Raw genomic sequence first — 72,089 nt, forward strand, 5'->3', positions numbered from 1 at the left:
CTTGCTTCTTGTTTTCCCTCTTCGAAACACCATCATCTAACCCACTTATACTTCGATGACCATCCAAAAATTGAATCATGATGACTGCTACTGCTCGTTCTTTATACTACAGCCTAAAGTCACCATCATCATCATCATGTCAGCCACTCCAACTTCCTTTTGTTAACTAATTAATCATGATCGAAACCCAAACGCTTACTGTTGCATCTGTTTCTGCTTCAGTCCGAGAACCACCTAACAAAACCCACCTTTCATCTCTCTCTCTCTCTCTCTCTCTCTTCCTTTCTCTCTCCCTTTATTCTTCAAACGATCACTATCACCATCAAAACCAGGTTGTAAAATTGTTTCTGTCGTGTTATTTTTACATTGATCAGACCCATCATCAACGAACACCATCTTCAACTTCAAACCACCTGCAAATCGATTGTATACTGCTGTTGTTCCTTTTCGCTGTATCCAATTAATTTTCGCTGTGATTAACCGATAACTTTGCTCGATGCTACTACTGTAGTACATGTTAATTCTTGTTAAAGTGGAACACGAATGATGATGAGAATATAAAAAGAAGGTGGAGGGGTCAAGATGGAGATGTAACCTTGGATTCTAAATCCAACGACATCAGCTCCCTTATTTTAATTTAACCAATGCAAAATTTGGATCGGGCTTCCTTTTTCTATTAGATCGTGAGCCAACTTCTGTTTTTATGTTGGGCCGTGATCCAACTTTTGTTGGGCTTTGGATTGTTGTTCCTTGAAACGAAAGTATCAACTTCTGACCTGGTTCTTTCATACATACCATCGGTTTATATATTTTTTTTCTCCATACTTGATGATGGTGTAACGAAGAGGTCATAACCAGTTAGATGATGATTGAATGCTTGATTATGATACGATGAAGAAGATGTCTGTTATGATTTTATGTGATTATTTGATGATGATGATTTCGATAAAATGATAAACGATAATGATAATGGCGATTCAATATTGATAATGATCGATGTATGTGCTGATGAGATTATGATAGATAGATGATGATGGTTGTTAATTGACCCTGGTCGATGCAGTTTAGAAGAAGAAGAAGAAGAGAAAGGGAAACATATAGTATCGGTTAAATAAATTGAAATCCTAGTTATAATCAGATATGCAAGGATAGAGGAATTGTTTATGAGAGTGTCTGGTTAGCGATTGGTCTCAGTTCGAGCCCGGACTGAGGCAATTGTTTTTTAGAAACTCATTCTTTAAGGTAGTATTATTATTTACTATTATTATTATTATTAGTATTATTATTATTATTATTATTATTATTATTATTATTATTATTATTATTATTATTATTATTATTATTATAAGTATGATTATTATTATTATTATTATTATTATCAATATAAATATCATTATTAGAATTATTATTATTATTATTATTATTATTATTATCATTTTTAATATTATCGTTATTATTATTATTATTATTATTAGTATTATTATTAAAATTATCATTTTATTATTAAAAATCATTATTATTAAAATTATCATTTTTACTAAAATTATCACTTTATTATCATTAAAACTATAATTATTATTATTAGAATTATCATTATTTTTATCATTAATATTTTTATTATCATTATTATTATTATTTTTAACATTATTATTATTATTATTATTATTATTATTATTATTATTATTATTATTATTATTATTATTATTATTATTATTATTATTATCATTTTTACTACTAGTATCATTATTATAACTATTATAACTATATTATTATTATCAATACTACTATTAATAATATTATTATTATTACAATAAAAATTAGTTATATAAAAATATATTTACAAAAACTATATTAATATTCTTATAATAAATATTAATTATTTATTTAAAAGCATATAAAATAAATATATTAATGAAGTTATTAACAAAACATATAATTTATTAAGATAATATTTATATCACTAAAAATATATAAATTTATTCGATTACAATTATATGTGTTAATATATATATATATATATATATATATATATATATATATAATTTATTAAGCATATATAAATGATATAGGTTCGTGAATCCAAGGCCAACCCTGCATTGTTCAGTACCGTCGTATGCATATTTTTACTACAAAATATCGTATCGTGAGTTTCATTTACTCCCTTTTTAATTGCTTTTGCAATATATATTTTTGGGCTGAGAATACATGCGCTGCTTTTATAAATATTTTACAAAATAGACACAAGTACTAAAAAACATTCTACGACTGAATTATTATACCGGATATTCCTATTATTTTTGCTTGGTAACCTAAGAATTAGTGAACTGGTCACTAATTGACGCGAATCCTAATGGTAGATCTACGGGCACTAACACCCCCCATTCTGGAAAATGGAATGCTTTTGTACTTCGAATTATTAGTATACATAGTGCAGCCTATATGTTGGGGGATATTACTTTGACGTCTTGTTAATGTCGGTTACCATGTATTTATTCGTATGAATGATTTTTGCAGACGGAATTCCTGCAAGTTAATTATAAAAATGAAATTTTGTGGTCTATTAAAATTATTGAAATGAATATTTATGATAAACTAATGAACTCACCAACCTTTTGGTTGACACTTTTAAGCATGTTTATTCTCAGGTATTAAAGAAATCTTTCGCTGTGCATTTGCTCATTTTAGAGATATTACTTGGAGTTGTTCATGGCATATTTTAAAAGACGTTGCATTCAAATCATTTGAGTTCAATATTGTTAATAGATAAATGATAGATTAGTCAATTATACTTGGAAAACATGATAATATCACTGGTATGCATATTTGTAAACTTTCGTTGAAATGAATGTTTGTCTTTTAAAAGAATGAAATGTTTGTAAAACGTATCATATAGAGGTCAGTACCTCGCAATGGGACCAGATGTTGATGTATTCTTCCATATGGATTTGGACGGGTCGTTTCATGCTCCCCCTCAGATTGTTTTCTCTTCTTATGTTTCTTAGCTTTCTTTTCCCCCTTTTTGTCATCAGCAGGGGCAGAAGCAGATGAAATGTTCCGTTCATATTGATTATAAATGTTCCATATTAATTGATTTCGTCGCGAGGTTTTGACCTCTATATGAGACGTTTTTCAAAGACTGCATTCATTTTTAAAACAACTATAATCTTTATTTTATCGATAAAGGTCTAAAAAACATTACGTAGATTATCTAATAATGATAATCTAAAATATATCGTTTACGCACGACCATTACATAATGGTTTACAATATGAATATATTACATCAAAAATAAGTTTCTTGAATGCAGTTTTACATAATATCATACAAGCATGGACTCTAAATCTTGTCCTTATTTTAGTATGTAGCAGCGGAAGCTCTTAATAATCACCTGAGAATAAACATGCTTAAAACGTCAATAAAAATGTTGGTGAGTTATAGGTTTAACCTATATATTATCAAATCATAATAATAGACCACAAGATTTCATATTCAATACATCCCATACATAGAGATAAAAATCATTCATATGGTGAACACCTGGTAACCGACATTAACAAGATGCATATAAGAATATCCCCATCATTCCAGGACATCCATCGGACATGATATAAAAACTCGAAGTACTAAAGCATCTGCTACAACGGATGGGGTTTGTTGGGCCCAATAGATCTATCTTTAGGATTCGCGTCAATTAGTAGACTGGTTTACTAATTCTTAGGATACCAAGTAGAAAGGGGCATATTCGGCTTCGATCGTTGAACCATAGAAAGTAGTTTCATGTAATTTTGTCTATTTTGTAAAACATTTAAAAAGCTGCATGTATTCTCATCCCAAAAATATTAGATTTTAAAAGTGGGACTATAACTCACTTTCACAGATTTTTACTTCGTCGGGAAGTAAGACTTGGCCACTAGTCGATTCACGAACCTATAACAAATATGTACATATATATCAAAGTATGTTCAAAATATAATTACAACATTTCTAATACGTTTTAATGTTTTAAGTTTATTAAGTCAGCTGTCCTCATTAGTAACCTACAACTAGTTGTCCATAGTTAGATGTACAGAAATAAATTGATATATATTATCTTGACCCAATCCACGACCCAGTGTATACACATCTCAGGCTAGATCACAACTTAAAGTATATATATTTTTGGAATTAACCTCAACTCTGTATAGCTAACTCCAACATTACTGCATATAGAGTGTCTATGGTTGTTCCAAATAATATATATAGATGGGTCAATATGATATGTCAAAACATTTGCATACGTGTCTATGGTATCCCAAGATTACATAATATATTAGAATATATGTATTATACAATATAAGTTAGCTAGGATATGATTAATATAGATTTGTTACCAATTTTCACGTAGCTACAACAAGTAAAAATATCCAATCTTGTTTTACCCATAACTTCTTCGTTTTAAATCCGTTTTGAGTTAATCCAATTGCTATGGTTTCATATTGAAATTAAGTTTATGAATCTATACAGAAAAAGTATAAGTTTACCGTCGGAAATACAGGGTACAAGTCATTTTTGTAAATGTAGTCATTTCAGTCGAAAGAACGACGTCTAGATGACCATTTTGGAAAACATAATTCCACTTTGAGTTTAATCATGAATTTTGGATATAGTTTCATGTTCATAAGAAAAATCATTTTCCCAAGAGAACAACTTTTAAATCAAAGTTAATCGTAGTTTTTAATTAACTAACCCAAAACAGCCCGCAGTGTTACTACGACGGCGTATATCCAGTTTTACGTTGTTTTTCGTGTTTTCAGGTTTTAAATCATTAAGTTAGCATATCATATAGATATAGAACATGTGTATAGTTGATTTTAAAAGTCAAGTTAGAAGGATTAACTTTTGTTTGCGAACAAGTTTAGAATTAACTAAACTATGTTCTAGTGATTTCAAGTTTAAACCTTCGAATAAGGTAGTTTTATATATATGAATCGAATGATGTTATGACCATCATTACTACCTCAGGTTTTGTGGATAAACCTACTGGAAATTACAAAAATAGATCTAGCTTCAAAGGATCCTTGGATGGCTTGAAAGTTCTTGAAGCAGAATCATGACACGAAAACAAGTTTAAGTAAGATTTCCACTCGAAATAAGATTGTTATAGTTATAGAAATTGAATCAAAGTTGGAATATGAGTATTACCTTGTATTAGAAAGATATCTTACTGTCAATAAGAAAGATTTCTTGAGGTTAGATGATCACTTTACAAGATTGGAAGTAAGCTAGCAAACTTGGAAGTATACTTGATTTTATGAAACTAGAACTTATAGATTTTATGAAGAACACTTAGAACTTGAAGATAGAACTTGAGAGAGATCAATTTGATGAAGAAAATTGAAGAATGAAAGTTTTTGTAGGTGTTTTTGGTCGTTGGTATATGGATTAGATATAAAGGATGTGTAATTTTGTTTACATGTAAATAAGTCATGAATGATTACTAATATTTTTATAATTTTATGAGATATTTCATGCCAGTTGCCAAATGATGGTTCCCACATGTGTTAGGTGACTCACATGGGCTGCTAAGAGCTAATCATTGGAGTGTATATACCAATAGTACATACATCTAAAAGCTGTGTATTGTACGAGTATGAATACAGGTGCATACGAGTAGAATTATTGATGAAACTGAACGAGGATGTAATTGTAAGAATTTTTGTTAAGTAGAAGTATTTTGATAAGTGTCTTGAAGTCTTTCAAAATTGTATGAATACATATTAAAACACTACATGTATATACATTTTAACTGAGTCGTTAAGTCATCGTTAGTCGTTACATGTAAATGTTGTTTTGAAACCTTTAGGTTAACGATCTTGTTAAATGTTGTTAACCCATTGTTTATTATATCTAAAGAGATGTTAAATTATTACATTATCATGATATTATGATATATTAATATATCTTAGTATGATATATATATACAGTTAAATGTTGTTACAACGATAATCGTTACATATATGTCTCGTTTCGAAATCATTAAGGTAGTAGTCTTGTTTTTACATATGTAGTTCATTGTTAATACACTTAATGACATGTTTACTTATAATTTATCATGATTAAACATAGGGTATCAATATCTTAATATGATTCATATGTATTTAGTAAGACGTTGTTATAATGATAATCGTTATATATATCGTTTCGAGTTTCTTAATTCAATAAACTCAATTTTATGTATATAACTCATTGTTAAAATACCTAATGAGATACTTACTTATCATAATATCATGTTAACTATATATATAATCATATATATGTCATAATATAGTTATTACAAGTTTTAACGTTCGTGAATCACCGGTCAACTTGGGTGGTCAATTGTCTATATGAAACCTATTTAAATTAATCAAGTCTTAAAAAGTTTGATTGCTTAACATGTTGGAAACACTTAATCATGTAAATAACAATTTCATTTAATATATATAAACATGGAAAAGTTCGGGTCACTACAGTACCTACCCGTTAAATAAATTTCGTCCCGAAATTTTAAGCAGTTTGAGGTGTTGACGTATCTTCTGGAAATAAGTGCGGGTATTTCTTCTTTATCTGATCTTCTCATTCCCAGGTGAACTCGAGTCCTCTACGAGCATTCCATCAAACCTTAACAATTGGTATCTTGTTTTGCTTAAGTCTTTTAACCTCATGATCCATTATTTCGACGGGTTCTTCGACGAATTGAAGTTTTTCGTTGATTTGGATTTCATCTGACAGAATAGTGAGATCTATTTTAGCAAAACAATTCTTCAAATTTGAGACGTGGAAATTGTTATGTACAGCCGCGAGTTGTTGTGGTAATTCAAGTCGGTAAGCTACTGGTCCGACACGATCAATAATCTTGAATGGTCCTATATACCTTGGATTTAATTTCCCTCGTTTACCAAATCGAACAACGCATTTCCAAGGTGCAACCTTAAGCATGACCATCTCTCCAATTTCAAATTCTATATCTTTTCTTTTAATGTCGGCGTAGCTCTTTTGTCGACTTTGGGCGGTTTTCAACCGTTGTTGAATTTGGATGATCTTCTTGGTAGTTTCTTGTATTATCTCCGGACCTGTAATCTATCTATCCCCCACTTCACTCCAACAAATCGGAGACCTGCACTTTCTACCATAAAGTGCTTCAAACGGCACCATCTCAATGCTTGAATGGTAGCTGTTGTTGTAGGAAAATTCTGCTAACGGTAGATGTCGATCCCAATTGTTTCCAAAATCAATAACATATGCTCGTAGCATGTCTTCAAGTGTTTGTATCATCCTTTCACTCTGCCCATCAGTTTGTGGATGATAGGCAGTACTCATGTCTAGACGAGTTCCTAATGCTTGCTGTAATGTCTGCCAGAATCTTGAAATAAATCTGCCATCCCTATCAGAGATAATAGAGATTAGTATTCCATGTCTGGAGATGACTTCCTTCAAATACAGTCATGCTAACTTCTCCATCTTGTCATCTTCTCTTATTGGCAGGAAGTGTGCTGATTTGGTGAGACGATCAACTATTAACCAAATAGTATCAAAACCACTTGCAGTCCTTTCAATTTAGTGATGAAATCCATGGTAATATTTTCCCATTTCCATTCTGGGATTTCGGCTTGTTGAAGTAGACCTGATGGTTTCTGATGCTCAGCTTTGACCTTAGAACACGTCAAACATTCCCCTACGTATTTAGCAACATCGATGTTCATACATGGCCACCAAAAATGTTTCTTGAGATCTTTGTACATCTTCCCCGTTCCAGGATGTATTGAGTATCTGGTTTTATGAGCTTCTCTAAGTACCATTCCTCTCATATCTCCAAATTTTGGTACCCAAATTCTTTCAGCCCTATATCGAGTTCCGTCTTCCCGAATATTAAGATGCTTCTCCGATCCTTTGGGTATTTCATCCTTTAAATTTCCCTCTTTTAAAACTCCTTGTTGCGCCTCCTTTATTTGAGTAGTAAGGTTATTGTGAATCATTATATTCATAGCTTTTACTCGAATGGGTTCTCTGTCCTTTCTACTCAAGGCGTCGGCTACCACATTCGCCTTCCCCGGGTGGTAACGAATCTCAAAGTCGTAATCATTCAACAATTCAATCCACCTGCGCTGCCTCATGTTCAGTTGTTACTGATTAAATATATGTTGAAGACTTTTGTGATCGGTATATATAATACTTTTGACCCCATATAAGTAGTGCCTCCAAGTCTTTAATGCAAAAACAACCGCGCCTAATTCCAAATCATGCGTCGTATAATTCTGCTCGTGAATCTTCAATTGTCTAGAAGCATAAGCAATTACTTTCGTTCTTTGCATTAATACACAACCGAGACCTTGCTTTGAAGCGTCACAATATATCACAAAATCATCATTCCCTTCAGGTAATGACAATATAGGTGGTGTAGTTAACTTTTTCTTTAACAATTAAAACGCTTTCTCTTGTTCATCCTTCCATTCAAATTTCCTCCCTTTATGCGTTAATGTAGTCAAGGGTTTTGCTATTCTGGAAAAATCTTGGATGAACCTTCTGTAGTAACCAGCTAGTCCTAAAAATTGGCGTATATGCTTCGGAGTTTTTAGAGTTTCCCATTTTTCAACGGTTTTAATCTTTGCTGGATCCACCTGAATACCTTCTTTGTTCACTATGTGACCGAGGAATTGAACTTCTTTCAACCAAAATGCACACTTTGAAAACTTACCGTACAGTTTTTCTTTTCTCAGCAACTCTAGTACTTTTCTTAAATGTTCTTCATGCTCTTGATCATTCTTCGAGTAAATAAGTATGTCATCGATGAAAACAATGACAAACTTGTCAAGATATAGCCCACACACTCGGTTCATGAGGTCCATGAACACAGCTGGTGCGTTCGTCAATCCAAACGGCATAACCATAAACTCGCAATGACCGTAACGCGTCCTAAAAGCAGTCTTTGAAATATCATCCTCCTTCACCCGCATTTGATGATACCCAGAACATAAATTAATCTTTGAATAAATCGACGAGCCTTGTAGTTGATCAAATAAGTCATCGATTCTCGGTAGTGGATAGCGGTTCTTGATGGTAAGTTTGTTCAACTCTCGGTAGTCGATACACAACCTAAATGTACCATCCTTCTGTGAAGACCCGTCCTAATCCATCTGGACAAAGTCCATATCAATTATAAACGATTCACAACAGTTGGTTACATCGCGAGGTACTTGACCTCTATATGATACATTTTACAAACATTGCATTCGTTTTTGAAAAGACAATCTTTCATTACATCAAAAGTTGACGGCATGCATATCATTTCATAATATATCTAACTATAATTGACTTAATAATAATCTTGATGAACTCAATGACTCGAATGCAACGTCTTTTGAAATATGCTATGAATGACTCCAAGTATTATCTCTAAATTGAGCAAATGCACAGCGGAAGATTTCTTTCGTACCTGAGAATAAACATGCTTTAAAGTGTCAACCAAAAGGTTGGTGAGTTCATTAGTTTAACATAAATAATCATTTCCATCATTTTAATAGACCACAAGATTTCATATTTCCATTTCTCATAAACATACGTCCCATGCATAGAGACAAAAATATCATTCATATGGATTGAACACCTGGTAACCGACATTCACAATACGCATATAGAATATCCCCTATCATTCTGGGATCCTCCTTCGGACATGATATATATTTTGAAGTACTAAAGCATCCGGTACTTTGGATAGGGCTTGTTGGGCCTGATAGATCTATCTTTAGAGTTCGCGTCAATTAAGGTGTCTGTTCCCTAATTCTTAGATTACCAGACTTAATAAAAAGGGGCATATTCGATTTCGATAATTCAACCATAGAATGTAGTTTCACGTACTTGTGTCTATTTTGTAAATCATTTATAAAAATTGCGCATGTATTCTCAGCCCAAAAATATAAAGGGTAAAAAGGCAAATAAAACTCACACATATAAATATTGTAAAACAGTTAATAAAGCATTTGCATGTATTCTCAGCCCAAAAATATATATAAAAAGGGAATAATGAAACTCACGCATATAATTATTGTAAAACAGTTAATAAAACATTTGCATGTATTCTCAGCCCCAAAAATGTAAAGAGTAAGAGGGGATCAATGAAACTCACAATAATGTATTTTGTAGTAAAAATACATATGACGACATTGAACGATGCAGGATTGGCCTCGGATTCACGAACCTATATTATTTATATATACATTAATACATATACTCGTAATCAAATAATTTCATAATTTATATGTTATATAGTTTTAATTTGTGTATATATATAATTAGTATTATTACGAATCCATAATTTGTTATATCATATGCGTTTACACAACTAGTATCTATTTAGTAAATTAATATTAATAATTATACATAAAAAGTTGTATCTTTTTATGATAATAATAATAAAAATAATAAAAATAATAAAAATATTAATGATTCTACTAATGATAATAATAATAATAAATAAAATACTTATAATAATACTAATAATGGTAATAATGGTACTATTAAAATAAAATGATAATTTTTAATAAATGAGATACTTTTAATAATAATAGTAGTTTTTAATAAAAATGATAAGTTTAATAATAATGAAAATGGAAATAATAATTTTGATGATAATACTTAATACTTAATAATAATAATAATAATAATAATAATAATAATAATAATAATAATTTTTAATGATAATACTAATAATAACACTAATGATAATAATATTAATCGTATTAGTGATAATATTAACCATGTTATCAATATTGGTAATAATAATAATTATCATAATAATAACAATAGTTAACAATAATAAAAATAGTAATAGTTATAATACTACCTTAAAAGATAACTATTTTGTCAAAGGCCGGGCTCGAATCCGCGACCTTCCGCTCACTCCATACACTCTGAACTATGTCTCCGATTGTTTATTTCTGTTTTAATACCCATCTTCAATATATGTAAAATCGTTTAAACTGTTTCAGATTCTTCCTCATCTTTTCTTAAACTAACAAACCATCATTATCTAACTCGTTTACTATTCTCATCATCTCTTATTACCAAATCATCACCTAGTGGATTTTTTTCATCATAAACATAACCGTATATCATAATCATCATTCCATAATCCTAACATCATCTAACTATCAACTCTATTCGTCATAAGCATCACCATCATTTTCGGTTCTATATTATCGCATACCATCATCAACTTTCATTCATCACCATCGAACAAAATACAAAAAAAAAATATGATAGTCACTCATCATATCATAACAAGCCACTTGTTGAATTCCTTAAAAGGTTTCGGTCCTACCAAGCAATAATACATGCAAATATCGACTAGTATTATCACCAAACACTTTGGCCAAAACAAAAAGGAGTAAGTGGCCTAATCTAATCAACACAAATGCACCACTCTTCTATTCTCTATCACGTGTCCGTCCATAGATAAAGGATATTGACAGCTCGCATATTCCACCATTCGACAAAGAACAAAACAAGATAAGTGGAGTGGTTATCAAAGAAACTCTATTATTATTATATATGTACCTATACATATTATTATATCCAACTTACTTTTAAAATGGGTTTACTTAATCGAATATGTCTATGTTCGGTATTAAAGAAAACAGAAATAAGGAAACAAGAACGTTTAAAGGAGTTGTGGGTTTTGAGTTTGAACAGCAAAAGTATAGCAGCATCGAAGGAGACAGAAAACAGGTACGATATACATGCATTTAAATGGTGTATGCAGGTGGTTTGTGTTGGGTTATTCGGTGACTGTAGGTGGTGGTTTTGAGTTATACTCAACGATAATTAACAAGTGGTGTTGGTTATCAAAACAGAAAAACAAAAAAAATATACGCAGGTGCTATTGTTGGGTGTTCTTCGAATGACAGCAAACAAGAGTAGTAATAGCGGGATTCGTGAGCTGTTGAAAGTGGTGATGGGTGCATCGGTTCAAAACAGGATAATAAGGGAGAGAAATGACATAGAGAGAGGAAAGAGAGCAAGAAAAAAAATAACAACGGGTTTTTGGGTTGAGTTTATACATGGTGGTTCGAATAGAAAAATATGAAGGTGGTGATATTCCCGAATGGGTTTTTGTCTAATATCGTGAGTTACAGATTTTTGTATATACAAAATAAAGTCGACACTTAAGATCAAACAAGGAGAAGAAACCAAAAATAAAAAAATATAAAAAAATAAAAAGTAGATATGAAGATTTAACAGAACCGTACAATTGATATGGGTGATAAATATTTGATTGGCATTTTCCACAATAATTGATTAGTACAGACAGAAATATATTTTTGATTGTGATGTATATCAAAGTGTACGAATTTTACGGTGTTATGGGTCATATTCAGTTACTTTAAATAATTAAAAAATATTAATATTAATAATAATTCTAATAAGGTTAATATTAATAATAATTATATTAATAATAATAATAATAATAATAATAACAAATAAATAATAATAATATTGATAATAATAATTATTAATAATTATGTTCCTAGTAATGCTACTAGTAATAATTACATTGGTAATAAAAAAATATTAATACTAATATTTACAATAATTTTATTAATATTGATAATAATAAGTAATAATAAGAATAAAAATAATGATATAAATAAAATTGACAATTATAATAAGTCACAATATTAAGGATTTTAATGAAATTGACAATAATAAGATTATTAATGACATTTTTTAATAATAACACTAGTTATTAATTATAACATTAATAATAACATTTATATATATCAAATTTTATTATGCATATATATATATTTATATTTATTTACACAACTGTCCGTGAATCGTCGGAAGTAGTCAAAGGTCAGACGATTTCATAAAATAGTTCAAACATTTTAGGACTCAACATTACAGACTTTGCTTATTGTGTCGAGATCAAATATAAAGATTAAATTTAAATTTGGTCGAAAATTTCCGGGTCGTCACAGTACCTACCCGTTAAAGAAATTTCGTCCCGAAATTTGAATGAGGTTGTCATAGCTAACAATAAAAATGTTTTGATGACGATTATGAGTTGGTGAAATAGAATTTTATTGTCATAGAGTAATATGGATAAAATGATTCGATTACTCGAAGAGTATAAGTGAAGCTATCGCAAAAGATTGAAATACAGGAATAGAATTTCGTCTTATCTTTTGACGTAGTCATGGTCGATTTCCGAAAATCAGGGAATTTAAAAGAAAATCTTTGAAATCTGAATAAGATCTGATTTCCTCGGGATTAAGGAAATTAAAATCTCTTTAATTTAATGCGATCATCTGTCTCGATTGCTTTGTCTGGTATCTCCACTATAAATGAAGTTTTTCCGTTCCATTATCTTCATCATTCCTATACTAAATTCCAAAATTCAAAATCAAACACTCCCAAACTGAAAAATGCTAACACTTCCCCCAATGATTGTTTCATTCGATGTTCGTTACGGAGGTGATTTCCATAATCAAATGAAGGAATATAAGTGGGGCGACAGAATTTCGTTTGAAGATATCGACATTCGTGATGTTGGTTTACAATACTTGCTATCCTTTCTGAAGGAAAAAGTTCTGTGTGAATTCACGTCTGTGTTCTTTTATAAAGACGATTATGATGTGGATTATAGGGCAAGTTTTCTGTGTATCGATGGTCAATGGTACTTATAAAAGATACCATTGAAGATCGCGATAAACACATTTCTCTATATGTGGTTCTTGAAGATGAAGAGACGTTGGGTTATCGTTACCTTGATGAATCAGCTGAAGCAGCAGCTGAAGCAGCAAGAGAAATACCGATGTCTCCAGAGTACCTCACAGATGGTGAAATAACTGGTGAACGCTACTTCGTAGATGACGAATGACGACGACGAGTAGTTTGATTGTAATCTTGTAATTTTTAATTGTTGTGATGTTTTAATTTTTAATTATTGTAATTTTAGTGTTGTTGTCGAGTTTTATCTCTTCCCTTATGTTTCGGAGCTCTTTGTCTTTTTAATCTCCTCTCGATCTCTAGTAAAACGAGTAATGGTCCAGAATTTGTAAGTATGGAGTTTCGAATGATTTTAATGTTATAATCAAGAAAGAACGTAATAGCACGATTTGATTTGTCAAATTACCATAATCATTGAGAATAGAACTATCAAGAATATACTTTCTTGATATGTTCAGAAGTTAAGCAGAATGTCAGAGTTATGTAACATGGCACATGATGACGTTATGATCTGTGAATCATCACGTTCCATTAGAAACTTAGCATGACTTACTGTAATATAATCACGTTGGTCGGGCGTCATTATATTATACTAACACATGCTTCAATTACCAACACTTCTCCACAATTCATTCATAATTTATACTTAGATTTTACAGAAGTTTCCAATACAATGAAATACAGAAAACACAAAGAGGTAGATAATTTTGGACAAGAATATTTATGAAAATATTCTCAGAAATATCGAAGATATTTATGATGATATTTTAGAATTTCTAAGTTCGATAGTTGATGGAGAAAAATTTTCCGTAAGATTTTAACATGACTTCGGAGCAAGATATTCTCTAAAGATTTCAACAGATCCAGAATTATCTGGATTCTTTGAATATAGGGTATGGTCCTTGTATTTGTCCTTGGTCTCCTTCGTGGTTAGCTCAATCCGTTTTTCAGTTCCAAATTTTTTTTTTTTTTTTGCTTTTCCAACATACCATTCTTTATCATTAAACTTCCGATGATTAAGGTCGTTTACGATTGTCTACAGTTTCTGCTGCTTCATTCAGCTTTTTCAACATTCAGAATATTGATTTGTAGACTGAGTGCTGTTCAGAATTTCAGAATGAAAGACCATAATTCTAAAAGATAAATGTTATGCATATAACTGTTGATGTAGATATGCTGTGAGTTTTCAAAGTACTGATTGCTGATTCTCGGTAATTGTTATGGCAGTTCTCGTTACAAGATGCGGATGAGTATATGATAGGGTTTCAATGAATAAATATAATGATTTGTCAAAGAGATTTAAGCCAAGGAGCGACGAGGTTGCTGGTACGTCTGCTGGTAATATGGTGGAATATAAAAGAATTCTCCGGTATCAAAAGGGTAATCGTATATATCAGGATTATAGTAAGGCTACTTCGAATGACAAGTCAAAGTTGACTTGCTAGAGCTGTGACAAAATTGGCTACTTTGAAAAGGGATCGCAAAGTTATTTTTTCTAATAAATGCCAATGGATCTGATGCGGCTACGTGTTAAACTTTTACTCAATTGTCGAGAGTTTCTCAGGTGCATAACTATATGCATAAATTTTTCCTTCCGTAGATGAAGTTCGGTTGGTTCATCCTCTTGATTGAGGTGTTTTCAAGAATCATGAAAGGTTTAAACGCAGATTGTAATCATCAAAATACAAATGAGATTTAAGATGAAATCAAGTGGCAAACTTGAAGAATTATTTAATTTAATATGTTATAATCAATATTTTAATTCATTTTAAATTGTCCAATGTTACTAGTCCACAGTCGATAGTCCACGGTTAGCAATTCTATAATTCATATATGGTTTAATATATAATATTCAAATTAATTAGTACGTATCGTGACCCGTGTACATGTCTCAGACTCGATCACAACTCAAAGTATATATATTATTATAGAATCAACCTCAACCCTGTATAGAGAACTCGATCATTATTGCATATAGAGTGTCTATGGTGATTCCAAATAATATATATAGATGCGTCGATATGATATGTCAAAACCTTGTATACGTGTCCCGATATTTAAAGTGCGTAAAATAAATAACAGAAATTAAATAACGATAAATAAAGTGCGTAAAGTAAATAACAAAAATTAACTGACGATAAATAAAATTGCGAGAATGTAAATTGCGATAATTAAATTGCGATAAATAAAATGTAATCATTTAGCTAGGAACAATTATCTAGGAACAGTTAGCGTGGATTCTTAACAAAATTTCTCATAGTTAATTTGTTTGTTTCTAACAAATTTTATTTTGTCAAATGTTTTCTTCATTATGCCACTTGTTGAATTCTGATAAATCAAAATCCAAATCTGAAATTGGATGAAAATGGTTATTTTGCGGTGAACGAATTCGTATATCTGTAGATGTAAATAAGATAGTGAATGACTGTTGAATCAGATTCGAAGATTGTACAGTGTAACTTATTAATGTGAAATCTAAATATTCCTCGGGAATTACCTACCCGTTAAAATATTTTCACCATTAACAGTTTGTACGAAAGAATTTTTAATTACAATCTTACAATCTTAATGAAAATATATACATATATATTTTCTTCAGATGTAATCATGGATTTAATGAGTCAATATGATATTAAACTCATTTGATTTACCTTTAGAACAAGAATATATAATCTCTAAAACATTAGAGATTACATAATCGCCATATCTGACGAAGATAAATCATGTAGAACAATGATTATACTCGAGGTACAGAATGAGATGTTGAGGCATGGATTGTTGAAACTTGGGTTGTTGGTGGTACTGGTGCCATTGGTGCTGAGGTTGGTGATGTTACTGGTGTTGGTGATACTGCTGGTGCTTGCAAATTGTATACTGTGCTCTCTAAAGTTAATACTCGAGCTCGGAGTTCTCTAACTTCTTCTACTAACCCTGGTTGATTATTAGTGTGAGGTAGAGGTGGGATATCTTCTCTAGTTCTGTTAATGGTAGCTTTAAGACGAAAAATTCTTGCAAATAGGGTATAAACAGTGTTGCGAAAGGGTTCGCCGGTGAGCGGGTCAAGTACTCCAAGGTTAGGTGGTAGATTCGATTCATGATATGGAGTACCTTCTTCCCTTCTCCATAGGGTGAGTATGTCGCGAACCCACCCCCATTTTCTCCAGTAGTCACGGTAGTTGATTGGTTGGTGTGCTCCTGTCACACTGTCTTCGGAGTCAGAGGAACTTGGTCGATTCGTAGAGGCCATCTTACGCGATCTCAGGAAAGATTTTTGGTATGAAGAGTTTAGTGACAGCAATTGATAGTTGGATGGTATTCTCATTGCATAATTTGCATAGATATATATATATATATATATATATAGTACCATGATCCCTTAAATTAAGGAGAAATTTACGAGAGATATCAGGCAAGGTCTACAGTAACAGATACGCTAAGATATGAATTGTCAGATACGCTAAGATATGAATTTTGTCTACACACTATTCATGCAGTTAATGTAGTAAAACGTGTCTAGACTAAGAATAATGAGTAAGTAATTTCCTAAGGATGATAAGCAGATAATTTCCGACTAGAAGTGATAAGCAAAAATTCTTGACATGCAGACACGGTCGAAGTCCATACTCACTAATGCATCCTAACGACTTATCAGTTAGACACACTAATACAGACCTGGTTCGCTAAGACCACCACTCTGATACCAACTGTGAAGACCCGTCCTAATCCATCTGGACAAAGTACATATCAATTATAAACGATTCACAACAGTTGGTTACATCGCGAGGTACTTGACCTCTATATGATACATTTTACAAACATTGCATTCGTTTTTGAAAAGACAATCTTTCATTACATCGAAAGTTGATGGCATGCATATCATTTCATAATATATCTAACTATAATTGACTTAATAATAATCTTGATGAACTCAACGACTCGAATGTAACGTCTTTTGAAATATGCTATGAATGACTCCAAGTATTATCTCTAAATTGAGCAAATGCACAGCGGAAGATTTCTTTCGTACCTGAGAATAAACATGCTTTAAAGTGTCAACCAAAAGGTTGGTGAGTTCATTAGTTTAACATAAATAATCATTTCCATCATTTTAATAGACCACAAGATTTCATATTTCCATTTCTTATAAACATACGTCTCATGCATAGAGATAAAAATATCATTCATATGGATTGAACACCTGGTAACCGACATTCACAATACGCATATAGAATATCCCCTATCACTCCGGGATCCTCCTTCGAACATGATATATATTTCGAAGTACTAAAGCATCCGGTACTTTGGATGGGGCTTGTTGGGCCCGATAGATATATCTTTAGAGTTCGCGTCAATTAGGGTGTCTATTCCCTAATTCTTAGATTACCAGACTTAATAAAAAGGGGCATATTCGATTTCGATAATTCAACCATAGAATGTAGTTTCACGTACTTGTGTCTATTTTGTAAATCATTTATAAAAATTGCGCATGTATTCTCAGCCCAAAAATATAAAGGGTAAAAAGGCAAATGAAATTCACACATATAAATATTGTAAAACAGTTAATAAAGCATTTGCATGTATTCTCAGCCCAAAAATATATATAAAAAGGGAATAATGAAACTCACGCATATAATTATTGTAAAACAGTTAATAAAATATTTGCATGTATTCTCAGCCCCAAAAATGTAAAGAGTAAGAGGGGATCAATGAAACTCACAATAATGTATTTTGTAGTAAAAATACATATGACGACATTGAACTATGCAGGATTGGCCTCGGATTCACGAACCTATATTATTTATATATACATTAATACATATACTCGTAATCAAATAATTTCATATATTATTTCATAATTTATATGTTATATAGTTTTAATTTGTGTATATATATGATTAGTATTATTACGAATCCATAATTTGTTATATCATATGCGTTTACACAACTAGTATCTATTTAGTAAATTAATATTAATAATTATACATAAAAAGTTGTATCTTTTTATGATAATAATAATAAAAATAGTAATAATATTAATGATTCTACTAATGATAATAATAATAATAATAAATAAAATACTTATAATAATACTAATAATGGTAATATTAAAATAAAATGATAATTTTTAATAAATGTGATACTTTTAATAATAATAGTAGTTTTTAATAAAAATGATAAGTTTAATAATCATGATAATGGAAATAATAATTTTGATGATAATACTTAATACTTAATAATAATAATAATAATAATAATAATAATAATAATAATAATAATAATAATAATAATAATTTTTAATGATAATACTAATAATAACACTAATGATAATAATATTAATCGTATTAGTGATAATATTAACCATGTTATCAATATTGGTAATAATAATAATTATCATAATAATAACAATAGTTAACAATAATAAAAATATTAATAGTAATAATACTACCTTAAAAGATAACTATTTGGTCAGAGGCCGGGCTCGAATCCGCGACCTTCCGCTCACTCCATACACTCTAAACTATGTCTCCGATTGTTTATTTCTGTTTTAATACCCATCTTCAATATATGTAAAATCGTTTAAACTGTTTCATATTCTTCCTCATCTTTTCTTAAACTAACAAACCATCATTATCTAACTCGTTTACTATTCTCATCATCTCTTATTACCAAATCATCACCTAGTGGATTTTGTTCATCATAAACATAACCGTATATCATAATCATCATTCCATAATACTAACATCATCTAACTATCAACTCTATTCGTCATAAGCATCACCATCATTTTCGGTTCTATATTCTCGCATACCATCATCAACTTTCATTCATCACCATCGAACAAAATACAAAAAAAAAAAAATTGATAGTCACTCATCATATCACAACAAGCCACTTGTTGAATTCCTTAAAAGGTTTCGGTCCTACCAAGCAATAATACATGCAAATATCGACTAGTATTATCACCAAACACTTTGGCCAAAACAAAAAGGAGTAAGTGGCCTAAACTAATCAACACAAATGCACCACTCTTCTATGCTCTATCACGTGTCTATCCATAGATAAAGGATATTGACAGCTCGCATATTCCACCATTCGACAAAGAACAAAACAAGATAAGTGGAGTGGTTATCAAAGAAACTCTATTATTATTATATATGTACCTATACATATTATTATATCCAACTTACTTTTAAAATGGGTTTACTTAATCGAATATGTCTGTGTTCGGTATTAAAGAAAACAGAAATAAGGAAACAAGAACGTTTAAAGGAGTTGTGGGTTTTGAGTTTGAACAGCAAAAGTATAGCAGCATCGAAGGAGACAGAAAATAGGTACGATATACATGCATTTAAATGGTGTATGCAGGTGGTTTGTGTTGGGTTATTCGGTGACTGTAGGTGGTGGTTTCGAGTTATACTCAACGATAATTAACAAGTGGTGTTGGTTATCAAAACAGAAAAACAAAAAAAATATACGCAGGTTCTATTGTTGGGTGTTCTTCGAATGACAGCAAACAAGAGTAGTAATAGCGGGATTCGTGAGTTGTTGAAAGTGGTGATGGGTGCATCGGTTCAAAACAGGATAATAAGGGATAGAAATGACATAGAGAGAGGAGAGAGAGAGAAAGAAAAAAAATAACAACGGGTTTTTGGGTTGAGTTTATACATGGTGGTTCGAATAGAAAAATATGAAGGTGGTGATACTCCCAAATGGGTTTTTGTCTAATATCGTGAGTTACAGATTTTTGTATATACAAAATAAAGTCGACACTTAAGATCATACAAGGAGAAGAAACCAAAAATAAAAAAATAAAAAGTAGATATGAAGATTTAACAGAATCGTACAATTGATATGGGTGATAAATATTTGATTGGCATTTTCCACAATAATTGATTAGTACAGACAGAAATATATTTTCGATTGTGATGTATATCAAAGTGTAATTTTTAATTGTTGTGATGTTTTAATTTTTAATTATTGTAATTTCAGTGTTGTTGTCGAGTTTTATCTCTTCCCTTATATTTCGGAGCTCTTTGTCTTTTTAATCTCCTCTCGATCTCTAGTAAAACGAGTAATGGTCCAGAATTTGTAAGTATGGAGTTTCGAATGATTTTAATGTTATAATCAAGAAAGAACGTAATAGCACGATTTGATTTGTCAAATTACCAGAATCATTGAGAATAGAACTATCAAGAATATACTTTCTTGATATGTTCAGAAGTTAAGCAGAATGTCAGAGTTATGTAACATGGCACATGATGACGTTATGATCTGTGAATCATCACGTTCCATTAGAAACTCAGCATGACTTACTGTAATATAATCACGTTGGCCGGGCATCATTATATTATACTAACTCATGCTTCAATTCCCAACACTTCTCCACAATTCATTCATAATTTATACTTAGATTTTACAAAAGTTTCCAATACAATGAAATACAGAAAACACAAAGAGGTAGATAATTTCGGACAAGAATATTTATGAAAATATCCTCAGAAATATCGAAGATATTTATGATGATATTTTGGAATTTCTAAGTTCGATAGTTGATGGAGGAAAATTTTCTGTAAGATTTTAACATGACTTCGGAGAAAGATATTCTCTAAAGATTTCAATAGATCCAGAATTATCTGGATTCTTTGAATATAGGGTATGGTCCTTGTATTTGTCCTTGGTCTCCTTCGTGGTTAGCTCAATCCGTTTTTCAGTTCCAATTTTTTTTTTTTTTTTTTTTAGCTTTTCCAACATACTATTCTTTATCATTAAACTTCCGACGATTAAGGTCGTTTACGATTGTCTACAGTTTCTGCTGCTTCATTCAGCTTTTTCAACATTCAGAATATTGATTTGTAGACTGAGTGTTGTTCAGAATTTCAGAATGAAAGACCATAATTCTAAAAGATAAATGTTATACATATAACTATTGATGTAGATATGCTGTGAGTTTTCAAAGTACTGATTGCTGATTCCCGGTAATTGTTATGGCAGTTCTCGTTACAAGATGCGAATGAGTATATGATAGGGTTTCAATGAATAAATATAATGATTTGTCAAAGAGATTTAAGCCAAGGAGCGACGAGGTTGCTGGTACGTCTGCTGGTAATATGGTGGAATATAAAAGAATTCTCCGGTATCAAAAGGGTAATCGTATATATCAGGATTATAGTAAGGCTACTTCGAATGACAAGTCAAAGTTGACTTGCTGGAGCTGTGTCAAAATTGGCTACTTTGAAAAGGGATCGCAAAGTTATTTTTGCTAATAAATGCCAATGGATCTGATGCGGCTACGTGTTAAACTTTTACTCAATTGTCGAGAGTTTCTCAGGTGCATAACTATATGCATAAATTTTTCCTTCCGTAGATGAAGTTCGGTTGGTTCATCCTCTCGATTGAGGTGTTTTCAAGAATCATGAAAGGTTTAAACGCAGATTGTAATCATCAAAATACAAATGAGGTTTAAGATGAAATCAAGTGGCAAACTTGAAGAATTGTTTAATTTCATATGTTATAATCAATATTTTAATTCATTTTAAATTGTCCAATGTTACTAGTCCACAGTCGATAGTCCACGGTTAGCAATTCTATAATTCATATATGGTTTAATATATAATATTCAAATTAATTAGTACGTATCGTGATCCGTGTACATGTCTCAGACTCGATCACAACTCAAAGTATATATATTATTATAGAATCAACCTCAACCCTGTATAGAGAACTCGATCATTACTGCATATAGAGTGTCTATGGTGATTCCAAATAATATATATAGATGCGTCGATATGATATGTCAAAACCTTGTATACGTGTCCCGATATTTAAAGTGTGTAAAATAAATAACAGAAATTAAATAACGATAAATAAAGTGCGTAAAGTAAATAACAGAAATTAAATGACGATAAATAAAATTGCGAGAATGTAAATTGCGATAATTAAATTGCAATAAATAAAATGTAATCAGTTAGCTAGGAACAATTATCTAGGAACAGTTAGCGTGGATTCTTAACAAAATTTCTCATAGTTAATTTGTTTGTTTCTAACAAATTTTATTTTTTCAAATGTTTTCTTCATTATGCCACTTGTTGAATTCTGATAAATCAAAATCCAAATCTGAAATTGGATGAAAATGGTTATTTTGCGATGAACGAATTCGTATATCTGTAGATGTAAGTAAGATAGTGAATGACTGTTGAATCAGATTCGAAGATTGTACAGTGTAACTTATTAATATGAAATCTAAATATTCCTCGGGTATTACCTACCCGTTAAAATATTTTCACCATTAATAGTTTGTACGAAAGAATTTTTAATTACAATCTTTATGAAAATGTATACATATATATTTTCTTTAGATGTAATCATGGATTTAATGAGTCAATATGATATTAAACTCATTTGATTTACCTTTAGAACAAGAATATATAATCTCTAAAACATTAGAGATTACATAATCGCCATGTCGGACGAAGATAAATGATGTAGAACAATGATTATACTCGAGGTACAGAATGAGATGTTGAGGCATGGATTGTTGAAACTTGGGTTGTTGGTGGTACTGGTGCCATTGGTGCTGAGGCTGGTGATGTTACTGGTGTTGGTGATACTGCTGGTGCTTGCAAATTGTATACCGTGCTCTCTAAAGTTAATACTCGAGCTCGGAGTTCTCTAACTTCTTCTACTAACCCTGGTTGATTATTAGTGTGAGGTAGAGGTCAGATATCTTCTCTAGTTCCGTTAATGGTAGCTTCAAGACGAAAAATTCTTGCAAATAGGGTATAAACGGTGTTGCGAACGGGTTCGCCGGTGAGCGGGTCAAGTACTCCAAGGTTAGGTGGTAGATTCGATTCATGATATGGAGTACCTTCTTCCCTTCTCCATAGGGTGAGTATGTCGCGAACCCACCCCCATTTTCTCCAGTAGTCACGGTAGTTGATTGGTTGGTGTGCTCCTGTCACACTGTCTTCGGAGTCAGAGGAACTTGGTCGATTCGTAGAGGCCATCTTACGCGATCTCAGGAAAGATTTTTGGTATGAAGAGTTTAGTGACAGCAATTGATAGTTGGATGGTATTCTCAATGCATAATTTGCATAGATATATATATAGTACCAGGATCCCTTAAATTAAGGAGAAATTTACGAGAGATATCAGGCAAGGTCTACAGTAACAGATACGCTAAGATATGAATTGTCAGATACGCTAAGATATGAATTTTGTCTATACACTATTCATGCAGTTAATGTAGTAAAACGTGTCTAGACTAAGAATAATGAGTAAGTAATTTCCTAAGAATGATAAGCAGATAATTTCCGACTAGAAGTGATAAGCAAAACTTTTGACATGCAGACACGGTCGAAGTCCAGACTCACTAATGCATCCTAACGACTTATCAATTAGACACACTAATACAGACCTGGTTCGCTAAGACCACCGCTCTGATACCAACTGTGAAGACCCGTCCTAATCCATATGGACAAAGTCCATATCAATTATAAACGATTCACAACAGTTGGTTACATCACGAGGTACTTGACCTCTATATGATACATTTTACAAACATTGCATTCGTTTTTGAAAAGACAATCTTTCATTACATCAAAAGTTGACGGCATGCATATCATTTCATAATATATCTAACTATAATTGACTTAATAATAATCTTGATGAACTCAACGACTCGAATGCAACGTCTTTTGAAATATGCTATGAATGACTCCAAGTATTATCTCTAAATTGAGCAAATGCACAGCGGAAGATTTCTTTCGTACCTGAGAATAAACATGCTTTAAAGTGTCAACCAAAAGGTTGGTGAGTTCATTAGTTTAACATAAATAATCATTTCCATCATTTTAATAGACCACAAGATTTCATATTTCCATTTTTCAAAAACATACGTCCCATGCATAGAGACAAAAATATCATTCATATGGATTGAACACCTGGTAACCGACATTCACAATACGCATATAGAATATCCCCTATCATTCCGGGATCCTCCTTCAGACATGATATATATTTCGAAGTACTAAAGCATCCGGTACTTTGGATGGGGCTTGTTGGGCCCGATAGATCTATCTTTAGAGTTCGCGTCAATTAGGGTGTTTGTTCCCTAATTCTTAGATTACCAGACTTAATAAAAAGGGGCATATTCGATTTCGATCATTCAACCATAGAATGTAGTTTCACGTACTTGTGTCTATTTTGTAAATCATTTATAAAAATTGCGCATGTATTCTCAGCCCAAAAATATAAAGGGTAAAAAGGCAAATGAAACTCACACATATAAATATTGTAAAACAGTTAATAAAGCATTTGCATGTATTCTCAGCCCAAAAATATATATAAAAAGGGAATAATGAAACTCATGCATATAATTATTGTAAAACAGTTAATAAAACATTTGCATGTATTCTCAGCCCCAAAAATGTAAAGAGTAAGAGGGGATCAATGAAACTCACAATAATGTATTTTGTAGTAAAAATACATATGATGACATTGAACGATGCAGGATTGGCCTCGGATTCACGAACCTATATTATTTATATATACATTAATACATATACTCGTAATCAAATAATTTCATATATTATTTCATAATTTATATGTTATATAGTTTTAATTTGTGTATATATATAATTAGTATTATTACGAATCCATAATTTGTTATATCATATGCGTTTACACAACTAGTATCTATTTAGTAAATTAATATTAATAATTATACATAAAAGGTTGTATCTTTTTATGATAATAATAATAAAAATAGTAATAATATTAATGATTCTACTAATGATAATAATAATAATAATAAATAAAATACTTATAATAATACTAATAATGGTAATAATGGTACTATTAAAATAAAATGATAATTTTTAATAAATGTGATACTTTTAATAATAATAGTAGTTTTTAATAAAAATGATAAGTTTAATAATAATGATAATGGAAATAATAATTTTGATGATAATACTTAATACTTAATAATAATAATAATAATAATAATAATAATAATAATAATAATAATAATAATAATAATAATAATAATAATAATAATAATAATAATAATAATAATTTTTAATGATAGTACTAATAATAACACTAATGATAATAATATTAATCGTATTAGTGATAATATTAACCATGTTATCAATATTGGTAATAATAATAATTATCATAATAATAACAATAGTTAACAATAATAAAAATATTAATAGTAATAATACTACCTTAAAAGATAACTATTTTGTCAAAGGCTGGGATCGAATCCGCGACCTTCCGCTCACTCCATACACTCTGACCTATGTCTCCGATTGTTTATTTCTGTTTTAATACCCATCTTCAATATATGTAAAATCGTTTAAACTGTTTCAGATTCTTCCTCATCTTTTCTTAAACTAACAAACCATCATTATCTAACTCGTTCACTATTCTCATCATCTCTTATTACCAAATCATCACCTAGTGGATTTTGTTCATCATAAACATAACTTTATATCATAATCATCATTCCATAATCCTAACATCATCTAACTATCAACTCTATTCATCATAAGCATCACCATCATTTTGGGTTCTATATTCTCGCATACCATCATCAACTTTCATTCATCACCATCGAACAAAATAAAAAAAAAAAAAATGATAGTCACTCATCATATCACAACAAGCCACTTGTTGAATTCCTTAAAAGTTTTCGTTCCTACCAAGCAATAAAACATGCAAATATCGACTAGTATTATCACCAAACACTTTGGCCAAAACAAAAAGTAGTAAGTGGCCTAAACTAATCAACACAAATGCACCACTCTTTTATGCTCTATCACGTGTCCATCCATAGATAAAGGATTTTGACAGCTCGCATATTCCACCATTCGACAAAGAACAAAACAAGGTAAGTGGAGTGGTTATCAAAGAAACTCTATTATTATTATATATGTACCTATACATATTATTATATCCAACTTACTTTTAAAATGGGTTTACTTAATCGAATATGTCTGTGTTCGATATTAAAGAAAACTTAAATAAGGAAACAAGAACGTTTAAAGGAGTTGTGGGTTTTGAGTTTGAACAGCAAAAGTATAGCAGCATCGAAGGAGACAGAAAACATGTACGATATACATGCATTTAAATGGTGTATGCAGGTGGTTTGTGTTGGGTTATTCGGTGACTGTAGGTGGTGGTTTCAAGTTATACTCAACAATAATTAACAAGTGGTGTTGGTTATCAAAACAGAAAAACAAAAAAAATATACGCAGGTGCTATTGTTGGGTGTTCTTCGAATGACAGCAAACAAGAGTAGTAATAGAGAGATTCGTGAGCTGTTGAAAGTGGTGATGGGTGCATCGGTTCAAAACAGGATAATAAGGGAGAGAAATGACATAGAGAGAGGAGAGAGAGAAAGAAAAAAAATAACAACGGGTTTTTGGGTTGAGTTTATACATGGTGGTTCGAATAGAAAAATATGAAGGTGGTGATACTCCCGAATGGGTTTTTGTCTAATATCGTGAGTTACAGATTTTTGTATATACAAAATAAAGTCGACACTTAAGATCATACAAGGAGAAGAAACCAAAAATATAAAAAAATAAAAAGTAGATATGAAGATTTAACAGAATCGTACAATTGATATGGGTGATAAATATTTGATTGGCATTTTCCACAATAATTGATTAGTACAGACAGAAATATATTTTCGATTGTGATGTATATCAAAGTGTACGAATTTTACGGTGTTATGGGTCATATTCAGTTACTTTAAATAATTAAAAAAATATTAATATTAATAATAATTCTAATAAGGTTAATATTAATAATAATTATATTAATAATAATAATAATAATAATAATAATAATAATAATAATAATAATAAATAAATAACAATAATAATATTGATAATAATAATTATTAATAATTATGTTCCTAGTAATGCTACTAGTAATAATTACATTGGTAATAAAAAAATATTAATACTAATATTTACAATAATTTTATTAATATTGATAATAATAAGTAATAATAAGAATAAAAATAATGATATAAATAAAATTGACAATTATAATAAGTCACAATATTAAGGATTTTAATGAAATTGACAATAATAAGATTATTAATGATATTTTTTAATCATAACACTAGTTATTAATTATAACATTAATAATAACATTTGTATATATCAAATTTTATTATGCATATATATATTTATATATTTATTTACACAACTGTCCGTGAATCGTCGGAAGTAGTCAAAGGTCAGACGATTTCATAAAATAGTTCAAGCATTTTAGGACTCAACATTACAGACTTTGCTTATCGTGTCGAGATCAAATATAAAGATTAAATTTAAATTTGGTCAGAAATTTCCGGGTCGTCACACCTTCTTCTTGACAAACAAAACAGGAGCTCCCCACGGTGATGTGCTTGGTCAAATGAAACCACACTCTAAAAGTTCTTGTAATTGGCTCTGAAGTTCCTTCATTTCGCTAGGTGGAGTCTGTATGGAGCATGAGCTATTGGTGCAGCTCCCGGTACAAGGTCTATTTGAAATTCAACGGATCAGTGCGGTGGTAGTCCATGTAATTCTTTCGAAAATACATCGAGAAATTCTTTTGCAACTGGAACATCATTGATGTTCTTTTCTTCGGAATTGACTTTCTCGACGTGTGCTAGCACAGCACTGCAACCTTTTCTTATTAGTTTTTGTGCCTTCAGGTTACTAATAAGATTTAACTTCGCGTTGCTCTTTTCTCCGTACACCATTAAGGGTTTTCCTTTTTCTCGTATAATGCGAATTGCATTTTTGTAACAAATATCTCTGCTTTTACTTCTTTCAACCAGTCCATACCGATTATCACATCAAAACTCCCTAACTCTACTGGTATCAAGTCAGTCTTAAATGTTTCGCTAACCAGTTTAATTTTTCGATTCCGACATATATTATCTGCTGTAATTAATTTACAGTTTGCTAATTCGAGTAAAAGTTTATTATCCAAGGGCGTCGGTGAACAACTTAGTTTAGCACAAAAATCTCTACTCATATAGCTTCTATCCATACCCGAATCAAATAAAACATAAGCAGATTTATTGTCAATGAGAAACGTACCCGTAACAAGCTTCGGGTCTTCCTGCGCTTCTGCCGTATTAATATTGAAAACTCTTCCGCGGCCCTGCCCATTAGTATTCCCCTGATTCGGGCAATTTCTACTAAAGTGGCCCGGTTTTCCACATCCAAAACAAACTATGGCGGTATTATTTGTTCCGACATTATTTGTTCCTTTAGTTCTGTTATGCATTGGTCCGTAGATTTCGCACTTCTTCGTGTTATGACCATTTCTTTTACACCTATTGCAAAATGTCGTGCAGAACCCCAGGTGATGCTCTTCACATCTTTGGCATGGCTGTTTTTGATTTTTGTTGCCATTGTTGTTATTGAGATTGTTGTTGGGATTGTTATTGTTGTTGTTGTTGTTATTGTTGTTGGGCCGGTTATTGTAGTTATTGTTGGGACGTTTGTTGAAGTTGTTGTTGCGATTGATGTTTCGGTTATTGGGATAGTTGTTGCGATTTTGGTTGTGATTGTTGTTGTTGTATTGGTGACTCTTGTCATTGGTTTCTTCCCACTTTTTCTTGACTTGTTTCATGTTAGCATCTTCGGTCGCCTGCTCTTTAATCCTTCCTTCTATCTGGTTCACTAATTTGTGAGCCATTCGACTTGCCTTTTGTATGGAGGCGGGCTCGTGTGAACTCATATCTTCTTGAATTCTTTCCGGTAACCCTTTTACAAATGCGTCGATCTTCTCTTCTTCGTCTTCAAACGTTCTAGGACACAATAGGCACAATTCTGTAAATCGTCGTTCATACGTGGTGATATCAAAACCTTGCGTTCGTAATCCTCTAAGCTCTACCTTGAGCTTATTGACCTCGTTCCTGGGACGATACTGCTCGTTCATCAATTGCTTGAATGCTGACCATGGTAGTGCGTAAGCAGCATCTTGTCCTACCTGCTCGAGATAGGTATTCCACCACGTTAATGCCGTACCTGTGAAGGTATGCGTAGCGTACTTAACTTTGTCCTCTTCAGTACACTTACTTATGGCAAACACCGATTCGACCTTCTCGGTCCACCGTTTCAATCCAATTGGTCCTTCGGTTCCATCAAATTCTAAAGATTTGCAGGCAGTGAATTCTTTGTAGGAGCATCCTACACGATTTCTTGAGGAATTAGTTCTACTGCTAGATCCAGAGTTATTATTATTTTTCATTGCATCCTGCACTGCGGCTATGTTCGCAGCAAGGAAAACACGGAAGTCTTCCTCACTCATGTTCAAGTTCTGACGAGTCGCCGGTGCCATTTCCTTCAAAATAGCCAAAAGAATTGAGTTAATCATATATAATTTAAGAGTAGTCAATAGTATTTCATAGCATAATATGAACTTATTTATAAAAGTTTTTCTTCATATTAGCATTTTATAGTTTTAATTCGGGTAGTACCTACCCGTTAAGTTCATACTTAGCAGCTATTATATAATTCATCTACTTCGATTCTATATGAAAAACTTATTACAATAATATTTCGCGTTCAAACTTTATACAATATTTTACAAACTTACAATACTGCTATAATACATATAGGATGAAATATAGCACATAATAACTTTGCTACTCGGCAGCTATAAAGGCAATTCTAGTTAATACGCAAGTTGTTCAGCAAAAGAAATAAAGACACGTAATTCATAAGTCCAGAAACAAGTCATGCATTCAGGTTTTACTAAGACGACTTCCCATCCTTGATCTTGTGGAAAATAACCATTATGACCATTGGCTAGGCAGCATGTTGTAATGTCGTCAAAAGGACGAGGGTTTTGTAATGTCCAACAGCCCCGTAATAATCTAAAAACCTTGTTCCTCACCCCAACTACTGAATCCGTCACTTGTGGGAAGGTTTTATTTAAAAGCTGCAATCCGATGTTCTTTTTCTCACTTTGGTAAGAAGCGAACATCACTAACCCGTAAGCATAACATGCTTCTTTATGTTGCATGTTAGAAGCTCTTTCTAATTCACGAAATCCTATGTTGGGATATGTTGAGTCAAAATAGGTTCTTAACCCGTAGCGTAAAATTGCATTTAGGTTCCCCGCATTTAATACTTTAAAGAAAACACGGCGTAACTTACGGTCTCCCCAATGTGATATACCCCACCTATCAAAGGAAAGCCTTTTATAAACTAAGGCATTTCTGGAAAGTCTTTCAAATGTTTGACAAGTTAATTTTGCCATAACTAAATGTGCTGATGAATTCTGACCAACTCTAGACAAGATTTGCTAAATCATATCCTCTGGTAGGTCTTCTAAAATATTCGGTTGTCTACCCTTAACGTCCATTTTATTTTTATACTGTAAAATAGACAAGGATTAGATTCGTAAAAAATAATTAAAAAACAATACAAGCAATTTTTACATAGAACATAAAAGTACAAGCACACTACAATACATATAATACACAACATGATTACAACCCTCTAATCTAAATCACTGGTTTCTTCTTCTTCGGACTTGGTTTGTTTTCCTAATTTTCTAGGAATATATGGTGTTCCTCTAATACGAGCCGTCGTTTTCCACAATGGTTTAGAAAAACCTGGTGGTTTAGAGGTTCCCGGGTCATTGTTACATTTTAGGAAATACGGATGTTGCCGATACATATAAAGTTCATCGGGGTTGGAATCAGGTTTCTCTATTTTTATACCTTTTCCCTTATTATTTTCTTTCGCTTTATTAAATTGGGTCGAGGTAATTTCTATAACATCATCGGAATCCTCATCGGGATCTGATTCATCGAAAAATTGATAATCTTCCCAATATTTTGCTTCCTCGGCGGAAACACCATTGACCATTATTAACTTTGGTCCGTTGGTTGAGGATTTTCTTTTATTTAATCGATTTACTATAGGTATCAATATTTCTTCCTCCGGAACCTCTCCTTCTTCCAGTTCCTCTTCTTACGGTTCCTCCTCTTCCGGTTCCTCCTCTTCTGGTTCCTCTTCTTCCGGTTCCTCTTCGGAAATTTGTGAATCTTCCCAAAATATATTCGACTCTTCATTATTATTAGGTGAATCGATGGGATTTGTACTAGTGGTAGACATCTATCACACAATATCAAACACATTAAGAGGTTAATATATCACATAATATTTACATGTTAATAATATATAGTTTCCAACAAAAGTGTTAAGCAATCGTTTTTAAAGAAAACACGGTCGAAGTCCAGACTCACTAATGTATCCTAACAAACTCGATAAGATACACTAATGCAAATTTCTGGTTCTCTAAGACCAATACTCGGATACCAACTGAAATACAGTTGGGGACAACCACCGTCCCACCCAGTGCCTTCCCAGCTAACCGCCTGGTGACCACTGAGTATACCTCAGATACTGATTTTAGGGTCTGCCTCTCGGCTACTACCAACCCTCTTAAGGGATCGCAAGGAGTAAGAGCTAATGCTTCGTCACAGGTAACACTGTGAGAACCTCCTTTACGACTAACCCGCCACACATGGACGGCGTTATACCAGCTCTGATACCAACTGAAATGTCCCGTTCATATTGATTATAAATGTTCCATATTAATTGATTTCGTCACGAGGTTTTGACCTCTATATGAGACGTTTTTCAAAGACTGCATTCATTTTTAAAACAACCATAACTTTTATTTTATCGATAAAGGTCTAAAAAGCATTACGTAGATTATCAAATAATGATAATCTAAAATACACCGTTTACACACGACCATTACATAATGGTTTACAATATGAATATATTACATCAAAAATAAGTTTCTTGAATGCAGTTTTACATAATATCATACAAGCATGGACTCTAAATCTTGTCCTTATTTTAGTATGCAACAGTGGAAGCTCTTAATAATCACCTGAGAATAAACATGCTTAAAACGTCAACAAAAATGTTAGTGAGTTATAGGTTTAACCTATATATTATCAAATCATAATAATAGACCACAAGATTTCATATTTCAATACACATCCCATACATAGAGATAAAAATCATTCATATGGTGAACACCTGGTAACCGACATTAACAAGATGCATATTTAAGAATATCCCCATCATTCCGGGACTCCCTTCGGATATGATATAAATTTCGAAGTACTAAAGCATCCGGTACTTTGGATGGGGTTTGTTAGGCCCAATAGATCTATCTTTAGGATTCACGTCAATTAGGGTGTCTGTTCCCTAATTCTTAGATTACCAGACTTAATAAAAAGGGGCATATTCGATTTTGATAATTCAACCATAGAATGTAGTTTCACGTACTTGTGTCTATTTTGTAAATCATTTATAAAACCTGCATGTATTCTCATCCCAAAAATATTAGATTTTAAAAGTGGGACTATAACTCACTTTCACAGATTTTTACTTCGTCGGGAAGTAAGACTTGGCCACTGGTCGATTCACGAACCTATAACAAATATGTACACCTGGTAACCGATATTAACAAGATGCATATAAAAATATCCCCATCATTCCGGGACATCCATCGGATATGATATAAAAACTCGAAGTACTAAAGCATCCGCTACAACGGATGGGGTTTGTTGGGCCCAATAGATCTATCTTTAGGATTCGCGTCAATTAGTAAACTAGTTTACTAATTCTTAGGTTACCAAGTAGAAAGGGGCATATTCGACTTCGATCGTTCAACCATATTCGACTTGTGTCTATTTCATGTACTTCCCAAAAATATTAGATTTTAAAAGTGGGACTATAACTCACTTTCACATATTTTTACTTCGTCGGGAAGTAAGACTTGGCCACTGGTCGATTCATGAACCTATAATAAATATGTACATATATATCAAAGTATGTTCAAAATATAATTACAACATTTCTAATACGTTTTAATGTTTTAAGTTTATTAAGTCAGTTGTCCTCGTTAGTAACCTATAACTAGTTGTCCATAGTTAGATGTACAGAAATAAATTGATATATATTATCTTAACCCAATCCACGACCCAGTGTATACACGTCTCAGGCTAGATCACAACTCAAAGTATATATATTTTTGGAATCAACCTCAACCCTGTATAGCTAACCCCAACATTACTGCATATAGAGTGTCTATGGTTGTTCCAAATAATATATATAGATGGGTCAATATGATATGTCAAAACATTTGCATACGTGTCTATGGTATCCCAAGATTACATAATATATTAGAATATATGTATTATACAATATAAGTTAGCTAGGATATGATTTGTATAGATTTGTTACCAATTTTCACGTAGCTACAACAAGTAAAAATATCCAATCTTGTTTTACCCATAACTTCTTCGTTTTAAATCCGTTTTGAGTGAATCCAATTGCTATGGTTTCATATTGAACTTAAGTTTATTAATCTATACAGAAAAAGTATAAGTTTATAGTTGGAAATATAGGTTACAATTCGTTTTTGTAAAGGTAGTCATTTCAGTCGAAAGAATGACGTCTAGATGACCATTTTGGAAAACATACTTCCACTTTGAGTTTAATCATGATTTTTGGATATAGTTTCATGTTCATAAGAAAAATCATTTTCCCAGGAGAACAACTTTTAAATCAAAGTTTATCATAGTTTTTAATTAACTAACCCAAAACAGCCAGCGGTGTTACTACGACGGCGTATATCCAGTTTTACGGTGTTTTTCGTGTTTTCAGATTTTAAATCATTAAGTTAGCATATCATATAGATATAGAACATGTGTCTAGTTGATTTTAAAAGTCAAGTTAGAAGGAATAACTTTTTTTGCGAACAAGTTTAGAATTAACTAAACTATGTTCTAGTGATTTCAAGTTTAAACCTTCGAATAAGGTAGTTATATATATATGAATCGAATGATGTTATGAACATCATTACTACCTCAGGTTTTGTAGATAAACCTACTAGAAATGAGAAAAATAGATCTAGCTTCAAAGGATCCTTGGATGGCTTGAAAGTTCTTGAAGTAGAATCATGATACGAAAACAAGTTCAAGTAAGATTTTCACTCGAAATAAGATTGTTATAGTCATAGAAATTGAATCAAAGTTGGAATATGAGTATTACCTTGTATTAGAAAGATATCTTACTATAAATAAGAAAGATTTCTTGAGGTTGGATGATCACTTTACAAGATTAGAAGTAAGCTAGCAAACTTGGAAGTATTCTTGATTTTATGAAACTGGAACTTATAGAATTTATGAAGAACACTTAGAACTTGAAGATAGAACTTGAGAGAGATCAATTTGATGAAGAAAATTGAAGAATTAAAGTTTTTGTAGGTGTTTTTGGTCGTTGGTATATGGATTAGATATAAAGGATGTGTAATTTTGTTTACATGTAAATAAGTCATGAATGATTACTAATATTTTTGTAATTTTATGAGATATTTCATGCTAGTTGCCAAATGATGGTTCCCACATGTGTTAGGTGATTCACATGGGCTGCTAAGAGCTTATCATTGGAGTATATATACCAATAGTACATACATCTAAAAGCTGTGTATTGTACGAGTACGAATACAGGTGCATACGAGTAGAATTGTTGATGAAACTGAACGAGGATGTAATTGTAAGCATTTTTGTTAAGTAGAAGTATTTTGATAAGTATCTTGAAGTCTTTCAAAATTGTATGAATACATATTAAAACACTACATGTATATACATTTTAACTGAGTCGTTAAGTCATCGTTAGTCGTTACATGAAAATGTTGTTTTGAAACCTTTAGGTTAACGATCTTGTTAAATGTTGTTAACCCATTGTTTATTATATCTAAAGAGATGTTAAATTATTACATTATCGTGATATTATGATATATTAATATATCTTAGTATGATATATATACAGTTAAATGTTGTTACAACGATAATCGTTACATATATGTCTCGTTTCGAAATCATTAAGTTAGTAGTCTTGTTTTTACATATGTAGTTCATTGTTAATACACTAAATGACATGTTTACTTATAATTTATCATGATTAAACATAGGGTATCAATATCTTAATATGATTCATATGTATTTAGTAAGACGTTGTTATAACGATAATCGTTATATATATCGTTTCGAGTTTCTTAATTCAATAAACTCAATTTTATGTATATAACTCATTGTTAAAATACTGTAACAACCCAAACCAAACCACGAACAACCCGCGTAAAAATAACAAATAATTTTTTTTTTTGCTGGAACAGCATATAGCGCGGCGCGCCATATGGCCGCGCGGCGCGCCAAACTGGTCTGTCCCAAAAGTCATGAAACGCGAAAAAGATCGGCCACTTCCCGACATAATTAGACAAAACAATTTTAACAACATATTCAAACATGTAAAACTAACACAATTCAAACATAAAATAAATTTTACAAAGCGGGGCCCACTTTGGCCGTTTTACGAGTTTAATACATAACGTGAGTTTCGACCACCAAAAAGTTTAAGTACCAAACGACGCAATGAGCATGGTGTTTGGGATTAAACTACCCAAGTCATGGTCAAACCCCAAAAGCTAACACATCCAAAAGGCGTCCCCTAACAAGCAGGATCTCTAATCCAACCGTATGCCCTTATCCTTATCCACGCCGGAACCTATAAAATGGTAAACAACGAGAGGGTAAGCTAACGCTTAGTGAATGCAATAATTACACACATACATATATAATATATCTATTTGCAAACACTTACACGCATACCGTATACATGCTAGCAAACACAATTAGCTTATCGTCATAAATGCAAGCTATAACCTCCAATAACCAAACTAGCATAACAATAGCATATTTAACTTGAACAAATATAATATGCTTACGCTACAACACAATAACCATGGTTAACCAATCGAACAAGGAACGGTGTTTAAAGACCGTCGAAGTTCATAACTACCATTAGTGCACTTAACACTTCGTACACTAACCCCACGGGTGGCATCTTAACACGTCGATACTTCGCCTCGAGTGGCGCCTTAACACATCGGCACTTCACCCTTCAACTTACTTGGAGTGGCATCTTAGCACATCGATACTTCACTCCGGGTGGTGTCTTAACACATCGACACTTCACCCCGTCATATTACTTTGAGTGGTGTCTTAGCACATTGACACTTCACTCGTCACGTGAAATGTGGTGTCTTAGCACATCGACACTTCACATCTCACGCTACAACAGATAAATACATTATATACCTACGCATATAATCATTCCACTCACCTTACGCCTTTGGTGAATCAATAAACCAAGCTTGAATCTTCAAGGTAACGCACCTATTATAATATACACATAATCAATCAACCATTCAAGTTGGTCAAACCCACAACACTCACTACTACTAGGTCATTTTGACCCATTTGGGCACTTAACCCTAAAATTGGGTCATCTTTCGCCAAAAACCTAACATTAGCCAAGTTAGGTCTTAAAACACCTTTTAACACTAGGTTTATGCATTAATCACAAACATTAACTAACTTAGGTCCATTTTGACCCATTTGACCACTTAAAAGTCAATACACCCATTTCGGATCTTCCGCTAACCCACTCGACACCCATTTACATTTATATAAGTGTGCTAGTAATTCACTAACTACTTAAGGTTCATTAACAACAATTAATACTTGAAAAACCCTAGTTAGTCATCTTTGAGTCAACATAACCCAAATTCACCCAAAACACCCAATTTACTAACAAAGTGGGTTTTAAGTTCACCATAAACCCTAACTCTAACCCTTACACAAAATTGAATCAAGAAATCAAGATTAGAGCATACCACTACCACCAAAACGTAGCTAGGAAGTAGATGAACAACTTTAGAACTTGAGCTTAAGCAAGAATCCTCTTTCTTCTTCTCCAAAAATGAGTTTTCTCACACTAGGTTATCACTCTCTCTCTAGAATTGAATGGATGAGGTTGATGTAGGTGAAAATGGAGTTAATGAGGCCCCAACAACTGGTTTAGGGCCTTAAAGTCGGACCCCACATGATTTTACCAATTTACCCTCAAAATATCTAATTTAAAGAGGAGGGAATCTGTCACAGACCAGTGGCGCGACGCGCCAAAAGGCCGCGCGGCGTGCCAAATTCCAAGACCAGTTTCTGCCTTCTTTTTAAATTATGAAACGAACACCCACACTTCAAAGATCATATTTACACATATGTACGGTGAAATATTTGGGTCTTACAAATACCTTATGAGATACTTACTTATCATAATATCATGTTAACTATATATATAATCATATATATGTCATCATATAGTTTTTACAAGTTTTAACGTTCATGAATCACCGGTCAAATTGGGTGGTCAATTGTCTATATGAAACCTATTTAAATTAATCAAGTCTTAACAAGTTTGATTGCTTAACATGTTGGAAACACTTAATCATGTAAATAACAATTTCATTTAATATATATAAACATGGAAAAGTTCGGATCACTACAGCAGAGTCTGGGGAAACATGCGCATCAAGATCACTATCTGACTCAGGAACAGAAAAAGAAAAGTTGTTCCAGTCAGCATCAGCAGGAGACAGAAGTGCACCAGGGTCAACACCACATTCCCTGAGACACAGGTTTGAAGATCTGACTTCGTTCCTAGCAATACCCATGGACATTTGATTTACGCTGGCTCTAACATCAGCTTGAAGAGCAGCCATGCGTTGCATTATCTCTACCAAAGTAACATAAGCAGAAGCAGGAATCATGGTAGCCATCTGTTATTCCTGTAACTCCAATATCTTCCAATACCCTGTTCTCTTCATTTAGAAATTGATTCCTTCGATTAGCAGCATCTAGTTCCATTTGAAGATGGTTAATGTGATCAGTATACTTGTTGTGAGAGATGATTCGTTGCTTAAGTTCATCTTCTTCTTCATAGTAGCGGCGAATGGTATCAAATACTAGATCTGCAAAGGCAGTTACTTCCTTGAGCTGGGTTTCAATAACAGACGTGGTAATACAACCAGCCCTTCGAATAGCTTCAGCCATGCAGTCAACTAGAGTTTCCCTGATTGTTTTGGTGATATCAGGTGTGATTCTGGCAACTGTTCTGTAAACAGACAGAGTAGATACTTCAGCCACCTCAGAAGTAGCAGATCCACTGGGTGAGGGGCGATAACTAGCAGCCACAATATGAGTACCTCTGTGGGGTCGTGGAGGTGGAAGGTCAGTGTCTGACTCATCACCATGATCACCAATGTTTTTACCTTTACCCGAAGGTTTAGAACCACTGGTATCCTTTGCAGCAGCATCATTAGTTGCATCATCATCCAGATCTACTGGTTTGTCTTTGGAGCCAGTCACATTATCATGAACGACTGGCTCTTCCTTACCAGTACCTTTATCAGCATCACCATCAGATGAAGAAGATGATGAGGAAGAAGTTGATGAATCAGATTGTGCTGGCGAATCAGGAATATTCTGCATCACACATTTACCAGTAGTAGGGTTGTTCATTAATTTGCTCCAGTATAGCCAGCCTCTCAAAAACTTCTTCACATGCTGGTTAATCAAGCTGAGAGAGTAGTTCAGTCAGCTCCTCAGCAGGTAATTTGTTGGCTGAAACTAATGCACTTTGTGGATCAATAGTCAGCTGATCCACCAGTAAAGCAATTTTGGGGGTGATAGATGCTCCCCTGTAAATGAAGTTGGGCACCACTTCATCTGGATCTGGTAGCTTACAGACATACTTAGGCTTTTCACCATAAACAGAAGCCTGAGTAGATTTAGTTGTATTAGCAGCAGGGGTACCAGCATCCAGTTTAACACCCTGTTCACCAGAATCTGAACCAGGGATGACAATAACATTTGCTGCATTTGGAGTAATGGATTGAAACTCCATGTCAGATGAATCATTAAGATTAGTAGCAGTATCAGTAGTTAACATAGTGTCACCCTTGATTTCAGGGACAAAATCATCAACAAGAACCTCCTTAACAATGTTATCAATAACCTCTTCAAGAACATGAGGAGGGTCAACAATTATCTCATCAGCCACTTCTGGAACAGTAGTGGTGTCAGCAATACTGGAAATTGGAGGAGAAATAACAGTAGCAGAATCATCAAAAACCATCTCCTCAGGACCAGTAGGAACAGTTGAACCAGCATCAACTTGATCCCCAGTATCACCAGCAGCAGTAGAAGCAACAATACTAGTATCAACACCACCAGTAGGAAAATCAGCAGCACCAGCACCAGTAGCAGAAGCAGAGAGCTTATCAGCACCAGTTTCAAAACCAGTAAATACAATAGGATTCCTTTCAATCTCCTCCTCTGCTTGTTCATCTACCCTGCTAACAACTGAAACAATAGAACATTTTATGTTAACAAATGTAGAACCAAATAAATTTAACTCAACAATTAGATCTCGTGTTGGTCTCTGAGGACAGACTGTGATTTAGTCAGCCCTTTGATTAAGACAGAGGAAGGTGTCTGTAAGTGCAGCTGTGACTCTGCTGACTCATTGGCAACACATGCTGACCCAGATTGTGTAAGAGTTCTGGCTAGTGATAATGTAGGAGTGTGATTCTTATCATGATCCAAGTAACACTCAGGTTGTGCAGTATCCTGAGCTGGTTCAACACGATGAGGAGCCAACTCAAGTCTGCTTTGGGGGTCAGGTATGTTCTCTGCTGGTTGTACTGTCAGTAGATGATATTTCATGAAGTGTAATTTTAAAAAATGTGGAAGTGCCTGGTTAGAAGAGTATGGGTTGCTACTCTTCTTAACACTAGTTTTAAAACTAGTCAGCTTTGGAGCCAAGGTTATACCTTAACCCCACTTTCATTTTCAAGTCAGCAGTTAAAATATTTTTAATTATGTTAGAGATTTCTGCTATATGGTCTAGAGACACACCAAGTTCCATAGCAACATCCTTTTCAGGAGCAGCAGTTGAGACTGGTCCAACCTCCCCTGTGATGTGCATGGAACCAGCTTTTGCACGTTTAGATTTGCCTGTTACTAAGAAATAGATGAGCAAAGGATTCCAATACTATAAGTGGGTAGTCAGTATATAAGACCAGGGTTGTTCTTTATTATCAGAGAGCACTAGATTCTAATACAGCTACTGCGTTATCAGTATCTGAGACGGTGGTTGTTCTAGTTGAGGTAGCTGACTTCTTCCGTTAAACCACTGGCTTTCGCTGAGGTCCCTCCCCCTCAGATGGTGCACTAATAGAGGTAGTCAATTGGGTAGCTCCACCCCGAGCAGCAAGATACTCGAGCATTCCTGGCGTCAGACCAGTATATGGAGCAGCTGGTGTGGCCTTTGTCATCCCCCTTGTTTTAGTGGAAGGTCAAATGATTTTTCAGTAATCTGCTGGTAAGCATCACCCAGCTCATTTTCAAACACAAGGCTCAAAAACCTTGGAAAGGGGATTAAATGTGTTCTTTTTGGTGCAAGCACCATTTCCCTTAACCTTAGGTAGATTTCTGCACAATATCGATGTTCCTGTTGAACAGCAGCCCATGACCCATCTTTAGCTCAAAATCTGAGCATTGATCAAAGTTTCCTGACTTCTGGCTGATGCACTGGGTCAGCAAACCAAAGAAATAGTACCACAGCGGTGGCATGTGCTTCCTCAATGGGCTGTGAGCCACAGCACCCGTATATCTGATGATTTCCAGCACCTCCCTTCTCACATCATCACTAGATGGTGAAGCAACAAATGGTCCACCTGGAAATTGTAGGGCTCATCTAATAGCATCGATAGTGACGGAGCATGTTAGGGTTTCAATAACCATGCCATGAACACACGGTGTACCCTGTGGAGTGTTGGTAATGGTAGCCGTGTACCAAAATCTGCCTAAGCAGGCTGGATAGAGTCTGGAAGGAACTCCGGTGATAGATCTAGCCAATGGACATTGCCTGATGTATGCAATTAACTTCTCATAGCCCATGTTAGATTTAGACTTGGGAATGGATAGAGCATGTGCAGCATTGCCTCTAGATAGACGAAGAAGATCATGTGCTGGTGCATTTGCGACTTGTATAAGGCGTGGATACAAGGAAAATAACGGTGCCTGTTCTTGTTGCTCCTTAGGTGCCGGTTGTTGTTGTTGCTGTTCAGGCTGTTCAGGCTATTCTGGCTGTTATTGTTGTTGCTGTTGTTCCTCAGGTTGGTTTTCAATTGGTTGTGGTTGTTGTTGTTGGTCTACCATTGATGATTGTAGAAGATGAATGTTTGAATGATTTGAAGATTTGGGGATTTTGAGAGAAGAGTGTGATTTTTAAAATTAAATAACTGAAGGTTATTATGGAAAATGAATCACCCTTTTATCCTTTCTGATTGGTGAAAAAGTGTAGGAGATAGAAAATGGCAACTGTCATCTGCAGGCGCGAGGGCAGATTTGACAGACTGGCATATTTTTGAGGGGACACAGACTGTTGACATGATGTTTAATCGGCTTGAACACTCATACCTCCCATTACGCATTAAATGCAGTAGGTTCTTAATTCAAAACTGAAGTTAAAGACCATAAAATAAAGTTTGTATTAAATACAAAAATTCTTTGTTACATTTAATATGTTATGTATTTAATTTAAATCATTGGGAGTAAATGAGTTTCATTTTTAAGGTATCATTTTAGTATTGTGAGCTATTTATTACTTCATTTTAGACATTGTATAACCATGACATAAAAGACGTTGTTGTGCTAATTGTTGGACATGTAGGCAGTAAGTAAGAATTGTGACTTACTGGTTTGTCCTACATGCTGTAGAGCCAGCACACCAACAACATTGTCTTTTATTTTAGAGTTCAAGCATACCCAGCTCAGAGATGAGGTAGTTAAAACTTTTCTCATCTAAGGGCTTTGTGAAAAGATCTGCTAACTGCTGGTCTATTGAAATAAAATGTAGCTCCACATCTCCTTTTTGAACATGATCCCTTATGAAGTGATATCGAACATCAATGTGCTTAGTCCTTGAATGCATCACAAGATTGTTGGTGATAGCAATTGCACTGGTGTTGTCACAGTAGATTAGAATTTTTGTAACATGAACAGCATAGTCCTTCAGCTGGCTTTGCATCCATAGTACTTGAGCAGAACAACTACCAGCAGAAACATATTCTGCCTCAGCAGTAGATGTGGACATAGTATTTTGCTTTTTGCTCGTCCAGCTGACTAGCCTACCACCCAGTAACTGACAACCACCAGTAGTACTTTTCCTGTCTATTTTACATCCTACAAAATCAGCATCTGAATACCCAATTAGTTCAAAATCTTGGTCTTTGGGATATCAAAGACCACGTTTAGCAGTATCTTTCAGATACCTAAATATCCTCTTTACTGCCAGCAAATGTGACTCTTTAGGATCAGCTTGATATCTAGCACAGAGACATGTGGCAAACATAATATCTGGTCTGCTGGCTGTGAGATAAAGTAGGGACCCAATCATACCTCTATATTCAGTGATATTGACTGGTTCACCATTGAGATCAGCATCTATTTTGATAGATGCTGCCATTGGAGTCTCTATATCCTTTAAACAGGTCAGACCAAATTTCTTTAACATATCTTTGATATATTTATCTTGACTTATAAAAATTCCATCATCAAGTTGTTTAATTTACAATCCTAAAAAGTATTGCAGATCTCTTTGTAAGCTCATTTCATATGTCTTTGACATAAGTTTTGAAAAATCTTGACAATGTTTTTCATTTTTAGATCCATAAATAATATCATCCACGTATATTTGTACCAGCAAGAGATCACCATCTATCTCCTTTAAGAATAGAGTGGTATCAATTGTTCTAACTTTAAAACCTATACCAGTGAGATACACATGAAGTGTCTTATACCAAGCTCTTGATGCCTGTTTTAGGCCATATAGAGCTTTGTCTAACTTGTAGAGATGGTCTGAATATTTACTGCTTACAAAACCAGGAGGCTGTTTGACATAGACTTCTTCTTGCAGCTTCTCATTTAGAAATGCAGACTTAACATCCATCTGGAATACCCTAAAGTTCATCTTAACAGCATATGCCAAGAACAATCTAATAGGTTCCATCCTAGCCACTGGTGCATATGTCTCTCCATAATCCAATCCTTTTTCCTGTTTGAAACTCTGAGCTACCAATCTAGCTTTGTTTCTGATCACAATCCCATCTTATTCTTGAAAACCCACTTGGTACCAATGATCTTTTTTGTTTCATCATCAGGTTTAGGTACCAATGTCCAAACCTTATTCCTATCAAACTGGGAGATCTCGTCTTGCATAGCTCCTGCCCAGCAAGGATCTTTGATTGCTTCTTCTGGACATGTAGGTTCAATGGTAGATACAAAGTTTACATGCATACAAAAGTTGTTGGTTGCATGTCTCTTTGTCTTAACACCACTAGCCAGATTACCAATAACCTGCTCAATTGTATGCTCCTTTGTCCATCTAGTATTATGAACAGGTGAGCTTGTTGTGGAACACACATTATCTTGATCATTAGCTGGTTCAGCAGTATGAGCAGCAACAGAAGACAGCTGTTCATTATGAGTGTAACCAGTACCAGCTTGTGATCCTTCAGAACCAGTACACCTCTGCTAAAATTGTAGAACTTCAGTAGAGCCAGTAGGTCCACTAGGTTTAGACACAGATGGAACAGAATGTTCCATTTCATCATTAGAGAACTCAGCAACATGGATTGGTGAGGGAGTTGCTGCTGGTTCTTCTTCATCATCAAGAGCTTGCTGAGTAGGCTCTTCAAATAATAACTCTTCATTTTCTTGTCCAGAATGTGAAATGGGGGTAGTTTCATCAAATGTAACATTAATGGATTCTTCAAAACAACCCCTTCTTTTGTTGAAAACCCTATATGCCTTTGACATGTTGGAATATCCAAGAAATATACCTTCATCAGCTTTAGCGTCTAACTTACCAAGCTGGTCCCTATTGTTCAGAATAAAACAGGGAGTGCCAAATACATGAAGAAATGAAATTGAGGGTCTTCTTTCTTTGAGAACTTCATAAGCGGTCTTTTGATGTCTTTTCATTATTAAAGATCTATTCTGGGTAAAACAGGCAGTACTCACAGCTTCTGCCCAGTATGAATTTTTCAACCCAGACTCAGTCAACATAGATCTTACTGCTTTAATGAGAGTTCTGTTCCTTCTTTCTGCAACACCATTCTGTTGAGGTGTTCTCACAGCAGAAAATTTCTGTGAAATACCTTTGTCAGCACAAAATTCTTCCAAAGTTGCATTTCTGAATTCTGTACCATGATCACTTCTTAGCTGTTTTACCAGTTACCTATTCAATAGTTCCATTCTTTTGATAAAATTGATAATTTCATTAGCAGCTTCACTCTTTTGCTTCAAAAAGAATACCCAAGTGTACCTGGAATATTCATCACCAATAATCAGTGTATACTTCTTCCCACTACAGCTGGCTACATTAGCAGGACCACAAAGATCCATATGAAGTAGGCAAAATGGTTTCTCAACCGATGAAATCTGCTTTGACTTAAATGAAGCATGGTGATGCTTTCCTTTTTTACAACCAGGACACAATATGTCCTTCACATAAGACATTGTGGGCAGCCCAGACACCAAACTTTTACTAGATAATTTGTAAATAACTTTAAAGTTGAGATGTGAGAGTCTCTTGTGCCATAACTACTTGAGTTTGTCTGCTACCTTTGAATAAAAACAAGTATCAGTTGTTGTGACTGTTGTGTTCATGTCGATTTGATACATGTTCTCATGTCTTTTTGCTGTCAGCAGAGGCTTCCCTGTCTTATCAAAAATAATGCCAATTTTCCTTCTGAATTGGACTATCTTACTTTTGCTTGTCAGTTGGCTGATGCTGAGTAGATTGTGTTTAAGCCCAACGACATATGCCACATTTGAGAATGTGACATTCCCATTTGTTAAAGTGCCAAAACCCTTTGTGTAACCCAACGGGTTATCTCTATATGAAACAACTGAACCATCCTTTTCTTGATATTCCATCAGCAGGGACTTATATCCGATCACATGTCTCGAACATCCACTATCGAGATACCAGATTTGCTTGTTTTGAATGCCCTGCACACTAGCTAAGAGATTAGTTCTTTTTGGGAACCCATCCGAGGATGGGTTCTGGAAGAGTCATTTTTAATGATCTCTTCCTGTCTACTGGTTTGCTTGAAGAGGCAGTAGCAGATGGGAATTGGGTTTGAGTACACTGGTTGGCCAAGTGAAATTTGCTACCACACTTGTAGCATTTTCTCACTTTTGGTCTAGGTGACTGGTCATACACAGACTTAATGGGGGCAGTAAGATCAGGTCTGCTTTTGGCTATAGCAGCTCTGAGCTGGTCAAGCTTAACAGTCATTATCTCAGTTATCGATGACCCAGCACACGATTCCACAATTTGGTCCACTTTAGCTTTTCCCTTAAGGGCAACTTTCTTCTTGGAATCGGTACCATAATCATGGTATACTGCTTTGCCTTTGTTATTTAACGAGCTAGTGTGGGAAGTTACTGACTTGTCAGCTGATACTGGTTGACCAGTATGAATCTTGATTGCTGTCTTTGACTTGCCAGTATTACGTTTTGCTGGCTTGTCTACAGCTACTAGTTGACAAGTACGATTTTCATCAGCTGGCTCAGCATTGGTGAAATTTGAACAGGAAGGGGAATCAGTTAATTTTAACTTTCTTCGATTGTTTTCAGTGATTTCCCTTTTAATACGTCTTTCCTTTAGAGTCATATAGTAGATGCAAGAGGGGTCAGTAGTCTCATCAGTTGAGGTACTGGCTTCTCTTACTCTTTTTTCATCCTTCATTATCTCTTTCATGGTAGGTGGTGGGTTAGCAGAAGGTCTTACAAATTTATTTGTGAAGACCTTGTTACCATTAACTATCTTGGTAAAAGTAATTGGCAAGACAGCATCAGGATCAGTTTCAAGCACAGTCACCAGCACCATGAAAGTGACTTCAGCATGTGCAGCAGCAGCAGCATAGTCACCAGCACAGAATGCCTCAACCTGCGTAGGTATCAGCTCATTAATGCATTTTGCTGTGCGTTGAGCAGACAAACACCAAGAGGCCACTACCCTTCTAAGGTCAGTAAGCTGGTTTTGGACTACTGATGCATCTGAGTGAAGAGATTTTAAAGCATAATTTTATTTTTCAAGTTTAGAAATTTCATTTTTTAAGATCTTAATTTCATCAGATCTGCATTTAAGTCTTTCATTTAAATATTTAATTTCAGCTTTGAAAACTTCTTCATGCTTGCTGCCTTTGCTTAAGTCAATTCTTAGGTAGTCAAACATTTCAGCTTTTTCATCATCAGTATAAGTTCGAAAATTTTCAACCTTATACAGCATTTCAGATTTTCATTGAGGTGAATCCCTTTTTAGGTCATAATTCTGACACGATAAGCAAAGTCTGCTATCCTGAGTCTCAAAAATTTTGAACTGTTTTCTTGCATTCATTTAACTTCGACTGTCCTCGATGATTCACGAACAACTATTTGTAAATAGATACATATATATTTTAATATATATAGATATATATAAATTTGAAGTATAATTAAATATATTATATGCTTTAATTAACTATGTAAAATAAAAATAAAATATGATATTATCATTAAAATAAATACATACATATATATATATATATATATATATATATATATATATATATATATATATATATATATATATATATATATATATATATATATATATATATATATATATATATATATAAAGTATATTAAAAATAAATATTATATGATTGTAATACTCGTTTGATGTTTCGATTGATATTAATCAACTTAAATTCGAACTTATATGATTTTAAAATAAACGGTGATCCGAAAATGGATTATATAAATTATAGGCTTATTAAAAATATATTTAGGAGCTATTTGTTAAATTTTAACACTTTTTATATTTTACCAGGGATCGAGAGCTAATAGTTGATTTAATATTTTATTTAATAAAATTTAAACAATTAATGACCATTTTTATAAAATAATGATTTGAATAAATATTTATATTTTATGTAAAAATTTGAGATTTTTCTGAATAATTTATCCGCCGCTGATTAACAACAGGATTACAAAAATTAGTCCGTGAATGGTGACAGCTAACATATCACACGTTTTTAATCTTAATTGATTAATTAATATGTAAAGTAGAAGATTACTATATCATTCTGTTTGATGTTTCCCACTAACTCGCTAAATTATTCGAATACTATTTTTGATTCATTTAATTTGACACCATACCTTATTATATATATATTAACACCATCACAAACAAAAACTCAAGTCACTGTATTTACTTTCTATTTTAAATCCCTTTTACACTTCTTTGTATTATCAAAAGACGCCAAGCGGATTAATCGGTAAAGGTTATGGGGTCAGCACATATTTATTTACCAAATTATCACATGTTTAAATATTAAATTATATTATAATTACTACTTGATTGATACTATGCTTAATTGAATAATTCTATATGATTATTGTGTTTGTAGGTACATATATGTGTTATGCAAATAATCGAATCTATCTAGCTGTCTTTGTTTCCTTTCATTTTCAGACATGTAATATATATATATATATATATATATATATATATATATATATATATATATATATATATATATATATATATATATATATATATATATATATATATATATATATATATATATTCATATAAATATGCAAGATATATCACACCATCCAATCTATTCTATATATATTTACTTATACATATACATTTTTCACAAGTTATCAAACCCACTTGTGGCATATATCTTTGTTTCCTGGTTCAAACAAGATGCATACATGCATCTTCAAACATACATCTTTAAAGAAATAAAACCTGAACATCCTTTGGTTTCGAACAAGTATTTATATTTTTTTTTTTATGATTCATCACCGAACCATGACCATAACCGCTGCAAACCTTTTGCTGTTCTTCAGTCGACAACCAACACATCAAACCCAGGTGCTACTATCGTATATATTTCTGTCTTACCACCATAAACCCACCACAATCCCACTTGATCACTACCTTCATCGAGCACCATCGTCAAAAACACCACTCTCTTCAAACATCGAACCATCGATTTGCAACTTCTATTGTTCCTGTTACGATCTAAATCGTCACCACCTTCAGCGTATTTGTCGATCACCAAACTATCTATCTCTGATTAACTTAACTGCTCGCTAGTTTGATGCCTTGTTTATTTTCTGTCGACAAGACCGCAACACCCGTAACAACTTGTCACCTACAACAAAACTTTAACCGATGGATCACTGCTGCTACTTTCTTTTTATTGCATTCGAAGTTACTGCTACTGTTACTATTCTGTTTCCTATGTTGGGGCGAGCAACCATTAACCACCATGAAAACATACAAAACAGCCACCACAAAACCGTCACTAACTTGACCCATCACTGTTGCAACCAAATCGAAACCTATTTTTTTTTCTTTTTGTTCATGTTCCAGTTTCATTTGGCTCCTGCTGTTTTGCAGCTGCTACTACAGCAGTTTAAACCTATCTCTGTTTTATGAATAAAAGGAATATGCGAGGTTGATGACGATGAACAGTAGCATGGTAGGCTGTGATGATTTAAAGACGATGATGTATAATTAAAGGTGTACGATGATGATGATTGGGAACCGGATGATGATGTTGAAGTTGTTAAATGAAAGAATGATGATGATGAATAGTTATGGGTTTTGAATTTAAAAGAAGAAGAAAATAACAGAATAAACGGGTTAAATAATATTTGGGGTGATAATAAATTCAGAAAAACGAGATAGATCAGATGGTTAGGGGTGTTTTCTTAGACGAGAGGTCGCGGGTTCGAGCCCGGGCAGTGGCATTTGTTTTTGAAATCTTGTTACTTTAAGGTAGTATTCTTATTATTATTATTATTATTATTATTATTATTATTATTATTATTATTATTATTATTATTATTATTATTATTATTATTATTATTATTATTATTACTACTACTACTATTATTAGTACTATTATTATTATTATTATTATTATTATTATTATTATTATTATTATTATTATTATATTATTATTATTATTATTAATTATTATTATGTTAATTATTATTCTTACTAATATTAATATCATGATTATTATTATTATTATTATCATCATCATTAATAACATTATTATTATTAATATAAGTATTATTATTATAATTATCATTATTAGTATTAGGAAAATTATTATTATTATAGTTATTATAGTTATTAATATTATTACTATTATTATTATCATTTTTATTATTAAAAGTATTAAAATTATCATTATTATTATTATTAAAACTATCATTATTATTATTTACATTAACATGATTTTTATATAATTTTATTTACATTATTTTTATTATCATTATTATTATCATTAATATTATTATTATTATGGTATTGTTGTTACTACAAATAAAATGGCTATTATTATTATCAAAATTATTATTTTCATTATCACTATTAAGATTATTATTATTAATTTACTAAATAAATATTATATATATAAAAATATATTTATTGCATATAACATAACTATATTGATTTTTATAAAAAAAATACTAATTATTTATCTAAAGTATATAAAATAAATATAGTTAATTAAGTTATTAATGAAACACATAAGTTACTAAAATAACTATTAATAATAATATATAAATTGTTCGGCTACGATTATATGTGTTAATATATATACATGATATAGGTTCGTGAATCCGAGGCCAACATTGCATTGTTTAGTCCCGTCGTATGCATATTTTGCTACAAATATCGTATCGTGAGTTTCATTTGCTCCCTTTATAACTGCTTTTGTAATATATATTTTTGGGCTGAGAATACATGCGCCGTTTTATAAATGTTTGACGAAATAGACACAAGTACTCAAAACTACATTCTATGGTTGGATTATGAGACCGAATATCGCCCCTTTTAGCTTGGTAGCCTAAGAATTAGGGAAATGGCCCCTAATTGACGTGAATCCTAAAGATAGATCTATGAGCTTTGACATGCCCCAGTCAGAGATATGAACTGCTTTAATACTTCGATTTATATATATACTGATTGCGATTGCCGGTATATATATGGCATACTGATTGCAATGTGTCGGTATGCAGGGGATATTCTATATGCATTATGTTAATGTCGATTACCAGGTGTTCATCATATGAATAATTTTTATACAGATTACGATATGCCTGTATGTTGATTATGAAAAAAAAAAATGAAATCTTGTAGTCTATTAAAATTATGGAAATGATTGATTTTGATAAACTAATGAACTCACCAACCTTTTGGTTGACACTTTTAAGTATGTTTATACTCAGGTATTAAAGAAATCTTCCGCTGTGCATTTGCTCATTTTAAAGATATTACTTGGAGTCGTTCATGGCATATTTCAAAAGACGTTGTATTCAAATCGTTTAAGTTCAAAAAGACTGTTATTAAGTCAATGACAGATTAGTCATTCATATTATTGGAATCATATATCATTTGTATAGAAAGGTTATATTTTGAAGCAAGTTTGTCTTTTAAAATGAATGCAATATTTACAAAACGTATCATATAGAGGTCAGTACCTCGCAATAGAACCAACTAATGTGAATAGTTTATAATCGGTATGAACGGGTCCTTTCAGTTGGTATCAGAGCGTTAGTCTTAGTGAACCAGGTCTTGCATTAGTGTGTCTAACTGATAGTTGTTAGGATGCATTAGTGAGTCTGGACTTCGACCATGTCTGCATGTCAAAAGTTTTGCTTATCATTTTTGTAGGAAAATTTCATGTTTATCATCTTAAGTCTTGACACGTGTTTTTACATTTATTTCATACAAGGTGTATAGACGAATCATATCCTATCGTATCTATTATAATGGATCTTATATGGCGCTTTTCGTAACTCTCTCTGTAATCTACAGCATCTTTTGTACTAAAAATAGGTATTCTATGTAATTATAATATCATCTGATATCCGAAAATTATTTCATATCAAAAATCCTTTATCTGATCGTGTAAAATGGATCGTGCACAAAGTTCGAGTTCCTATAGTTCTGAGGGCAATTCTGAAGACTCTAAAGGTAGTGTGACTGAAATGCCCCAACTGGTTGACTACACTTTTTCCTAGAAGAAATGGGGATGGATTCAAGACATACTCACTCGCTGGAGAAATGAAGAGAGAGAACCCTACCACGAACCAAATTTACCTCCCGACATCGGAGAACTTGATGCACTCACCGGTTAACCTGTTCGCAACAAGGTTTTCACACTCTTTGCCAGAAAATTCCGTCTCGAAGAACGAATACATAGAAGTAAGTGGTAATTCAAAATAGTAATAAAATTCTTTTCATATTAGCTATGACGTGTGAATTTTTAAAGGGTAGGTAATACCCGAGAAAGATAAAAGAAACTTTAAAGGGCTTTTATCATATTTAATTCACATATGCTATCATGTATATCCTTCATCAACGATTTAACAATCGTTATCTACTATCTCTACCTTCGTCAGGTTATAAATTCTTCAAGATTACTATTCTAATACTTCATGATTTTCACACTTCTATTTTGAAGTACCCGAAACTTTTTAGAAGATACATCTATTCATGCAAACCAGGAAACTTTGTTTGTGCCTTTCAAAATTCACGACAGTTCTACGTTAACTATCCTATTCATATAACGGCTATATTCTACACTTGTGTACTTCGATTCAAGATTGTAACAATACTCTAGTTATGAATCACTTCTTTATATCGGTTAAATTTGAGAATACTGATGAAGCAGTATAAACAGTTGAAGGTCATAGAAGACAGAAGTTTGATAATAAAAGAATAGCACGTTAAAAAAGCTTGGAAAAGGACTAAAATTTTCTTTCTTCATTATAAATATCTTCAATATTTCTATGATATCGTTATATCTTTCTTAATTGTAAATATCTTCATCATTTCTGAAGGTATCTTTATATCGTTTTCATTTGTAATTATCTTCGCCTTCGTTTTATCCTTATTACACCACATTGAAAACTATTTTGATTCTAAAAATTTCAGTGAAACCCTGAAGTTTTAAATCCTTTGTTATTTTAGAGTAATATTGGAATGAAAGCATGAGTTAATGTAATATAATGACGCCTGATCAACGTGGTTATATTATGGTAAGTCATGCAGAAGTTCTAATAGAATGTGATGATGGTAATGCTTGATCAACCTTACTGTCACCACAAACCATGTTATTTGAATCAAATTCATCATGAACCCTAACTCGACCCGAGAAGGGCATTAATAAAACTATCTGCGTATCAACCTCGAAGAAATCTTTAATCCTATCATTTTTTTCTTCGGTGAAACATTCTTAGACGATTAAAATCTTTCAATTAAGAATCTGAGTACATATCTGGAACTAAAACATTCTTGATTTCAATTCCAAGAGTCATCACTCAAATTTCGAGACGAAATTTCTTGAACGGGTAGGTACTGTAACTACTCAAAAAAATTTGACTTATTTTTAACTAGAATCTCTAAATGATTTCATAATTCTGACACGATAAGCAAAGTCTGCTATCCTGAGTCTCAAAAATTTTGAACTGTTTTCTTGCATTCATTTAACTTCGACTGTCCTCGACGATTTACGAACAACTATCTGTAAATAGATACATATATATTTTAATATATATAGATATATATAAATTTGAAGTATAATTTAAAATATTATATGCTTTAATTAACTATGTAAAATAAAAATAAAATATGATATTATCATTAAAATAAATACATATATATATATATATATATATATATATATATATATATATATATATATATATATATAAAGTATATTAAAAATAAATATTAAATAATTGTAATACTCGTTTGATGTTTCGATTGATATTAAGCAACTTAAATTCAAACTTATATGATTTTAAAATAAACGGTGATCCGAAAATGGATTAGATAAATTATAGGCTTATTAAAAATATATTTCGGAGATATTTGTTAAATTTTAACACTTTTTATATTTTACCCGGGATCGAGAGCTAATAGTTGATTTAATATTTTATTTAATAAAATTTAAACAATTAATGACCATTTTTATAAAATAATGATTTGAATAAATATTTATATTTGATGTAAAAATTTGAGATTTTTCTGAATAATTTATCCGCCACTGATTAACAACCGGAGCACAAAAATTAGTCTGTGAATGGTGACAGCTAACATATCATACATTTTTAATCTTAATTTATTAATTAATATGTAAAGTAGAAGATTACTGTATCATTCTGTTTGATGTTTCCCACTAACTCGCTAAATTATTTGAATACTATTTTTGATTCATTTCATTTGACACCATACCATATTTTATATATATATATATATATATATATATATATATATATATATATATATATATATATATATATATATATATATATATATATATATATACACCATCACAAACAAAAACTCAAGTCACTGTATTTGTGTTCTATTTTAAATCCCTTTTACACATCTTTGTATTATCAAAAGAAGCCAAGCGGATTAATCGGTAAAGGTTATGGAGTCAGTTCATATTTATTTACCAAATTATCACACGTTTAAATATTAAATTATATTATAATTACTACTTGATTGATACTATACTTAATTGAATAATTCCATATGATTACTGTGTTTGTAGGTACATATATGTGTTATGCAAATAATAGAATCTATCTAGCTGTCTTTGTTTCCTTTCATTTTCAGACATGTAATATATATATTCATATAAATATGCAAGATATATCACACCATCCAATCTATTCTATATATATTTACTTATACATATACATTTTTCACAAGTTATCAAACCCACTTGTGGCATATATCTTTGTTTCCTGGTTCAAACAAGATGCATACATGCATCTTCAAACATACATCTTTAAAGAAATAAAACCTGAACATCCTTTAGTTTCGAACAAGTATTTATTTTTATTTTTTGGTATGATTCATCACCCAACCATGACCATAACCGCTGCAACCTTCTGCTGTTCTTCGGTCGACAACCAACACATCAAACCCGGGTGCTACTATCGTATATATTTCTATCTTACCACCATAAACCCACCACAACCCCACTTGATCACTACCTTCATCGAGCACCATCGTCAAAAACACCACTCTCTTCAAACATCGAACCATCGATTTCAACTTCTATTGTTCCTGTTATGATCTAAATCATCACCACCTTCAGCGTATTTATCGATCACTGAAATATCTATCTCTGATTAACTTAACTGCTCGCTAGTTTGATGCCTTGTTTATTTTCTATCGACAAGACCCCAACACCCGTAACAACTTGTCACCTACAACAAAACTTCAACCGATGGATCACTGCTGCTACTTTCTTTTTATTGCATTCAAAGTTACTGCTACTGTTACTATTTTGTTTCCTGTGTTGAGGCGAGCAACCATCAACCACCATGAAAACACACAAAACAGCCACCACAAAACCGTCACCAACTTGACCCATCACTATTGCAACTAAATCGAAACCTATTTTTTTCTTTATGTTCATGTTCCAGTTTCATTTGGCTCCTGCTATTCTGCAGCTGCTACTACAGCAGTTTAAACCTATTTCTGTTTTATGAATAAAAGGAAGACGCAAGGTTGATGACGATGAACAGTAGCATGGTGGGGTGTGATGATTTAAAGACAATGATGTATAATTAAAGGTGTACGATGATGATGATGATTATGATTAAAATGATGATGATGGGGAACCGGATGATGATGTGAAGTTGTTAAACGAAAGAATGAGATGATGAAAGTTATGCTTTTTGAATTTTAAAGAAGAAGAAAATAACAGAATAAATGGGTTAAATATATTTAGGGTGATAATAAACTCAGGAAAATGAGATAGATCAGATGGTTAGGGGTGTTTTCTTAAACGAGAGGTCGAGGGTTCGTGCCCGGGTAATGGCATTTTTTTGAATGCTTGTTACTTTAAGGTAGTATTATTATTATTATTATTATTATTATTATTATTATTATTATTATTATTATTATTATTATTATTATTATTATTATTATTATTATTATTATTATTATTATTATTATTATTATTATTATTAATTATTAATTATTGTTATGTTAATTATTATTATTACTAATATTAATATCATGATTATTATTATTATTATTATCATAATTAATAACATTATTATTATTAATATAAGTATTATTGTTATTATTATCATTATTATTATCATTATTAGTAATAGTAAAATTATTATTATTATAGTTATCATAGTTATTAATATTATTACTATTATTATTATCATTTTTATTATTAAAAGTATTAAAATTATCAATATTATTATTATTAAAACTATCATTATTATTATCATTATTATTATTTTCATTAACATGATTTTTATATATTTTTATTTACATTATTTTTATTATCATTATTATTATCATTAATATTATTATTATGGTATTGTTATTACTACAAATAAAATGGCTATTATTATTATCAAAATCATTATTTTCATTATCACTATTAAGATTATTATTATTAATTTACTAAATAAATATTATATATATAAAAATATATTTATTACATATAACATAACTATATTGATTTTTATAAAAAAAATACTAATTATTTATCTAAAGTATATAAAAGAAATATTGTTAATTAAGTTATTAATGAAACACATAAGTTACTAAAATAACAATTAATAACAATATATAAATTGTTCGGATTACGATTATATGTGTTAATATATATACTTGATATAGGTTCGTGAATCCGAGGCCAACCTTGCATTGTTCAGTCCCGTCGTATGCATATTTTGCTACAAATATCTTATCGTGAGTTTCATTTGCTCCATTTATAAATGCTTTTGAAATATATATTTTTGGGCTGAGAATACATGCGCCGTTTTATAAATGTTTGACAAAATAGACACAAGTACTCAAAACTTTATTCTATGGTTGGATTATTAGGCCGAATATAGCCCCTTTTAGCTTGGTAGCCTAAGAATTAGGGAAATGGCCCCTAATTGACGCGAATCCTAAAGATAGATCTATGGGCTTTAACACGCCCCAGTCAGAGATATGAACTGCTTTAATACTTCGATTTATATATATACTGATTGCGATTGCCGGTATATATATGGCATACTGAATGCGGTGTGCCAGTATGCGGGGGATATTCTATATGCATTATGTTAAAGTCAGTTACCAGGTGTTCATCATATGAATGATTTTTATACAGATTGCGAAATGCATGTATGTTGATTATGAAAAAAAATGAAATCTTGTGGTCTATTAAAATTATGGAAATGATTGATTATGATATACTAATGAACTCACCAACCTTTTGGTTGACACTTTTAAGCATGTTTATTCTCAGGTATTAAATAAATCTTCCGCTGTGCATTTGCTCATTTTAAAGATATTACTTGGAGACGTTCATGGCATATTTCAAAAGACGTTGCATTCAAATCGTTTAAGTTCAAAAAGACTGTTATTAAGTCAATGACAGATTAGCCATTCATATTATTGGAATCATATATCATTTGTATAGAAAGGTTATATTTGGAAGCAAGTTTGTCTTTTAAAATGAATGCAATGTTTACAAAATGTATCATATAGAGGTCAGTACCTCGAAATGGAACCAACTAATGTGAATCATTTATAATCGGTATGAATGGGTCCTTTCAAATGTACTACCATTGTTATCCTCATCAAACTCCTCAACCTCTTTAGCCATCAAACACAGCTTTTTACCAGAAGCATAACCATCACCATCATCATCAGTTTTACTGTCAGAGGATGAAGATGAACTGGTTTCATCCCAATCATGATGTTCAGCTACTAGTACCTTTTCTGGCTTCTTTTCCTTCTTACCAGTCTTTGAGCTTTCCTTCATCTGAGCCTTCATAGATTTGTACTTATTCTTGTACTTTTCAGCTTTTGAGAAAGAGTTAGCATGTGATGTTCAAGGTTTCCTGGACATGCATTCAGCAGCAAAATGTCCAACCTTCCCACAATTATAACACTCAGATTTGGGGCCCTTGACAGATTTGCTGCCATACCTAGCACTTGACTTCTTACTCACTTTGTATGGCTTGCTGGTTCTAATACGATTGAACCTTTTGAATTGCCTAGCCAGCAATGTCATAGCTTCAGCAAACCCTTCTACATCATCCTCATCATCACTGCTTTCCTCAAACCCAGTACCACTATCCTCCTCTTCAGCGGACTTTTCTTCTGCCATCAGCTTTTGAACCAGTAAAGGCTTTTGGGCTTTCTTTTTAGCAGCAGTGTAAAATCCAAATATTTATTGTACATAATGTATTTATGGTGTACGATGCGTATATGAAGTGTACGGAGCATGTACGTGTTGCTTGCTCGAATGTCGAAGAAAACTGGACGTTGTTTGAGGTACAAGGTGTGTACGTATCTTTTCAACCCCAAATAAAGTTTGAGTTGATGTTTCAAAGCCTTACCATTGGAAAGAATATCTTATTACATTTCCAACGATATTTGATTCATCGAAAACGGAGCTACGGTCAAAAAGTTATGGCCAAAACAAGTTTCTGAAAACTGACCTGTAGGTTGGAGGGGCGCTCCACCTTTCGACGCGGTGCGCCAAACCCGTCTGATGCAATTTTTAGCCTTTTTAAAAGGTTTAAATGAGGGGTACTTTGGTCTTTTCATTTAGGGTCAGTTTAGGGTCACCAAAACTGATCTACAACTATATTGGAGCTCATTTTCACTCATCAAACACTCTCATCTTCAAACCCTAGAGTGAGAGGAGAGTTTTAGAGAGAGAGAGCTCCAATTGGAGAAGAAGAAGGGTGTTTCGGGTCAAACCTCGGGTATTAAAGTTGTTCTACTCGTCAACGGCATCATGTTGGCAGTATTGGTAAGTTCAAACTCCGAACTTCATCTTTGTAATTTGATATTCAAGTTTAGGGTTTTGAACTAGTTAGTTATAAAACTCTTTTAGGAGGTGAAATGGGTAATTGTAACTAGTTATTGTTGATGTTGGTGGTTTTAGGATTGGATGATGATATTGTTAGTTTGTAAACTAATTTTGTTGATGAAATCACTAGCTAACTTGGATTATTAGTGATTTGGGGTGTAAGTTCACAAATTGGGTGTTTTGACTAGTTTTAGGTCAAAATGGGTTTTTGTGTAAATGTTGGTCTAAAATGCATTTAAAGCCTAACAGAGGTGTATTTAGGTATTTCGGGAACGCGGGAAATGGTCTCGTTAGTTTTGGACTTTCGAGTATCGTTAAAAGTGCAAAAAGGCGTAGATTGCACTTTATGTCAATTTGGGCGGGTCGTGAGTCCAAGTGGGGGATTGGTTGATCAAACCTTGTGCAAAATGTATTAGTAGGACATAATCACTACTCGATTGTGATTATGAGTGGTTCAGGTGAGATTTGACTTAGTCAAAGTTGGTCAAGTGTATATAGTCGAAATTACACTTGTGATGTGTTAAGTCGAATAGGCTTAAGTTGTAGGTTATTTGCATGTATGATTTGCGTAGGTGATATACTTGAAGTTGGTGGAAGGAGTTCAAGTTTGCAAGTTGCACTTCTTCAAGTAATCGAGGTGAGTGGAATATTTATACATGTATGTATGTGGTTTATTTACTCGTACGCGATGTGGGCCTTTGGTGCCACATCGTGAGTATTGGGCGTTGTGTCACAAGACGGTGACTTATCGGGGTTATGGGTGAAGAGGATTACGTGTAGGTAATGTCTCGTTAGGAGACTCACGAGTCGGTGACACCTCACGGTGGTTCACGAGGCAGTGACCCTTAGTAGTTGGTTGGTGTTTAACAAGTCGGTGGCACCATAAGTTGGAGAAGTGATTTACGAGTCGGTAACACTTCATAGTGTTCACAAGTCGGTGGCACTTAGTGGTGTTTCACAAGTCGGTGACACCTCTTGGAGGTTCGCAAGTCGGTGACCTCATATGTATTGATGGGTGTTTCACAAGTCGGTGACACCTTATAGTGCTTCACAAGTCGGTGACACTTGGTGGTACTTCACAAGTCGGTGATGCCACATGGCGTTCACAAGTCGGTGACCCATAAGTATTAGTGGTGATTCACGAGTCGGTGACATCAAATGACGAGTCACAAGTCGGTGACATAGTACGAGTGAGACTCGATGATCTTGGTCGGCTATAAGTCGGTAGTAGCAAAGCGGTGAACGGTTAGCGTGTCCATGCCTTTTATGTTTAGTTTATAATTGCGGTAATTTATATTCTAACGTTGTTGCTAGTCGTGTGTTTGTTGATGTTGGCTCGTTTATATATTGTATGCATGGTATTGTAAGTGGATGCGTGTAGGTAAATTACATATGTATATGTATAAGTATTGTATTCACTAAGCATTAGCTTACCCTCTCGTTGTTTTCATTTTTAGGTACGGAAGCGGTTTTGGCAAGGGTATGCTCGGGATTTAGATGATTTTCCCTTTTGATGCTTGCATGGATTACTTTTGTATTTGACCTAGGATTGGGTAGTTTATCCCCAACATCATGCTCGTAGTTTTGTTGGAACTTAAACTTTTGTGGTCGAATTTGTATTTTGTACTTGAAGGGTAAATTAGGCGTATGTGGGCCCGGGTTCGTAAAACTTATTTTATTAATGGAACGTGTTAGTTTTACATACATGAATATGTGATTGAAAGCGTTTCTTCTAAAAACGTCGGGAAAGGGTCAAACATTTTCGTGTTTTTGGCAAAACCGGACAGCGGGCTGTCCAGGTGGTTTGGCGCGCCGCGCACCCACCTGGCGCGCCGCGCAGATGGCAGTCACAACAAATTTTTTTTTTATTTCATATTTTTCGCGGGTTTGTTCGGGGGTTGGTTTGGGTTGTTACAAGTGGTATCAGAGCATGGTCTAAGGGATTTAGGTGACTTGAGATAGGCGCCTAGACTTAGACTTTTTGTGTGGACTATTATGCGGGACTTGTAGGATTACGGGTCGGTTCGGGTTTCTAGTTAGTGCCTTTGAGAATAGGTGCTTTAACTACGTGTTGATTATGTGTTACTAATCATGTTGTGTTGTGTTGAACATCTAGCGAGATGATTGTTGTATTCATGAGTTCGGCATGGCGTGTGACCATAATAATGCTTCGCGACCATTATTACGGTTGCAAGCCAAGTCATGCAAGTGATGTACAACAAGTGTTGAACTAGATGGGATGTACGAACGGTGGCATATTATATGTTTGTGAACGATTGATCGTGGTGGTGTGTGTAAGTTATTCATGTTGTGTTCCTAACCGAGTTCATTTCTTAGAATGACGACAAGGAGCAAACAAGCCAACGAAGATCAAGACGAAGACGTTGAGTTCACAGCTAAGGTTGAGGCCATCTTTAAACGTCAAAAAGCGGAGTTTCTCGAGGATGTTAGAAAGGTTTTCCGGGAATCGGTTGATGGGCAAATAACCGATCTAATTGATGAAAGGGTGAAGGTCACAATCGAGGAAGCGCTTGATGCTAGAAATATTTATCCCCGAGGCGAAGGGAGTGAAGGAAATGGGAGGCGGGATTTCCATTACAAAAACTTCAAGGATGCACAACCTCCTATGTTTAATGGGGTAAGGGATCCGTTGAAGAGTACATGTTGGGTTTCCGACATCGAGGGGGCTTTCCGTACTAGTGAATGTCCTCCCGAGAAGAAAACGAGGTACGGTTCTAGTATGTTACGTGAAGAAGCCAAGTTGTGGTGGGATGACAAGATTCAATTGTATGGCGAGGAACAATGTATAAGCTTGTCATTGGATGAGTTCAAAAAGGAGTTCTTTGATTAATACCGAACTTCTTCCGATCTTGATAGAATCCGGGACGAGTTACACAATTTGCGACAAGGTTCGATGGACTTGGTTACTCTCAAGTCTACCTTTTTAGCAAAGACTCGTTTTTGTCTGGAGTACGTTGGTGACGATCACAAGTTGATGAAAGATTTCTACCGTACACTGAATGACAAATTTAAGGGTAAGATTAGTCGGGGAATGGCTAAGTTTTTTGAAGAGTTGTTTGAGTTAGCTCGAGGTTTTGAACCGGAAGTGTCAAAACCAAGTATGTCCGGTGTTAGTAAACGGAAGTTCGAAGCGACGGCATTTTCGAACAAGAAGAGTAAAAGCGCTACCGAAGGTGTCGGAAGCGTAAAGATGAGTGACACGGGTGGTTCTAAATTCGCGTGTTATAATTGTGGACAAATGGGGCATAAGTCTCGTGATTGTCCATCGGGCAAGGTCACATGTTTTAAGTGCCGGAAGGAGGGACACCGGAAGTCGGAATGTCCCGAGTGGAATAGTGACGGGGCGCGAAAATCTGGCGACGCTTGATTCAGGTACTATTCGATTTTAGTACTATCTATGTGCGGGTGATTTGGGTAATGATTGAGTTTATCCATGTGTTGTAGTGACTAGCTAGGTCGAGTTAGTCCATTGTGGTTTGACTAACCAGGTCGGGTTAATCAATTGTTGTTAGGTGTTGACCGAGTCGGGTTGACCAAGGGTAGTTGACTAACCAATCCGGGTTACTCAAATTGTTTTTAGGAGTTTGACCGAGTCGGGTTGACCGAGATAGTTTGACTAACCGAGTCGGGTTAATCGATAAATTGTTAGGAGTGTCGGCCGAGTCGGGTTGACCGAGTGCGTTTGATTAATCAAGACGGGTTAATCAATTGTTGTTAGGACTTAACCAAGTCGGGTTGACCATGTGTGTTGACTTAACCAAGTAGGGTAAATCGATTGTTGTTAGGTGTTGACCGAGGCGGGTCGACATAGTGTATTTGACTTGACCAAGTCGGGTTAATTGGGTTGGTGTTGGAGGCTTAACCAAGTCGGGGGTAACCATGGGATGATTAGAGGGTTACTTGTATTGTTCTCCATAAGGGTTAGCGTAGGATGGCATGCCGTTCGAGAGGCACTTACGTTGATCATGTAGGTGTGCGAGAAGAGTCACGATTGTTGACTATCTTTGGTGTGTGTAAGTAACCGTGTTAACGGTTGAGAGGATACGAGTTGGGGTGTAAGTATTGGTGGCACCAAGCATCACCATTGTAAGTGAAAGGATTGCTAGGCTTGCTTTGTGGCCTAGGCGGATAGTGACAAGCAGGCGTCACTAGAAAGTTGTAGGCGTTGAGCCGTAATGTCCATTGGATTTGTGTGACTTCGAATAGTCAAGTGTCATATGACACCGAGGAGGGACCCGAAAGGGTCGAGTGATTGAGACTCGGTGGTAGTAATGGGAGTTGCATAACACTACGTCAGGTGCCCTCCGTATACCTGCAAGTGGAATGCTTCACTCCGGTGTTGTGATTATTTTGTACTTGGGTACCGACGAGAAAACCCGAAGGTACGAAGATGGTTTATTGTGAAGATTAGCGGGCGTCGACGTTTGACCGATTCGAAAGGTCGAGTTTCATGTATCTTGTGGTAAGTCCGCTGAAGATTTTAAATATGATCAATGTTGATACCGGGCGTGTGTGATGTAGAATGTGGAAATTTCGCAAGGTATTATCATCTTGACGGTGATAGTGTGGGGTTAAAACCCTAAGTGGGGGAGTATGTACCCGGAGAGCACGGTGGTCCCTCAGTTTGGTAGGCGTGTTTGGGTCATTTTCCGGTAGTTGCCTTGTTTTGAGAGCCAACTAGAGACGTAGAGTGTTAGTTTAGACTGTCTCATGTAGGGGCGTGTTAGTGTAGAGTGCGTTCGGGAACAAACTCTCTAGAGTATTGGCGGTGGGCGTTAGAACTCTAAGTCATGAGTTGGAGTACGCCAAGGAATTTCTGAAGGATAGTTGTGCGATTGGAACATTGCATGGTGGTAAAGCGTGATCGATAGGATGCAATGGCGGCATCAAAGGGTCCGAGATTGTGTGAGAACTTGAAGACTTGAGGAAAGTGTGTTATTTTTGTTCGCGATGAGGTTTAGATTGCGAGGACGCGATCCAATTTAAGTGGGGGAGAGTTGTAAGACCCAAATATTTATTGTACATAATGTATTTATGGTGTACGATGCGTATATGAAGTGTACGGAGCATGTACGTGTTGCTTGCTCAAATGTCGAAGAAAACTGGACGTTGTTTGAGGTACAAGGTGTGTACGTATCTTTTCAACCCCAAATAAAGTTTGAGTTGATGTTTCAAAGCCTTACCATTGGAAAGAATATCTTATTACGTTTTCAACGATATTTGATTCATCGAAAACGGAGCTACGGTCAAAAAGTTATGGCCAAAACAAGTTTCTGAAAACTGACCTGTATGTTTGAGCGGCGCTCCACCTTTCGGCGCGGCGCGCCAAACCCGTCTGATGCAATTTTTAGCCTTTTTAAAAGGTTTAAATGAGGGTTACTTTGGTCTTTTCATTTAGGGTCGGTTTAGGGTCACCAAAACTGATCTAGAACTCCATTGGAGCTCATTTTCACTCATCAAACACTCTCATCTTCAAACCCTAGAGTGAGAGGAGAGTTTTAGAGAGAGAGAGAGCTCCAATTGGAGAAGAAGAAGGGTGTTTCGGGTCAAACCTCGGGTATTAAAGTTGTTCTACTCATCAACGGCATCATTTTGGCGGTATTGGTAACTTCAAACTCCGAACTTCATCTTTGTAATTTGATATTCAAGTTTAGGGTTTTGAACTAGTTAGTTATAAAACTCTTTTAGGAGGTGAAATGGGTAATTGTAACTAGTTATTGTTGATGTTGGTGGGTTTAGGATTGGATGATGATATTGTTAGTTTGTAAACTAATTTTGTTGATGAAATCACTAGCTAACTTGGATTATTAGTGATTTGGGGTGTAAGTTCACAAATTGGGTGTTTTGACTAGTTTTAGGTCAAAATGGGTTTTTGTGTAAATGTTGGTCTAAAATGCATTTAAAGCCTAAAAGAGGTGTATTTAGGTATTTCGGAAACGCGGGAAATGGTCTCGTTAGTTTTGGACTTTCGAGTATCGTTAAAAGTGCAAAAAGGCGTAAATTGCACTTTATGTCAATTTGGGCGGGTCGTGAGTCCAAATGGGGGATTGGTTGATCAAACCTTGTGCAAATTGTATTAGTGGGACATAATCACTATTCGATTGTGATTATGAGTGGTTCGGGTGAGATTTGACTTAGTCAAAGTTGGTCAAGTGTATATAGTCGAAATTACACTTGTGATGTGTTTTCTTTTTAAGCTTTAATACCTTTAGACGCAACTTTTAATTCTTAGTTTTTAGACTTTTAAGTTTCGACGCGCTACGTTCTTTTTATTATTTTTCGACCTTTTATTTTTTGACGTTTTTCGACGCGCTCTTTTTCTTTCTTATTTCTCAACGCTCTAGTTTTTAGAACTTAGAATATTTTCTATTTCTTCTCTAAAATTTCTTTAAATTTCAACGAAAAATTATTTTAAGTGGTTAAATTGATAGACATCCAAAATTTTCTGCTTCGTAGTAATAGTTGGATTTGTTAGTGGCTGAGTTGTGAGCTTCCGATTTAAAGGGTTCTGGCTCCCTGCTACATCTTTTGGCTATTCGAAACGTGGGCAAAAGCAGAAACGTCTATTAATTTGATAACTTATATAATTTTTTTTTAACTAATAGGATATTCAGTGAATGCACCGAGTAAAACGTTCACCACCTTTTGTACGTTCACCACCTGTAACTCGATCAAGACATCTAGCCAATATTGTCGCCGTTGATTTTTTTTTAGAATCATCATCCAGTCGACCAAGTACTCCAATTCAAATTTCCGATAATCCTTTTTTTGAACCCGACCTCACAATTGAGAATCCGGAGGATATTCAGGGACAATTCAGAGATCCTGAACCATTAATCTTTCCTCTAGAACCACCAATCATTCAAACAGAAATTGTCGAGGAACCAACCGTTAAATCAGAATCCTATAGTGATTCAGATTCAACAAATTCAATCATGGAAAATCTGGAACCTCTAAGTATGGAAGACCGAATGCGAGCTAAACGCACTGGCCAAGGTCATGCAATTACTCAACCTGACATTAATGCGCCAGATTATGAAATCAAAGGACAAATTCTACACATGGTAACTAATCAATGCCAATTTAGTGGTGCACCGAAGGAAGATCCAAATGAACATCTTCGTACCTTTAATAGGATCTGTACACTATTTAAAATAAGAGAAGTGGAGGATGAACAGATATATCTCATGTTATTTCCCTGGACTTTAAAGGGAGAAGCCCAAGATTGGTTAGAATCGTTACCTGAAGGGGCGATTGATACATGGGACGTTTTAGTTGAAAATTTTCTTAAACAATTCTTTCCGGCATCTAAAGCCGTAAGACTTCAAGGAGAAATTTTTACGTTCACGCAAAAGCCAAATGAAACTCTATATGAAGCGTGGACAAGATTTGGAAAGTTGTTGAGAGGATGTCCGCAACATGGTTTAGACACCTGTCAAATATTACAAATATTCTACCAAGGATGCGACATCACTACAAGGAAAGACATCGATATAGCAGCTGGTGGTTCCATTATGAAGAAAACCGCAACTGACGCTTACAAAATTATTGATAACACTGCTTCCCACTCACATGAGTGGCATTAAGAAAAAGATATCGTTAGATCATCTAAAGCAGCTAGAGCCGATTCTAGCCATGACTTTGATTCCATTTCTACAAAGATAGATTCTGTCGAGAGACGAATGGAAAAGATGACTAAAGATATTCACTCAATACGAATTAGTTGTGAGCAGTATGGAGGACCACATTTGACAAAAGATTGTCTCAGTATTGAACTAACAATGGAACAAAGAGAGAATGTTTCATACATAAACCAAAGGCCTGGAAATAATTATCAGAATAATTATCAACCGCCAAGACCAATCTACAATCAAAATCAGAACTATAACCGAAATGTTCCATACAACAACCAACAAGGTCCTAGCAATCAACAAGTATCTAACAATACTTACAATCAGCAAAGACCTATTTTTCAAAATAAAACACCACAAACCGATGATAAAAAGCCAAATTTAGAAGATATGATGTCGAAGCTAGTTGAATCTCAAACGCAGTTTTTTACATCTCAGAAATAAACCAATGAACAAAATGCTCAAGCATTTAGAAATCAACAAGCTTCGATTCAAAATTTGGAACAAGAAGTAAGTAACCCAGCAAGGTTAATAGGTGAAAGGAAACCGGGAAGTCTACCTAGTGATACAAATGCTAACCCCCGGAATGAAACAGCTAAAGCCATTACCACAAGAAGTGGTATTACACTTAAACCACCTGAAATACCTGTAATTTCTGATGATTCTATTCCCACTACACAAGAATCACAGCCTGAGCAAGATAAGGAAACAGAACCGGTAGTTGAGAAGGTTAATGAAGATAACACAGTTAAGGCTAAACCTTATGTTAAACCATACCAATCACCACTTCCTTACCCTAGTAAAATGAGAAAAGAGAGACTTGAAGCCGAGCAATCCAAATTTTTGGATATGTTTAAACAGATAAATGTAAATCTTCCTTTCATTGATGTGATTTCAGGAATGGCTAGATATGCTAAAATTCTGAAAGATCTAATCACAAATAGAAAGAAAATGGAAGAACTCTCGGCTGTTACTATGAATGCTAATTGCTCTGCAGTACTATTGAATAAGATACCAGAAAAATTATCAGATCCAGGAAGTTTCACAATTACATGTTTTCTGGGTAGTCTTAGTTCAATAGAAGCATTGGCAGACTTAGGTGCTAGTATAAATTTAATGCCGTATTCACTATACGCTAAACTAGACCTTGGAGAATTGAAACCAACACGAATAAGTATACAACTAGCAGATCGATCAGTAAAATATCCTAGAGGGATAATGGAGAACATGCTAGTTAAAGTTGGTACTTTAGTATTTCCAGTAGATTTTGTTATTCTGGACATGGAAGAAGATTCTCGAGTTCCTCTCATATTAGGAAGACCATTCTTAAACACGGCTAAAGCAATAATAGACGTGTTCGGTAAGAAACTGACCCTGAGTATAGAGGACGAGAGTGTTACCTTTTCAGTGGATAGAGACATGCAACAACCGCAATCTGCAGATGATACATGTTATTATATTCAAACTATAGATTCACATGCATAATTATTAGAAGAATTTCCAGAATTACAAGGAACAGGAGAATGTTCTTTAGGAGAAGGAACTGAACCAATTGATGAAACTGAAATGTTAGCTACACTTATGGCTAATGGATATGAACCAACAACAGAAGAAATTCAAATGCTAAAAGAGGAAGACAGATATCGATATAAATCATCGATAGAAGAACCACCGACATTAGAGTTAAAGCCACTTCCAAACCATTTGGAATATGCTTATTTACTTGGTGAATCTGAATTACCTATAATAATATCGTCTTCTCTTACTGAAAATGAAAAATCACAACTCATTTCTGTGCTAAAAGCTCATAAACCAGCTATTGCATGGAAGATTCATGATATTAAAGGAATAAGTCCTTCGTATTGCACACATAAAATCCTTATGGAAGAAGGTCATAAAACGTATGTACAACACCAATGAAGACTAAATCCGAATATGCAAGATGTTGTTAAGAAAGACATTATTAAACTCTTGATGCAGGTTTAATTTATCCAATCTCTGATAGTCCATAGGTAAGCCCAGTTCAATGCGTACCTAAGAAGGGTGGCATGACTGTCATCACAAATGAGAAAAATGAGCTTATTCCTACTAGGACTGTAACAGGATGGCGTGTTTGTATTGATTATAGAAAATTAAATGACGCCACCAGAAAAGATCACTTTCCCTTACCTTTCATTGATCAAATGTTTGAAAGATTAGCCAGAAATAGTTACTATTGTTTTCTTGATGGTTTTTCCGGATATTTTCAAATTCCAATAGCACCCGAGGACCAAGTGAAAACCACGTTCACATGCCCTTATGGTACTTTTGCTTACAAACGCATGCCATTTGGACTTTGCAACGCCCCTGCGACCTTTCAAAGATGCATGATGGCGATTTTTCACGACATGATAGAAGAATGCATGGAAGTTTTCATGGATGACTTTTCAGTCTTCGGTGATACATTTGAATCATGTCTAGTTAATCTTGAACGAATGCTTATTAGATGTGAACAATCAAATCTAGTTCTTAATTGGGAGAAATGTCATTTCATGGTTAAAGAAGGCATCGTTCTTGGTCATAAAATTTCAAAGGAAGGAATTGAAGTGGATAGAGCTAAAGCATATGTAATTGCTAAACTTCTACATCTCACCAATGTTAGAGGAGTTAGGAGTTTTCTAGGGCATGCCGGTTTTTACTGACGTTTCATAAAAGATTTTTCTAAAATTGCCACTCCTATGAATAAACTCCTAGAAAAAGATGCACCATTCATCTTTTCAGATGAATGCATCAAATCTTTTAATATTCTTAAAGAAAAACTCACTAATGCGCCGATTATGATAACTCCAAATTGGAATCTACCATTTGAACTCATGTGCGATGCAAGTGATTTTGCAATGGGAGCCGTTTTAGGACAAAGGATTGAAAAACGATTTCAACCTATTTATTATGCTAGTAAGACGTTACAAGGAGCACAAACAAATTACATAACTGCTGAAAAAGAACTCCTTGCAATTCTCTTTGCTTTTGACAAATTTCGTTCATATCTCGTTCTAACAAAAACGGTGGTCTATACCGACCATTCTGCTCTTAGATACCTATTTTGGAAACAAGATGCTAAACCAAGATTAATCCGTTGGATCTTACTCTTACAAGAGTTCGATATTGAGATCCGAGATAAAAAGGGAGCAGAAAATCTCGCCGCTGATCATCTTTCTCGTCTTGAAAATCCTGAATTAGAAGTTCTAAATGAATCGGCCATACAAGACAACTTTCCTGATGAATATCTATTGAAGATAGATTATAGTGAAATTCCATGGTTTGCAGACTATACAAACTAATTAGTATGTGGATTCCTTGAAAAATGGTTGTCGTACCAAAAACGAAAGAAATTCTTTAGTGATATAAAACACTATTTCTGGGAAGATCCACATTTGTTTAAAAGTTGTCCCGATGGAATAATACGTCGATGTGTATTCGGGGATGAAGCTAGTCAAATCTTAAACCATTGTCACACAGGACCAACAGGAGGGCATTATGGGCCTCCGCTCACAGCAAGAAAAGTTTACGATGCTGGATTCTATTGGCCTACAATTTTCAAACACGAACACCTTCTTTGCAAATCCTGTGATGCTTGTCAAAGGGCCAGAAAAATAAGTCAACGTGATGAAATGTCACAAAATATCATTCAAGTATGTGAAGTATTTGACATTTGGGGTATTGACTTTATGGGTCCATTTCCAAAATCTCATAATAATCTCTACATTCTCGTTGCCATTGATTGTGTATCTAAATGGGCGGAAGCACAAGCTCTCCCAACTAACGATGCACGAGTTGTAGTTAACTTTTTAAAACGTCTTTTTGCAAGGTTTGGAACACCGAAAGCTTTAATAAGTGATCGGGGCACTCATTTTTGTAATAATCAACTTGAGAAAGTTCTCAAAAGATATGGAGTAACTCATAAAATCTCAACCACTTATCATCCACAAACAAGTGGACAAGTTGAAAATACCAACCGAGCAGTAAAACGTATTCTAGAGAAAATCGTAGGATCAAATCAGAAGGAATGGTCCATGAAATTGGAGGATGCACTCTGGGCTTTTAGAACAGCCTACAAAACTCCAATTGGAACCACACCTTTTAAACTCGTTTATGGAAAAGCATGTCACCTTCCAGTAAAAATTGAACACAAAGCATTTTGGGCTTTGAAAACATGTAATCTTGATTTACATGAAGCTGGACGTCTACGGTTAAGTCAACTAAATGAATTAGAAGAATTAAGACATGAAGCATATGAAAATTCGTTGATCTATATAGAAAGAATGAAGAAATGGCATGATAAAAGAATCAGAAGTTCAAAAGAATTTAAAGAAGGAGACAGAGTTCTTCTTTTCAATTCACGATTCAAGCTATTTCCTGGAAAATTGAAATCAAGATGGTCTGGACCATTCATAGTCAAAAGAGTTTTCCCGTACAGAACAGTAGAATTAATAAATTCAAATAGGATAGAATTTAAGGTTAATGGTCACAAAGTTAAACATTACATAGATAATCCAATGGAAGTTGAAGATGAAGTAAATCACAATTTCGATACCACAGCTAACTAAGTGTGGGGAGAATCAAGTCTTTTTAGGGTAATTTGTATTTCTGTTAGAATTAGATATTCTGTTTTTGTGTAGTTACCGAGAATGGAATCCGAATGGTCTTTCCCTAGCAGACCCTAAAGAACTAGTCTTCTTCCCCCATTCTGAATTTTTATTTTTTTAGGTTTACGAGATGAAGAATTCCTTTGATCTGAACCATGGTCTAATGCTACACGCTTTGATTACTAAACGTAATAATGACACACTCCCGAGTGACCTGGTATCAGTAATAAGAGCCAAATTGGATGAAGTAAGAAAAGAACTCATAAACGATCATAATAAGTTACTTTTTGGTAAAGGAAAATCAAAATCCGCAGCAAAAAGAAGAGCACGACACCTTGAAAGATGTCACAAATGCGGAAAATGGTCACACGAAGGAAAATGCTCGACGAATCAGACATATTCCAATACCGAGTTCGTTACTTTATGCAGAGAAGGACCGTTCATATGTTTCGAAGAAAAATCGTTGAATGCTCGAGGTTATGCCTATGTAGCTATGGAAAACCAATTAGTTCGACTATCTTATGCGTGGGATAAAGCAGGTCACTGAGAATTCTTTCTCACAGGTAAGTTTGTACAGTTTTTATTTTTATTTTATTGCTTTTAACCTTTTGATAATAAACGCTAAATCGTTCGCTATAAAGTATTAAATTGATACTCAATAAAATTAGGTTTTACGACCGAAATTATTGATATCATACAAAAATTTATTACATCACTGCGAAATTTACCGTTTATTCTTAAGGTATAAATATCTTTAATCAATCAACCCAAAATATTTCAAAAATTCGTCAGGAGTAAAACTAGGTAATATAGCCAAAATTACTTTACCAAAAAGAGGGGCTTATATTTTTGATAATATTTGATTGATTAAAGTGGGATAAAAGACCAAAAAGATTTTTAATTTTTAATTTTTACCATGTTTTTAAAATTAATATATAAATATTAAATTAATATTGTAAACTTTTTAAAATCAATATATTCAAGTTTGTAAATATTTGAAAATTTTATGTTTTTAATATAAGTTTGTATGTATAAAAATAAAATTATAATATAAATTTGGTGTGAATTTTTAAAATTTTAATAATATGAATTT

Source organism: Rutidosis leptorrhynchoides, chromosome 10 (assembly GCF_046630445.1).
Source record: "Rutidosis leptorrhynchoides isolate AG116_Rl617_1_P2 chromosome 10, CSIRO_AGI_Rlap_v1, whole genome shotgun sequence".
NCBI classification, from domain to species: domain Eukaryota; kingdom Viridiplantae; phylum Streptophyta; class Magnoliopsida; order Asterales; family Asteraceae; genus Rutidosis; species Rutidosis leptorrhynchoides.